This window comes from Liolophura sinensis, chromosome 6, assembly GCF_032854445.1.
Source record: "Liolophura sinensis isolate JHLJ2023 chromosome 6, CUHK_Ljap_v2, whole genome shotgun sequence".
In the NCBI taxonomy this organism is placed as follows: Eukaryota; Metazoa; Mollusca; class Polyplacophora; order Chitonida; family Chitonidae; genus Liolophura; species Liolophura sinensis.
The window spans coordinates 73550832-73608119 of NC_088300.1; the positions used below are offsets into that span (position 1 = coordinate 73550832).

Here is a 57288-nt window from a genome sequence, read left to right on the forward strand (position 1 = left end):
AATGAGGGTGGTTAAAACATTGCTACAGTACAATAATGAAGGGAAAACAAAAATTTGCTCAAAGCAATTGGTCTCATCGCAGTAGTTCTTTCCACGTAACTGATGATTGTACACTCGCACCCAGTGCTATCATAATACAACAACCAAGGCTTGAGATGTGTATGGATCAGGATGTCATGAGTCTTTAAAAATTCAACACTTCCACAGAATGGGCCACATTGAAGTTCTAATCAAGGCCACTCCAGCTGTTTCCTTTCACACAGAAGCTGGTCATGGTGTCTGATGGTACCGAAGCCCACACAAAACTAGGTCCATTCAAATTTGACCATCCAGCTGTTTTTCACATCCAGATGGCTTCATGTTCTGTAAGATAAAGGTTTTGATCATTTGAATGGGGTTTACTTCTATTTCATAATATAAGCTGTGGTCAATCATCCCTTCAACAACAAAGGATAATTTCCCCCCCCACCCCACTAGAAAAAGGTCAACTGATTTGCTATAACTTTTTGTGAAGGAATTCCTATTGCAGATGTTAACTCTGGAGAAAACCATTAATAACTACAAAATTAGAAGAATCGACGAAACACCCACACCTTCTTGGAGAAACACTCCTGTGCTTGTCATAAGATGGGCTGCGCCTCTTCTCATATGAGGGACTTCGACGTCGCTCATACGATCGTGATCGACTTCTAGATCTGCTATAAGAACGTCTCCTGAAAAAGGTCAAAATTGCTCATACTGAAATGCCCTAGAATACAAGCAACAGCAATTTCAAGTCGTAGTTGGGATTCAAGTTTTATAAGGAAATCACTACGGTACATAACCTAATTTTGACCCATGGCTGAGTGGCACACTTCCATCCCATTTTGGCAGTTCTACTGAGTGTTTTTAAATTTGTTTGAAAGACAGGATAATATACATGTACAGTTGGAAAAGCGTCGCTTCAGCAATAATTAGCGTTTACCTGGCGCTAAAATGCACAATTTTAAGTTCATTACAGTGGATACACACCTCGGGCTTCTACTAGCCGACCTGTATCTAGAGCCACGACCCCTCCTATCATCATCATGCCGTCTTGGCGATCGTCTTGAACGCTCCTTACCTCTCATTTGGTTTGGTGCTGACAAAATGAAGAAAACACAGAACATAACCATTGCAGGATACAGATATACTAAGGTTAAAAGACCTGTGGGAAGCTAAATCCCCCTTGAAGAAACACTATTTTAAGAAAAGTACTTAAGATAACTCCAAAAAAACAGACCACCAGAAATGCCATCTCATGGCAGTGCCAATAAGTGATAAAGTTTCACAGTCTACATTTTGGATCATATTAGAAAAGCTCGAACACAGTGACAATTCTTTTCAGCTAGGATTACTTTATCTCCGTGATCGACTTCAACATGAGGTTTTCTTTAAAATGTAAAAAAATGATATCCATGTTTGGAATCTGCATAAAATTGCCTTTCAGAAGATGTATACTTCTACAGTGGTCTGCTTCTCAAGATGACATTCAAGAATATGTAATGACAAATCTAAAGTAAATATTACGACTAACTCAATACTTTATGTAGAAGACAACTGAAAGCAGCACTGCTTGTCCCACTCACTTTTACGATCTCCTCTTGCAAATTCAATTTCCAGTTCACGCCCATGGAACCTGGCCCGGTCTAGATAGTGTAATGCATCGTCGGCATCATTTGGGTCTTCAAATGTTCAACTGGTTAAGGATACTTGTTCTGAAACTGATCTTTGTTAACTCGGAACATAGCAACAATAAATGCATTATGTCAACGTCCCAAAGAGGATTATAAAATGAACACGTTTCAAAGAACGAAGTGACTCGACAGATCTACTTTCATCTCACCTGTGATTGATTACACGGATATTTAACCTACCTCAACCAAAGTTGACCAGTTATTTTATTAATTTTGAAAGAAGCAGATCTTACATGATTGACTATTCACCATGAAGCGGATATCACTTGTCTGTAGGTCTAGCATTGTTGGACTTGTATCTGTACTCTTTTGACATGTCGGGCTTGTTTCTGTGTCCTTTACTTTAAGCTGGACTTGTCCCTGTATCTTGTGCTGTAAGCTGTGCTTGGAGAAGACTTTCAAAACTAAGGCTGCCAAACTTTGGTCGGATCGGCGACTTGGAATAGCTGGCCATACTTTTATCGGGGTTCTTTGCCTTGGTATCCAGGCACCAGGCTTGTGCGACTGCCTTGATCTTGAAACAAACCACTGCCAGCCACCAGACAGGTTCTGACCCATGAAGTGAGCAGTGGCTGTCATGCTTGCCTTTTATTTCTTGACACTACTTTACCCTTGAGCGCTTGTTAGTAACTTTAGGAAAGTGACTTGTCTTTGAAACACTGATATGGAAAAGAAATAAATACAAGCATTAACTGGAAATTCATACAAAGCAGCAAAACATAAGCAAGAAAGATGTCTGGAGAACAACTGTTCTCCTAGATACATCACCTGTACAGGAAAGGATATTGTATGTAGGCAAAACCTCGAGTTCTCCTGGTGTAGTAATCCACAGGGATATAGACGTCAGTTATAGGGCCATATTTGCCGAACAAACTTCTGAATTCTTCTGGTCTGGCAGGACAAAGTAGCAAGCAACACACAATCTAAATTTTATATTTCGAATGTGGGATAAAAACATATAAATAAACCAATATGGAGAACATTAACTTGCCTAGTTCAGTTCTGAGCACCTGTGGTCACGACCTGCACTCCTGCCTGGGTCAAGCAGTGTCTGCACATCGGATTTATCAGAGTTAACGTTCAGGGAGGAAATGGACATACTTGGGCTCAAGGTGATTTTTCAGAGAAAGTGCAAGTAACTATCATGGGCCAAGACCATTCATCATGTCATTATAGATGCACAGTATATTTAAATGAAGTTATCCTCTATTCTTGTAGACGATCATTGGTGCCCTCTGTGTCACTCATTCACCAAACAAATCACTAATGTATGTGCTGACATTTTGATGGATTAAGTCCCCATTCTAGATATTTCCGACAAACTATTGGCAGTGAGACTCACATGACAACAGGGAGTGCACGAGCATAAAACTAGCGGGGAAATGCTTTATTTGTAAAATCAGTGAAATTGTGATTCCGACCTTGTCTTTCTATATACATACACTACAGTACACGTTAAATTAATGAAACAAACATTGTATGCTAATGATACAACATCTAGCCCCTTTCCAAAATGTTGGGTATTTACCTATCCACACTTCAAACCTACGCAGCATTTTCAACTTTACATTTTCTCAATCAGCGGCTAGGATCACACTTTTGTTGGCCCAAAACCAGCTTCCGTTCTGCTCAAATCAGTCATTTTTAGATCGAAAATGCAAACAATTTTGAACAGGCAGCCATCTTTGCCTTTTTGGTGATTTGCCAAGCATTTTCCATGATGGAAACTTTTCTCCCTGCTGATGGCTGTTCTTCACCAATGAAAATCATCTGCTGTGGAGATATAGTGGAGTACAGTACACTCTGCATCACACTAATGCACGCAAAGGTTACAGATGGCAAACATGGTTGCCTGTTCAAAGTTTATACTGGGTTGTGGACTAGAAATGCACGACATGATTGTAACTTGAGCAGATTGTGGTCCAATAAAAGTGCGATCCTTCCCATTTAACCTACGTGAGATAGCCAATGAAGACGAATCTAGCATAAAAAATTAGGTTTTAGGCAAGACATTCTTTCTGGGAAAGAAATCGGAATGTATCTAGCCTTCAGATATGATAGTTTAAATGTCCTGTAGAACTTATAACTTTAAGAATCAGCCGAAATCAGCATCTAGTCCATTTGGCTCCATGTTATTTATCACCTCCTGCTCCTTGCAAAGCGGCGGGATCTAACCTATGAATTCATCAGGCTTAGTACACATGTAGTATTGCCAGCCTTATTGGATTCATAAGAGGGCCTGTGGTTGAGGACAGCACACCGGAAACAGACGAGAGCAAGGCATACAGTGCCATGTTTCTACATAAACATAGCCCAGAGCTACTGAAGGTGCACATGTAGTTTAGTTTGATGGCGTTGCTTTTGTCACTCACAATTTCAGTTGGAACTTTCAGCTGTTCACTGCTAAAAGCAGATTTTCAACAAAACTGAGTTCATATTATTCTCCACAACGTGACCAAAGCAGTACCATAAAATTTTCAACTACCCTACTGTCGTAACCGAGGAAACCTTAGGAGTTTCAGTACAATGAAGTCGCCATCTTGGAAAATTAGCTTCAACACGCTCAACCGCAATCCGAGTATTAAAGGCAAGATATCCCTGCAGAACTGATCGGAACGATGAATATTGGAAACAAGTGTTTTTTTGTAATAGCTATAATAAATTACCTGGTACCATCTGGAACATTTCGCACATATAAAGACGTATTTGGAGGTCTTGAGTAGCGAGACATGATGGCGGGAGTGCGAGGGCCAGCTGCAGAATAACTAATGACTCTCTTCAGCGCATGTGCAATGGAACACTGTTTACCAAATAAAGAACCTAGATCATGTCCGGGCGTGCAACTATTGTCACGTAATATTGCCTAATGTATGCATTGTACAGAAAATCGTGTTCATTTTTTTAAAGAGACATTGAATATTATTAAATATGAATACAGAATATATAAATGTCTCATTCTGTAGAAAATGGGAAACTATTCTGATTAACGAAAGTCCTTCTCCTGTAAATTACCATGTCTTGTCTATAACCGTTTACTGTTGATTGTGTAGTAAAAATAATGTTTTTGTCGCGTGCAGAACTTGAAAACTTTGGAAGTCCGACAGATTTAAATATTTTGAAATTGTGTTTTGAGGAAATTGTATCATCATATCCAAAACAGAGCTTAAGATTTAGCGTAATCCCCAAGCTTTGTTCGTGTCTTAATCTTAGACTGTTGAGAGATGGCGTCAAATTCGGTGGGAGATTTGGTTGTGAAATGGAGTGGGAAAGAATATAAGATAGCAGGCTTGAGAGATACGGAGACTGTTGGGGACTTCAAAAATGCTATCTTGAAGGAAACAGGTGTACTGCCAGAGCGCCAAAAGCTTCTGGGCTTAAAGTATAAAGGTGAAGGATGAAAACATTATCTTTCTCTGTTTAGGCCTAGTGTTAATCTCCTACATTATAGGCCTACTTATTGCTTTAACACAAGGGCCTCCAAGGCTCCATGGCAGAGAAGTTAGCGTGCCAGTGCGGCCCATTGAGCCAGAAGTCAATATGGTCACAGTAAAATTCAGCTCATGATTCCTCTCCGGCCCTAAGTAGGAAGGTCTGTCAGTAACCTGCGGATGGTCGTCGACTCCCGCAGTTAAGTTCTCCTGAGCACGATTTCTTCCCAACGTAATGGTGGCCACTGTCTTATAAGTGAAATATTCTTGAGTTCAGGCGTAAGACACCAATCGAATAAATAAAGAAGTAAATAAATAAATATACTATAACGATGACAGAAATATGCAGAGTAAAGAATTTGCAAGTTCTGTTTCATTCTACATCATGTAATTCTGGCCATGTACATGAAGTCGGAATGAGTTCTGTTTAATTCAATTAGCTCTTGAAAGATAAGAAAGCACAGCTGGTTAAATTATACGATAGTTGCAGAGTGGGGTTACAAATCAAGCAGCACCGTTTCGAGAGCTGTGGTGTAATACAGCCACAGATGTGTTGGATTGACGACAAGGAGCATTTAACACTGTTCACATGTGCATTAAATCCCAGGCATAAATCGACTTCAATTGACAACCACTGCTTCTGTCTGACAAGCACTGGTTTTGTCTGACAACAAATTGACTGGCTCTGACAACCACATGACTATGTTTGACAACCACAGGTTGTGTCTTTCAACCTCTGGCTACATTGGACAACCTCTAGTTCCATCTGACAACTTTTGTCTGACAACCACTGGCTGTGCCTAACAGTAACTGGATGTTTCTGGCAATCACTGGCCCTGACAACCTCTGTGCATCTGTGTTAGATAGCCACTGGGTCTGGCTGAGTGGCACTGGCTCATGAGTATCTGAGAACTGATTTCTCTGTCTGATAACCCTTTGAGGCTTGGACTGTGTCCATCAATCATTGTGCAGTATGTGTCTGCTGACAAGTGTTTGGGCTAATAACCACAGTCCATAACCAATGGTTGTGCCGAATAACCACTGCTTAGTTGTGTCTCCCAACCAGTGATTGAACGTGGTTATCACTATCTGTAGGCCTAACTGCTCCATGTAATTGGTAACAACAACAATATACATATATTTGTTTACAACTGTTTTTCTAATAACCTTATTACTGTATTTCACCTAAAGTTTTGTGTATTATACTGTACTTTCAGAAGTACATATAGGCTTTAAAATTATACCGCTGATGACAACACTTATACATTTCTGATAAAAATAACATATATATTTTGTAAAAAGTGGCTCTGTAAAGTGCAAGAATTTATCAGATTCAGTGAAAATGTGTCACTAGAAAAAATTAGAGTGTAATAAAGTGTGCTTCAGCCTGGCTCTCTCAGCTATGACATTTATCATTTGCTAATAATATGTCTTGTTCTCCTGTTACCTGTAGGTAAAATACCCTCTGATGATGTCCAGCTGTCTGCTCTTACATTAAAACCAAACATGAAGATCATGATGATGGGCACTAGAGAGGAAACATTGGTTGGTTGTCACTGTAGATCATCACTGTGTATATTTGTCATCAGGCCAGCATTTTTCAAGAGCTACATTATGCTTAATTCTGAATGACCAAGCCATATAAGATTTTGTAGTAATGTTTGATTAATTTTTTGTCATTGTAAACATATACCTGGGATTCAGAAGCATCATTTTAAGGCCCTTACCTGCTTCTGACAGTCTGTTTTTACGTACCAAACTTCAGGTGAAATATTGTATGTTCATTGTGCATAAATGAACTGACTGTCAAAAAATGGCGCTTCTCTAAAATTTTTTTGGCTTTTGATAGAATTTTTCTCTCAGTGTTAACTGCTTAAATTCGCTATCGTTGTCATTCATAGCCAGAATTTAGAAAACAAAGTCCCAACTAACCTACTCAAAGTAAGGTAGTCTGAGCCATTTGAAATACAGTACATACTGTGATGTGCTGGTGCCAGTAAACTTAATATCAGTATTGAATTATTGGCCTCAGAATAAGAAACATCGTTACCTGGTTGCCAGAATCTTGACAGAACACTGTTTGATTGAAAACTGATCTCAAATCAACTTGTTGACTGGCTGTAGTATTTGATAATGTGATAGTATAACAAGTGATGTCAATGTTTTGGTAACTTCAAATATTTCACATGATTTGAATTAGGAATTACTGGAAAAAATTAATAGGTGGGAAATGCTATTTAAACTAAAAATAACCTATAGGCAGTTAAATGCAAACCTATTTAGGGCTTTGTCATTAAAGAATAAAAGTGATGAAAAAAAGAATAAATGAAAAAAGAAAAAAATATTACATGAATAAATATGTTGAAACCAAATAGCAGTACAGTTTGAAAGTTTGTGTATCCTAGATGTCTGCTGTTGTGGAATGTGTGACTTCTGATCAGATGTTGCAGGCATACTAACTATACAGCTTCAGTTTGAAAGGGAAATGTAATGTTTCTAACTATGCTTTTTACAGCAAGATGTGATAGAACCACCCAAGGATCTGCCAGATGTGATCAATGATTTTGATATAGAAGAAGATGAGGTGGCTATTGAGAACAGGTGCTAATAAAGTGCTTAAGAAATGTCACACCAAAATATTTATCTAATGGAGAATGAATTCTAGCACTGAATGAGATGAGATATAAATGTGGATTTGAATCTATCTGTGTTGAAATTGTATTCAATATTTTGGCTGATGATGGTTATTATTTCTATAACCTTAATTTACCCTCAGATGTGAAGGAAACTAATTCATCTGTAAGATTCATTTATCATACCATAATCTTTTCGTTCCTTTGTAATAATTTTTGTCTTGAGAAATTTCCTGAAAAAAAGAACCTGTTCTCCACTACATTTGTATGGTGGAGTATTCTATTTCACTAAATTACGAATTTTATAGATGTGTTAATTGATCAGTGTTAAATTAAGGTTTGTGTATTTTTCTTCCACAGAGAGGAGTACCTTGCTAAAATAGAGAAAAGAGTGAAAGAGTACAAAATCAATGTGCTGAATGAACCTCGACCAGACAAGAAACTCCTCGTCCTAGATATTGATTACACACTCTTTGGTAGGTTTTGATACTACATGTTTGTTAGTGATCACAAATCTTTTCTGAGTAGGAATAAACAGGTACATGCCTTTTGAAGAAGAGACATAAATTTTGCAGCCATCTTGTGCTGGCTTCCTCGAAGGTCGTATGTAGGAAGGCCTTCCAGCAACCTGCAGATGAAGGTGGATTGCCCCCGGGTTCTGGCCAGTTTCCTCCCATGATAATACTGGCCGCTGTCATATAAGTGAACTCTTACGGTGTAAAACTCAAATCAATCACTTAATACAACTTGAAATACAACTCCAGTGTGCATTTGGGTTCGTTTTTGAACATGTTTTTGTTCATGCTGTTATGCAGTATAATGTATCCCATTTACATGCACATACAAAAATGTCTGTTTGCTGATGTATCTTTTGTTTTTTTGTTTTGTTTTGGCAGACCACAGGTCTTGTGCAGAGTCTGGTACAGAGTTGATGAGACCGTTCCTTCACGAGTTCCTGACCACTGCCTATGAAGACTATGACATTGTCATATGGTGTAAGCTTAGGGAGGGAGTGGGAGTGCTGAAGGGTTAAAAATGGCTTCAGAGAACAGTTTTCTCAAGGCACCTGCAGTCAATCCAGAAATTAAGTAGCTTGCACCGTGACACCAGCGATGATCCCTCTTTGAAAAGAACCGTGTGGGGAACAGACTGAATATGTCTTGCCAAATGGGGGCGGGAGTGTGGGCAACAGACCAAATGAGGGCGGGCGTAGGGGCGCGGAGGGGGTGCTAAGCTGGCCCGAAGAAGTCCTGCAGTATTTGTGTACATGTGACATTAACCCACACTACAGCAATAGGGTTCACTGGGTTTGGGGTACTTTGAGAGTGCGCACCTACTTCTGAGCAAAATCAACTTAGTAATTTCCGCTAAAATTCTACTGTTGACAAAAAATATGCATAATATAGAGGGGCAGTTAACATGTATTAAAATTTCCTTATTTCACAAAAATCCTCGGCCATAATTTCCTTTATTTGCATAGAAACGTAATCTTTGTTTTAGAGTTCCTTTTCATATATCCTGTAAAGATTAGGCATGCTTAAGCCTATGCAAAAACTAAGAATTATGATAAGTTCTTGCTAATGTTAAAGTTCTACTTCATTGCCAAGAGAAACCAGGCGAAAGTATTAAAATGATTTGAAGGATACTCTATGTAATATAGCCAGCACCATAATCCAAAGATTTTTTACAATAAATAACACTATTTAACCCCTACATATGATGAATCCTCAAAAACAAAATCCTCGACAGTTTCTGTAAATTTATTCCCGATGTGACGTGATAATGTATATGTGATGATGAATCAGACCGATGTGACGTCAAGCAAGACACTTATGCTGGTATGACGTCTTGGGCATTCAAAAGTAGGACGTCATTTTTGGCTATCCATCAGTGATGGATGACGTCAAGTGTACTTGCCTGACATCACACCAGGCAAGATTGGAAATGAGGGAAAATTTTGTTTCTGTATTGTCCTCCCAAAATAACAATATCGCCTTTTATTTTTTTTTTACAATTTAAGAAGGCAGTTCTGACTATCTTGATGTTTACCATTTAACCTTGCTTTTAGGACATGCAAGTCTTGACACTAGGGTAGCTCTTTAAAGTGTTTCAAAATCTGCACTCTTCCCTCTTTAAGTGAAAAAGTCTCATTCAGTGTCTGTTCACTCTGTAACCATTTTATGCAGCTTTCGTTAGTTTTGCTGTTGTTTAGGGGCTTGTTTTCTATTCCAGCTGCCACAGGGATGAAGTGGATTGAAGCAAAAATGAAGGAATTGGGTGTTACGTCAAACCCCAGCTACAGGATCAGTTTTATGTTGGACAGTTGTGCAATGATAAGCATACACACCCCCAAGTATGGTGTTATTGAGGTACGTGTACACGGCTTCCTCTGGGTCAGTACTTTCTTCTAGCCAGTCACTTTAGCCACTCATCACATTTTGTGGCCAATACTACTTTTCTTTAGCCATACTTTCTTAGCAGCCTTGACTTGATCATTGTGATCAACTGATTGAATGGGATCAGTATCTGTATGACTCTTGTTGGTCTGCAGCTGTAATTCGTTTTTATCTGCCTTGGTATAGCTGCTAGAATCAGTTAGGTCTCTTCAAGCTACATCTGGACTTATCCCATGCTAGATTTAGAACAATTGCCCTCAAAGTAATGGACCAGTGTTTGGCAGAGTGTTTTTGTTTTTTGAAAAAAAAAAATCAATCCATTTTTCAATCAATCTGTGTAGGGTCCGAGTAAAATGCAATTTCCTCTATTAAAAAAAATTGTTACAAATTTATATTGTAACAATTTTTTTTAATAGAGGAAATTGCATTTTAGTTCATTTAAATGTAGTATTATGATCAGTACATTGGAGGAATGCAGTATGACAGGAGAAAACACATTTATATGTTGGTACACATTCTGAAACATTTAATTGCCTCCGAAAAAATAGATTATGGAAGGGAAAAGGGTTAAATTTTTCAAGGGAGGTAACTTCATTTACAAGTCTAACACTACCAATATTTATGAAAACTAGAATTATTATCTCCCTTGATAATTTTTGAACATCTGTGTGTGAAAGGCATCCCCAAAAATGCCATTATTCTTGTTCATTATTTAACAAAAATGGTTTTCAAGCTTTAGCTAATCTAAGTCAACTTGCAAGAATGTGGAACCCCTTTGAAGCTTTCTGTCAAGTAAAAAGTGACTGGCTTATTGCCGTTTCACCGAAATGCGACCTTTTGAAATGAAAGTTAATGGATTTTTTTCACCAGAAAAATAGTGAAAATGTACTTATAACCCCCGAAAACTCTGATGCCTGAAAAGCTTGTCGAAAACTTCTCCAGGTAATTTTTGTATAATTTTATATATAGTACATTTTCTTAAGGCCTTTCAAAAAATTGCAGCAGTGGCAAGCGTTAGCGGAAGCCCTGCATGTATGTGCATGTATTACACAAATTGATCTACGGTACACGGCAAATACTGTGACATTGGATATTTTGTGGCATCTTTCTTTCTTTTTTTCTTTTTAAAATGCCTAAGCTCAAAATATTATTTAGGATTATTTAATAATTTTATAGTTCTGAGTTTCTACATTTTTAAGAGAGCTAGGACATGGCTCAGTTGGAAGATTCCAATCATGAGTCACACGGCGTGCAGGTTCAATCCTTGCCACGGTCTGGAATTTGTAGACTCGCTGCTTTTGTTGTTTGTGAGTTCTTTGTAACACTGTGCAATGGACTGTGCTCTTGGGGTCATTTGTTTTGTCTTATGCCTGAAGAAAACCGCTTGTCTCCTGCATATATGGACGGCAAATGTGTATGTTACATGTACATGTGGAAGGGTTTGTCAGTAACTTGCCAATAATCAGTGGTTTACCATGATGCCAGCTGGTTTCCTCCACTCTTAAAACTGACCAACCCTCTTTAAGTGAAAAATTCTGAAGAATTATTAAAACAACAATCAAGTTATCAATAAATTTGACATTTTACATGCTGGACAGAAATATGTCAGCTGCAGTACAGGTGTAAGTATAAATGTAGGCAACAGCCCAGTTATTGTTTTGAGCTATTAACTGGAATTGTTTATTGTTCATTTTTTAGTCATTAGTTTGTTCTGCATGACTTTATGTCCATCAGGTGAAACCATTGGCTGTGATCTGGGGAAAGTTTCCCCAGTGGAGTGAGAAGAACACAATTATGTTTGATGATATCAGACGAAACTTCTTGATGAACCCTCAGACAGGCTTAAAGGTACATTTCATTGTACGATATGTCACCTAACTAGTTTCATGAGCATCTTCAGTCTTCAGCCCCAAAGATCCCATCGCTGTATTGTCAATATTTAATAGTGTTGTATGTCAAATATAAAGTGGTTGTCCTTTTTTTTTTTTATTATTATTAAGCTCTTCATTATAGAATTTTCTTTGTTACATTGTACATATGTTAAGAATTCCAAAGCAGGCATGAGGATTTCAGAATTGAAGGAAAACACTTTTTCGGTTCTGTGTACTTTTGACCTGGGAAACAGTGGGAAACATTTTTTCTGTTCCCAACAATTTCTGCTGGGGTAACGAATTTACCTGTAATAATTTTAGTATTAATGGCATTTCATGAATAAATTTTGGTGTTTGGTGTTTCTTGTAGGTCAATTTTTTGTATTTGCTTTGTGAAGTAAATATTACCACAATCCCTCAACCTTTTTTGTTTAAAATGTATGAACTGTCAAAGAATCATGGCCTCATTTTTAAGGAGCGCGATTGCTCTCACGCGCCTCTATGGGCCGGATTTATTATCCAGGCACATTGGTTATCAATCATGTGGCGCGGAATATGGCGTCCATCGCAACCGTGACGTAAAACTTACAAGACGTGGAACATGGTGGGGGGGAGGGGTGGACACACAGAATTTCATTCTGATGCAGACGGTAAAGTGTCACTTGTCTGGTGTGTTACATGTGCTGGACATAGTGAGAAGATCTTTAAGGATGACCGGATTAGGGGCCAGGCCAAGAAAGGTTTGGACAAATACATCTCAGGTACCGAGTTCTTTACCAAACAGTGTCTTCTGACATCTTTCTTTAAAAGCTCACACCATGGCTGTGGAGCACGGGCTCTTTTGTCGAAAATAGCATCATCTGGTTCCAGCGTTAATGTCTCTGTGCCGCAACAGACACGAATAGAAAGTGCCATTAAACATAGGTCGACGCACACTAAAAAAAATGCTGAAAACTGCTTACATTCGGGCGGTACGCAGCTTGCCTTTGTCACATTTCATGACACTTGTAGATGTACAGAGAGCCAGTGACATTAGTCTTGTTACCAAATGTGTCAATTCAAACAAGGAATGCAAGTTTGTGCACGAAAAAGCAAACTCCAAGAAATCAGGCAGTGGAATCTCGTTGACTGACGAAAAAACCAAAACCAAATCTCCAAGTGAAAAGGAACTCGTACACGCCAGAATACTTCAAAATGGAAAACCAGTTTTTCTTTGTTCTGCCATGGAAAACATAGATGACTCCGGAATGATGACTTAATGCAGAGAACATGAAAGCCGCAGTGGACAGTGTATTTGTGAGTGGATGTGCAAAGCTGAACATTGGCACTGGGAGTTACTGTAAACAGTTGGTCAGCTTCACCTGTGGTGGTGCATTGGTCAACACAGGTGTTTTCAGTGGGCTCTGTGTCCAGATGAAAAATGAGAGACCATGGTTGCTGAACATCCACTGTGTCTTGCACAAACTGGAACTACCAAATAAAGACTCACTTATGAAAATACCAGAGTTCATGGCAATTTATGACCTGACAGTTTACATTTACATGTATTACATGTTCGGGAATTCTGGAAAGTTCAAGAGACAGTTCTGTAACATGGGTAAAATACTCAAGGTTCAAGTTTATGCCTTCCCAAATGCTCATGGGACATGTTTTTTCAGCCATCAGAGGAGAGGGCTACACCCTCTATTGTTTAATTGGATTGTACTTGTTCAAACACCTGAGGAATGTGTGGAAAATAATCATGTGTCCAACCTGAATGCCAAAATAAGAGGGGTATTATTTATAAGAAGCTGAAAGACTTCTCTTTCCTTTCCGCTTGGAACTATACCTGCATACTCTGGACAATGTATCAAAGTTAGCTGCTAACTGGTGTGACTTGGACAGAGAAATAGAGTCTCTTGAACATTTCAATGAAACTCTCACCTTTGTTGGGCTTCACAGCTCAAAGTTAAAGAAGGAATGGAAAGATTTGAAAATCATTGTGAAGCATGTATACATTGGGGTAGAAGCCACAGAATAATGGGAGAAAATTTTACTTTACAGACAATCAGAATTCCCAGAGGTTTGTAAAGTTATTGAAATACTGTTGTGCCTTGGTCCAAGCAATGCAGAAGTGGAAATGGCCTCAGCCCTCTGACAGGCATGTTGTCAGACAGACTCTCATACCAAAATGAAAGACCCTCTGTTGATTAAGATTAATAATCTAGTGTGGAATGAACAGGACAGGGAAGAAATAATTGAGTCAGCTTTACATAACTATCTTTCTGACAAACCTAGAAAAACAAAGCTGGACAGTGAGACAGGTACGGTTAAAACTGCAAGTGTCCTGGGTATAGACAGTACTTCCCGTAAGCAGAAAGCATGATCATGAAGGTTATGTCACCCACTCAGATTCTTTCGAGACTGAAGATGTTGATGAATTAGATATAGCTCAAGATCCGAACACTGTACATTTATAGACATATAATTAATGAGCTACATGTAAGTATCAGTAGAACTATTTGGTTCATCTGCATTTATTTCGTTGCTTCTTAAGCAGGTCAGGATTCAGGATGTTTGAGTATTTAAGAAGATAAGTACATGTGTATCAGTAATCAGTATGTACTTTTGCTTCCCAGAGCTACTCGACTTTATGGCTTTCAGTTTAGTTAGAGTGTAATTCATCTCTACCCATCACCACTCTACTTAGGTATAGCAGGAGAGCTACTTTCCTCCTAGTTATAAAAATGAAGCCCAGCTGAATGATTGAGGTATCTGACTGCAAACTATGGAAAAAGGAAGGGAGAGAACTGGGTACTCTAATCTTTGTCAGTTTGAGTTCTCTGCCCTACCACATGAGTACAAGGCAGCATGTGTTGAATACATGTACCTTCTACAACTTCCACAACAGCCTTGCAGTCAAACAAAGCTCAGAATCCGAATTTCATATGAATCACAACTTCCTTGGTCAGGGACCTTGGTTGGTTTTCTGTCCTGCATGTAATTCATTGGCTGTGCTACTTCCTGTCAGTTGTTACAGACAGTGTTACAGGATCATTGTACATAGAGAGATTGCAAAAGGTCCAGTTTAGTGAGACCACTTGTGGCAATAATGTACAAGCGTCTAGATGGCACCTTAGCTACAATTTGAAGGCTCACAACTCAAGTCCTAGGGTAATTAACTCTGTTCTATGTTTACTAAGCAGCACTGAGTGAGTAGGCAAGGCTTTTTTTTGTGGGAAACGAACTTTCGGTTCTGTGAATTTTTAATGTGGGAACCGACACGGAAACGGAACGATCATTTCGATGAAATCCTCTTGCCTTCAAAGTGTTGACATGATCATTTTGTTGGGGTAGATGTGTGATCCCCCCCGCACCCCCTCCATCAAATACATGTAGTTACAGCTATGCGAATATGTATTTTATTTTTGTCTATGCCAGTGTTGGTTTTTTCCTTTTAAGGAATACATTGTTTTATTTCAGATACGTCCATTTAAAGAAGCCCATACTAATCGCCAGAAAGACAGAGAACTGGTTAAATTGTCTGAGTATTTGAAGGTTATATCAGTTTTAGACGACTTCACCAAGCTTGACCATAGGAGATGGGAAAAGTAAGTGAAGAGTGTAATTTTATGTCAGATTCTGTTAACTGTCCTGAAACGAATGAACGAAAGACTCACTGATATTGCCTGATGCCAGGAAAATGGTAGTCAGTTAACCAGTCCATTGATGTGTAAGTCTCTAGTTTCTAGAATGCCATTGATACACCAATCTGGAACGAGCTGTGAACTAGTAGTTAGTGGCATTCTAACCACTTGCCTTCTGTCAATATGGTGTGTGTATGGGAAAGCTCATCAGTATCTTGGCAGTGGTCATGCGTGGCACTCTGGTTGCCTCCACTGAGAAATATTGACTGCAACTGTATGATTGAAAAATTCTTGTGTGGCCAAATTAAAGCAGTAAAATCAAATAAATAAATTAAAGCTGTTACATTCTTTCCAGCGATACCGGTGACCGAGCATCAAGGCCCTGTTGAATGTCAAATAAAAAAACACTATGAAAATAATGCACTAAACTAATTTGCCACGATCGGAAAAATTAAGCTTTGGCAAATATCTGTTTACGAACAGATGCTAACACACGTAAGGACAAACAGCTTTATTCAACTGCCAAAGTACACAGACAGTGGAAAATTCAACACGTTCAACCTGCATGTACAAACTGTAACAGTCTTTACACAAACAGACAACATGGAGAAAAAGCATGACAAAACTGAAAAGTAATCAACTGAGTTTGAACCTCACTACGAAATAGCATATACAATGTGTCCAGTGCTGAAGACCACCACAGTGTCTTGTCCGTATTAGGCCTTGGCTACCACGGCACCTGGTTAAGTATGTACATTTCAGGTTGCTCGACACATGGTGTGCAATCACCCCAGTCTAGTGTCCCAAATGGTTTCCCTGGACTTAGGTCAGTTTTAACAGTGGGCAAGGACAGAGTGCATGTAGCTGACAGGAAATGTTAGGAGACTATAACAATATGAAATTTTGATCTAAATAGTTAAATTTTTGGATACTTTTCTGTAATTGCTTTTCTGTGTGGCATCCTAAAGCTCGTCGTTTCCTTATGGGTATGTAAGGTCTAGACCTGAAAAGAAACTGGAAACGAATTTTTCTTTAACGGTTGATAGAAATTGTTGGTATATTTGGCCATGGCTTTGGACATAACTTGGTGATGGTATGGGGGAATGCTGTTGGGATTGTTAAGAATTACCCATGATGCATTGCGTATATGCAATCATTCAGAATTGTCCATTGATAGCTTGTTCATTTCTCAGTTTGAGTGACAGATGGCTGACCTATGTTGCAAGTTACTTGCAGGACATAGTAATATGCAGTTACCTCTAAAGTCTTTGTTTGATGCACAGCCTTACATTTGTATTTTTGAAGTAGGGTAGTGGTCCCCACCGCGAAACTACATGTCTTGGGCTACAGTTTGGTGCAAGTTTCACATTTCAGCTACCATAGTTCTCGAGTTACAGGCCATTGAAATTTCATAACTGAAAAAAGTTTTTTTGACCTTATCTCAAAAGTTACAAAGAAAATCCGAAAACAGATTTGGAATCAGTGTTGCCAACGATAATGTTACCTTACATTTAATGACTGAGGTAATGTAGTGCAATGTTAGATCAAAACCTGGCTCTCTAACAGCCAGTGTTTTTTTTTTTATGTACATGTACTTGGCAAACTTTGGTGACTTCTCTCAGGCTATGTTTTTTTTTTATCAGCAATAAATCAACTTACATGAAGTGAGCAAATACATGTGGTTTTATTTGGAACAAATCACATCAATCAACCAAAATAAGTTTAATGTAAGTCTTAGTGTTGTTTCTCATAATATCTTCTGTCATTAATATTTCTTGTTTTTTTTTTCCAGATATTTGTCCAAGAAACATAGACATAGGCAGCAGGACTTGTTACGTTCATCTGGCTCACACACTGCGTCATCTGATCAAAATGAAAACTCATCACAGAAAAAGAACAGCCAAGACCCAGAGGGTTCATGACGGGGGAAGCTAAGTTATTCAGACACTGATCTCTTATGCTGTCTCCCAGAGAATATGTTCACATGTTTCACGAGGCGGATATGCTGACATGTCTTACCAGGCAAATGAGGAAATATTGCAGAGATGTTGTGAAAACCATTGTTGATTTATACCACAAACATTTTCTGTGCTGTAGAGTATTTGACAGAGATCTCACACAGTATGATCCATGACATTCCTCTTCTGAGTGATAGTCACCTCTGTGTGTGTGTTTTTTTGTTGTCACAAATATGTTTGAATCATGGCTGCCGTCATTAGCCTTTGTCCATTTGTGGTCACTACATACATGACTGTGTGCATCTTGCATTAGGAAACGCTGCCATAACGTTACATTTTGTTCCCATTTTTTTATACATTTTTGGGGTTTTTTTTTTTAAACATTTACAGATAAATTCATTGTTATATGAGAGTGAAAAGTATCATCCCACTTGACTGAGTTAGAGAAATTCTTGTTAAAGCCATCAGCTGTTGAAAATGTCACAGAAAAGGTGTCATCCACTTGTAAACATAGTCTTAATCCTGTATACATACAGAACCTCTCTTCAATTGTCTTTACTCTTCTGATCTGTAGCATAACATGAATTATATGGCAGGACAACTCACAAGTTAGTGAAGCATCACCTTTAGGACAGTACAAAATTTAAAGCAGTAATGGCCAATTTATCTTCGGTAAAGAATGAAATTAATCCTCGTTTTATAGCTTCTGTCCCAGATTAAGAATTGTCAGATCTTATAGTGACCCCACATTGCAGTATATTGCATAACACTAAATAACCTAATGTATACATGCATGTGTACATGTATATTTGATTGATTACTTTATGTACTTAAATCATTGTATTACGTTCACTTATGCGGTTAAATATTTTTCAACAATAATTGTTCAAGTTATAAGTGGTCAATTGGTTGTTCATGACAAGCCTTATTCTGTGTGTGTGTGTGTGTGTTTGTGCATGCGTGCGTGTATATATACATTACAACAGAGCAGCCTGATAAATTGTATTAATACCTGGTATCTCCTTATCTTGAATGATTCTAAATGATAGGAACATGAGGCAACAAAACTTCTGCTGATGAGCAACTGATAATTTTTTGTTTGGCTGATCGTTATATCAGTGCTAGGGGATTTGGTTGTTATTCATGGAGGCATTGTTTAGGAGTAGGAATTGGTTTATTAATTAAGAGGTGCTTTTTCATTTATTCTTTTATCTAATTTAAGGGCTGAATTAAATTACCAATGTCCCATTATCAGGCAGAACTTGCCCTGAAAGTTTAAAATAGGTGAATTTATTGTATTAGTGAAAATACACACATACAGTGGTCAGTCAACAGCAAGCAAAGAACGTATTCAGATATTCATGCCTATTTGGAACTCATTTCTGAATGATCATCAGAGGTTATAGAAATAAATACTTTTGTCAATACAAGTAACTTTTTTGTTCATTTGTTTGCCCGTTGTTTAATGCCATTCTCATGATTTTTTCACATGTACTATTGTGGTTACATTCATAGGAGGGAGAAACTGGAGTGCCTTGAAGAAACCAACTGATAAAGGGGCGAAATCTCCCACATGTGCCACATGTCTTACTGGCTTAATTTTGGCATAAAAGATGCAATATTATACAAGTAATTCCACACTTAGCTTGTATATTGATTGCTTTTATTGGCTGTTATCTCACAAATGTTCAGACTTTCGTGTAGAATTGATACCGCTATATTGATTGACTGTTCATTTCCATGTGGGACTAATATAACTTATGATAGTCCCACATTGAAATGAACAGTCACTCAATGTACCTGTACTGAAGCTGTTAGGTTCTTGCATAATTAAAAGTAGAGGATAAATATTCTCCTGACAGTTGTGTGCATTAATATTGCCACATAAACATAAAGTACATTATTGTTATATGTGTTTATGTCCGGGACTAATGTAACAGATACATCATATTAGTCCCAGCTAAAGTGGGACTATGTGGCAAAAATCCGCAGAAAGTCATTTAGAGTGACTGGCCCTGAGTCAATGCTTTGTTTGGCTAACAGGTGGCGCTGCAGTGTATCAAGGTTGGTTGGGTGACACATTTCGTCATGTGGTGGCGCTCAGTTGTAAATTTGCATAGATCGAAAAATCTGCTCGCGTTGACGGTGGCTGCAGCTGATAGTGGTTCGAGTCGAAGTCCAATTTCCCAGCAACCAGCCGCACCAATGGGGTTAGAAGACACAGTGCAGAAAGCCAAGCGCGCGGCGGCTATATCAGCAGTTGACAACCATATTAGAGTAAGAAAATCTGGTCGTTTTTTATTAAACTAGATTTGGAAGTTTGTTTTGATGACCCAGTTTTCTTGACCATAAACATTGATTTTCAGTCAAACCACGTGTGTGATTCCGATCAGTGTTTCGTGCCATGTACCCAAGTAACAGCTGTTTTGTCACATGGTCAGATAAAGAAACGAACTCTTTTATTCTTGATGTGTACGTGTTGTTCAGAATGGCGAGTGTCTGGGAACTATAGTTGGATAGGCATGAAAACGAGAAAAATAAAAACAAAAACGCCATATTCTGAAATCAAGAGTTTCAACTTTATTCCTTTTTCAAGGAACCTATGCTTCTTTATTCCGTTTTCAAACAACCAGTGTTGTTGGGCAGTTTGTTAGGGCGATCGTCGTGGGCACAAGCATCATTTTTTAGCGGTTTTAATGTTAATGCAAATGCTTCAGGAAATCACATGCCCCCTAGCACCATTTGCAAAATTAGGTAAGAAAAATGCAGTAATGTTAATTGCAATTTATAAGATGTTGCTAGTCACAAATTACTCTAAATGCTGTGTTGTCACTGTCACACTTAAAATAACCTCAAAATCCAATTTATTACACCAATGTCCATATATCCACCATAAGAAGCCACATTAATAATCAAGAGCTGAGAAATGTTCTGATGTTACAGTCAATTATCTGACGCTTACAGCACTAGTAATTGCCAAAGTTTAAACAGCTGTATTACTGTTTAAAGATGATTTACCGATGCTGAATTTGACAGGTTTACTTTTTGTCCATATCAGAGAATCAGTCGATAACAAAAATAAGGTAGGGTTCAAGCTGGTTTTTTAGTGCAATTGTCTGCATGGTCCTTAAAACTTTATAGCATTTTGAAATATTTTTTTGCGATACCTGTGCCCCACTTCCTTTTTTCTACGTGTATGTACAGTCTTTGTTTTTATTTTTAGCGAACAAAAGAACTTAAAAGAGGCCTTTGTGGTGAATTCTGAGGAAAACTTTAAGAATACTGTGTGAATAATAATTCTCATAGTTTGTTATTTTTTTTTTCATTTATACTCCATTGTCTTAAAAAATATTACAGTCAGTCCTGAAATAATCCACGAGGCATTCATGTACACAATACACCAGTAGTGTAAACCTCAAAAAAAGAAAGGCTCATTTTGGCTCAGTATTCGGCACTTTGTTTTGCCATCATCAGGAGAACCGTTTTTCGAAGTCACACTACTTTGTGACATTGAGTTTTATGCTGATGACGCCACAATGTACAACGCTTCAAAAATAAAATGTTTCTTAATGTGTCCAAAACAAAGTCCATCCTTATTGCAACTATCCAGAAATTAAAAAATTGTCTTCAACATTCACTCAATATCATGGTCAATGGCCAGATAGTTGAAAGTGTACAAAATTTGAAGCTTCTTGGCCTGCATATAGACCATACACTTTCATGGCAAAGACACGCTGACTGTGTGGGCAGTACTGTGTCTAAGCTATTGTCAATACTGAGGAGGTAGAAGCCTTTTCTTCCCTTTAAAACAAAACTGTTATTTTATAACAGTTATATCCTTCCTCATTTAATGTACACTGTCCTTATTTGGGGCAGCTGTTCCAAAGGCCTATTTGATTGAGTATATAAACTTCAAAAAACTGCTGCAAAACTTATCCTACACAAACATAACAATAAATCATCAGCTGAAACTTTTGAAATGTTAAACTTAAAGACTATACATGAAATTATCCTATACCAAAAAAATCTCACTGTTTACAAATCTTTAAATGACCAGTATCCTGACTATATGAGAAAGTTGTTCCCAATCAGAGAAGAGCCCCATCCTGAACTAAGATCATGTACAAGCAATACAGTAAAAATTCCTTTTCCCAGCACAGAACAACTTAAGAAAAGCTTGTCATACTCTGTGGCTCTCCGTGCAATCTGCCTCCTCAGTTAAATCGTTCAAAAATTTGCACCAAAAGTGGCATAAAGTGCCAAGCACATAGCAAAGCCTTGTATCTCTGCATGCTCTATATATCTAATGCTTCGTGTCATTTTTTTTTTTTTAACACGTGACTGTCGAGTGGTTGTGGAAGATCAATACTGTCATATTGACTGAGTTTGTTATCCTCTGAAAACAAAGATATTATTATTATTAGGTTAAACGAATCAGTGGAACACATGTACACGTTTATACATGTAGAAATTACCAGTATTTATTGAATTATTTATTTACTTGTTTATGGGGGCCTCCGTGGCTCAGTCGGTTAGCGCGCTAGCGCAGCGTAGTGACCCAGAAGCCTCTCACCAATGCGGTCGCTGTGAGTTCAAGACCAGCTCATGCTAGCTTCCTCTCCGGCCGTACGTGGGAAGGTCTGCCAGCAACCTGCGGATGGTCGTGGGTTTCCGCCGGGCTCTGCCCGGTTTCCACCCACCATAATGCTGGCCGCCATCGTATAAGTGAAATATTCTTGAGTACGGCGTAAAACACCAATCAAAAAAAAAAAAAAAAAAAAAAAATTTACTTGTTTATTGTTCAGCACAATACTCAAGAATAGTTTTGGTTATAAATGTGATGGCGATCAGCTTTGTTTGTGGCGGAAACGGGAGTGCCTGGGGTAAACCACTGACCTTTTGTGGAAAACAAGTGATCTGTAACAATAGTCTGACTGGACCAAATGCTCATTTAGGCTTTGTTGACTGCTTGTTGTCGCCAAGGAAGTAAGACCCCATTAGCAGTGAGAAATGGGGAATAAATAAACTCCCTGTCCAAGATTGGCCTTGAACCTGCGCCTTGTGAAATTTGTTTTAAGTGGTTAGTTAACTGCCATGATAATGTGTGATAATCAATAGGAGTCTGTTTAAGCATGGTAGTAAATATTTGGATAAATGGTTCTATTAATGCAGTTGTTTAAGTCCTTATTTTCATAAGGATGTGTTAGCATGACTTTAAATATTGGGTGTTCTGAAAAAGAGGATTGGTTGCACTATAGGATGTGTCTGATGAGCTTGTGTTATGTCATTGTGACCTGACGACCTATTGAGTCTGTGTTAAGCGATGACACACCTGCAATAAGAACATTACATAAGAGATTAACATAGGCCAGGTGTGTCACCTCAAACACACCATCCTCTGGCAAAATGCAGATTGATAGAGGTTATTTTTGTAGTGATGGATATTTGGGGATGCACTTTGTAGTAGAGCAAACATTCCATTGCCGAAAATTGGCACAAGATTATTTCACTTAATAAATGGTGGCATAAGGTGTATGTATGATCATGGTGGTATATAATGGACACATGCTAGGACAATCATCTTGAAGTTTGATGGTAAAACTCTGAAGATTACATCTCTCATACATGCAGATATAACTGGTGTCAAAAGTAATGCGTTATTTTAGGGATTGGCCTAACATATACATCCTGTTATCATAAATTTAGATGTATCCCAAGTGCATCAGGACTATTTTTTGTTTACGTGTAGTTTATTGTATTTTTAGCCACATTAAGTATCTATATTTAACCTAGGAGTGTGTTCATTTCATATCTACATGTATAATTATTATGTGTGTTGTAACTGTTTTGTGTTGTGACATGTGTAATGGTATATGAACCATGATAAGATAGTTACTCACACACGCTTTCTCATCATGGGATTGGTATTGCCTAAAACCATACATGTACACATGTACTTGTAATATGACATGTTCTCAAGTGATTCTACTTAATTGTGTTTCCTGCGTCCTCACTTTAGTATGTACAGAATACATATCAGAGGTTGTCAACCTCAGGCATATTTCAAATTTGTGCTTTGTCACAGTGACCAATCCAGGAGCAGGAAAAAGCCTTAGTGCAACTGCAAGATCAGTATTCTGGTTACTATGGTTATTCAACCTATTCACCCACATGTACAACCAATATTTTGGAACATTCTGAGAGGAGTGTTGGATGTAGAGAAATAATTTGCACAGTTGTATGAAGCCTGCATCTTTCATAACACAAACAAATTATTTTAGCACCATTTTCATAATAATTGTATGCGTAACCTCTGCTGAGAAAAGTGCTTTAGTTGTTGAAAATGTTGAAGAATTGCAGTGGTTGTTCAATTTTAATGCAGAATGATTTGTCTTCCCTGAGATTCCCATCTTTGTTATATTGCATATGTGTGGTCATCACATATTTATTATATTTATAATTAACTCCATATATTAATGTCTAATCAGAACGTTTATTGTATGGTTAGTCTCCAGATCATGTATGGAATATTTGTCAGTAGTGAAAGTGAAAGCTTTAAGCCTGTGCTGCTGCCTTGACAGTTGTGTTTAACAGAAGTGCTGATATTATATGAGGTAACATATGTATACCTGGTAACATGTAGCTACTATTGTGGAATAGCTAATGTTGTATTGCTCTTTACAGTGTTGTACCGAACAGCAGGTCCTTGGGATAGGAAGTGGTTCAACAATTGTGTTTGCTGTGGACAGATTAGGTAAGTAATGTCTGGCAAGTGTACCAGTTGAAAGGAAAAGGTTTATGCATTATGCAATGGAGAGTATACTGCCAGCTGTAAGTGTTGTGCGTGTTTAGTTTCTGACAGCGAGCTCTTTCTTTGCATCACTTGGAGCGGAACATACCTTACACAAGGCTTAACTCAGGATGTGACAACACGTTATCCAAACGAGCAGTGGAGCATGTCAGGGCAGAGATCGGGAAATCCCATTACTACCTGGGTGGCTGGGGAGTTTAGGATCTTCAGTGACTTCACTTGTAGTCAAAGTGTTTTTTCCGGTTTTGGTTCAAATTGCACACAACATAAAAGTAATACAAATTTCAACAAAAACTGTACTTTTTTGCTGGATTTATAACACTGTCTCAGGATGTACTTTTCATCATTTGCTTTTTACAGATCTGGTTAAGGATTTTTTTTTTCAAAGACCTCACCCTTTGAACTCTCACAGTATGTTTTTCAAAAACTTGTTGCAGAACCAAAAACCTCTCTAGTTATTCAAATATGCCTGCCTAACAACCAGAACTATGTTTCCAATGATTCAATCTCCTCAGATGCAGTATATGCAAAGTTTCAGCTACAATTTCAGCTATTCAGTATATATGTACATGTATCTATGTATTGGACCGGCCCGGATAGCACAGTTGGTAGAGCGTCCGCTTCGGGACCGGTAGATCCAGGATCAATCCTAGATCGAGTCACACCTAAGGCTTTAAAAGAGGAAGTTGTAACTTCCTCGCTTGGCATTCAGCATGAAGGGGATAGTGCAACGACTGGTTGACCTGTATCAGTATAATGGCTCGGGTGGGGCGGCTTACTTGCCTTCGGTAAGTCGTCTCAGTGAAGCAGCACTAAATAAAAGAGCGGTGGAAATCCGTCCTGCAACAAGGAGGCACATTACACGTACTTGCACCCTAATGATTCCTTCATCGTCATATGACTGAAAAATTGTTGAGTACAACGTTAAACCCCAACCACTCACTCTGTGTATTGGAGAGGTAATGTTCTTTTCCGTACCATCTGTGGGTAGATTGGCTGACTGCTTTGTGCCAGTCTCAAGCCCGTGTATTTGGTGGGAAATGAGCCGATTCACCTGGTTTGTGTCAGCCACAGGATATGTCCGGTAACGCTTATCAAAACTTCCTGCTTGTTGTACACTGGAATTCAAATCATTGTTTTGTTTTTCTTTTTGACAGCTGAACGCGTGAAAAATGAAAAGCTCAATGTTGTTTGCATTCCAACATCCTTCCAGGTGAGCTCAGGCATCATTCATTGTTATAACATTACTCCATAGGTTTGGTTCATTCAGTGTTTGTATTATTCAAAGTGTAGATGTAATAATGTTTTAACCCACATAAATATTCTTTAACCTTTCTCAAACCAGAGCATTAAAATGACACGCATAAGCTGACCTGCAGTGTAGCTCTCAGGATGTGTTAACTTAATGAGTTTTTCAACTCTAAACACTCGTGCATGTGAGTTAGTTAAAGGAGATATCGTTCTTCTTTTCTCTGACTGATCTATTTAGCTCTTTCTCAAATTCCTATTTCTGTTTTTGTTGACAGGCAGAACAAGCCATTGTCAGTGCTGGACTTCCACTAAGTAAACTAGACATTCATCCAGAGGTTGGTTATCTCCCTTTACTCAGGAATATGGTTTCTTAAATGCTGCTCACAAGTTAACTTATAAGACGTCTAAGTCTTATTGAAAGCGTCTAAGCCTCATCAACTCATATTCCAGGATAATATTTAGACAGTTGGCGTATGGGATAATTTATGAATTACATTTGCTTTCATTAAGTATGAAGCTGTACTTTACATGAGACCCTTTAAACTGAACATAAAGTCTGCAACTGTATACACATAGAAAACAATAATATAGGACACAGTTATCACAAAAAATATGTAAAAAATTCTGTTAAGTTTTGAAAGCCGAGATGATGAAGTTCAGCACTGGGGATATGTCACTGACAGACAATTCACTCCGAATCACCATGTTGTAGACGCCCTTATGAACTTGGCCAATCACCAGCACAGAAAGCGTGACGTGATGATTGACTGTCACAAATACTTACTAGCTCTCGATTGTCAGTGTGGTTCTTATAGTGGTTAGACAGATATCTGTGCACTGCGTTGGATTTTGTGGTTAGTTTAAGTGTAAAACTAATGCATTTTGGATCATACATTTATGAGCCGGGAACTGAGAACGGCTGCCTGTGTCACAATGCGTACATGTTGGGCAGGATACTGCAGTAACTTGTCAGGGTGAACTGGCAAGAACACCACCTCGGAAGAGTCATTGCTTGAAGAAAAATATAGTGACCGTGCATTATTTTATCTTAGCAAAGTCAAATTTATTACGAAAATGTCTTCCCAGTATCTGAATGAAAGGGTCTGTTATCAATCAGAAGGTCCTGCTTTATTCGGTAAACTCCTTGAAGTTGGTACAGTTAGCCATGCTAAATGCTTATACACCAATGCAGAAGGAGGACGAGCAGTATCTCTAAAACATGACAGCTGTGTCCACGAACATCGCCCTAACCGAGCGCCAAACTATAAGAAACATCAGTCATTTGAGCACGGAACAGAGCTGATACTCTTTTATTGGGTATCAGTTGTTTTTGTTTGTATTTTCTCATTGTCACATTCTTTAATAATGATGGTACGGGAGAGCTCCTAGGTTTTGTGACGTCACTCTAATAGTTAGAACATAGCAAAATGGCATCACCAAATGAATGACTAGGTACTGACTGTTTGCTGTTTATTTTGTTGATAAATGGTGTAGAATTTTTAAAAAAATTTTAGAACATTTCTGGAATACTACTTTATGAATGAATTCAGCTTTAGTGGCTGACTTTATGTTCACTTTAAACAGTGTTCAACAAAATAGATCAGTGTACTTATTTTTTAAACCTTGTAAAATGCATTTAATTGTTGGACACCGGTAGCTTTTTTTGACCACTTAACACTCATAGTCTGCTAGATTTCATAATTTATAATGCATATACGTACTTCTGTATGAATGCATTCACCAAATAGATCTTCAAACGATCTGTTTCAAACAAAAAATATGGATTTTGGATGTCACCGATACTTTCTGGGTCTTTTCAGACCACTGTAGGATCTGATATTTTAAAACCATTTTGTTCGGTTGGAAAAAATTTTAAAAAAATTAAATTGAACTACACGCATTTACAGAACAGTACTTAATTATCTTCTGTCTGATATCATATATTTTACTTGTATGCTTCATTTCATTGTTTTCTTTGCCTTTAAATAGTTGGTTAACACACTTGGCGTGAATTTATTTTAACATAATGTTGAAGTGTTGCCATTGCTAAATTATCTTCGATCTAAAATCTGTGACAGATTGATGTGGCATTAGACGGTGCAGATGAAGTGGACCAGGATATGAACTGTATAAAAGGTGGAGGAGGCTGTTTGACTCAAGAGAAGATTATTGCCTCTTGTGCCAGAGAGTTTATCATCATAGCTGATTCCAGGTACCACTACTACAGTCACTTCTCACTATCGTACAAGTTTTCTCAACCTTTTTGAGTAAAAAACAGCAATGAATTCTGATGAAATTGCTATTCTCAATTGCAGTTGTAATTACTGTATATCCCTTAAAGTTTGGCCTTTGCAGCGCACTTTAAGAAACAATAAATAATAATGTTTATGCTGTTACACTTTTTCAGATAGGAAAGTAATCAGATTTCACAAAAAACTCTCTTTTTTTATAAAGTAGCTTCATAAAATGAATGAATCAATCAAAATGAAGCAAAATGTGCCTTGAAAATTCAAAATGAAAATTAAATTACACATGTATAAATCATATTCTTACTGCATGATAAAAAAAAGTGTCAAGAACTGGCATCTGAAATTTTACAGATGATCTGATTTGTTCAGCACAAAATGATATGTCTCCTGGATGTTTGGTTTTAACATGTTTTACCTAAAAAGATGTCTGACTGATAGATAGGGTTTCTGATTAATTGAAATTTTACAGATGGTCTTACTTGTTCAGCACAAAATGATATGTCTCCTGGATGTTTGGTTTCTGCATGTTTTACCTAAAAAGATGTCTGACTGATAGATAGGGTTTCTGATTAATTGAAATTTTACAGATGATCTTACTTGTTCAGCACAAAATGATATGTCTCCTGGATGTTTGGTTTCTGCATGTTTTACCTAAAAACCTGTCTGACTGATAGATAGGCTTTTTGTAACAGAGATGCTTATTAACTTGTAATTGGGTGGTGAGTATTGACTTAACTGTTTGTTTGTCTCTTGCATAGGAAAGATTCCACGAAGTTAGGAGAGCGTTGGGACCGTGGCATTCCCATTGAAGTCATTCCCATGGCCTACCGTCCTCTCCAGATGAAGATAGAGCAGAGTTTTGGGGGCAAGGCAGCCCTGAGGATGGCAGCAAGAAAAGCGGTCAGTGGAGAATTGATGAGGTCATGGCCATATAGTTCTGCCGAGGAATTCATGACACAGTATCCCAGAACAAGTAGATGTTGATCATTTCTGAAAAAACAAGTACACTGATTTCTTCATGTAGTATTTATGGACTGAAATATCCATCTATGGAGTATATCCACTTAAATGTTCACTTCATATGGAGTACATCCACAGGGATATCTTCACATCGAATATATCCACAGAGATGTCTACACATGGAGTACATCGACAGAGGTGTCTATACACAGAGTACATGTACATCCACACAGATGTCTACACACAGAGTACATGTACATCCACACAGATGTCCACATATACAGTACATGTACATCCACACATATGGAGTAGATGTACATCCACACAGATGTCTACATATGGAGTACATGTACATCCACACAGATGTCTACATATGGAGTACATGTACATCCACACAGATGTCTACATACGGCGTTCATGTACATCAACACAGATGTCTACATATGGAATACATGTACATCCACACAGATGTCTACATATGAAATACATGTACATCCACACAGATGTCTACATACGGAGTTCATGTACATGCACACAGATGTCTACATATGGAATACATGTACATCCACACAGATGTCTACATATGGAGCACATGTACAGAGATGTGTTCACATGAAGTACATCTTCACATGTACATACACAGAGATATCTTATGTTGCAAACACCCACAGAGATGTCCTCATATTAGCTAAGTGTATGTTGACTGATCTGCCAACTCAGACTGATCTGAGTGTTTTTCTTTGGATCGTGCTGTCAATTATTCTGGTCTAACCACTCCAGTGCTAATCTGTGAAATATCTTTTTTATTTCTCTAGGGCCCTGTTGTTACAGACAATGGTAACTTTATTCTGGACTGGAAGTTTGACAATCTCACAGAATCCTGGAAAGAGGTCAACACTACTATTAACATGATGCCAGGTGAGATAAACATGGGTGATATTGTTACAAACAGGAAATAGTCACAGTGGGATGTGTCACATTACTATCAGATTACACTTACTGGGTGTGGCAGATTCTCCTGCTGAGAACCGATAGAGACTACATACCAATCTGCTGTCAGATTGCACTTACTGGGTATGGCAGATTCTGCTGCTGAGAACCGATGGAGACTACATACCAATCTGCTGTCAGATTGCACTTACTGGGTATGGCAGATTCTCCTGCTGAGAACCGATGGAGACTACATACCAATCTGCTGTCAGATTACCTGCTGAGAACTGATGGAGACTACATACCAATCTGCTGTCAGATTACACTTACTGGGTATGGCAGATTCTGCTGCTGAGAACCGATAGAGACTACATACCAGTCTTCTCTCAGATTACACTTACTGGGTATGGCAGATTCTGCTGCTGAGAACCGATGGAGACTACATACCAATCTGCTGTCAGATTGCACTTACTGGGTATGGCAGATTCTGCTGCTGAGAACCGATAGAGACTACATACCAGTCTTCTCTCAGATTACACTTACTGGGTATGGCAGATTCTCCTGCTGAGAACCGATGGAGACTACATACCAATCTGCTGTCAGATTGCACTTACTGGGTATGGCAGATTCTGCTGCTGAGAACCGATAGAGACTACATACCAGTCTTCTCTCAGATTACACTTACTGGGTATGGCAGATTCTCCTGCTGAGAACCGATGGAGACTACATACCAATCTGCTGTCAGATTGCACTTACTGGGTATGGCAGATTCTGCTGCTGAGAACCGATAGAGACTACATACCAGTCTTCTCTCAGATTACACTTACTGGGTATGGCAGATTCTGCTGCTGAGAACCGATAGAGACTACATACCAATCTGCTGTCAGATTGCACTTACTGGGTATGGCAGATTCTCCTGCTGAGAACCGATGGAGACTACATACCAATCTGCTGTCAGATTACACTTACTGGGTATGGCAGATTCTCCTGCTGAGAACCGATGGAGACTACATACCAATCTGCTGTCAGATTACACTTACTGGGTATGGCAGATTCTGCTGCTGAGAACCGATAGAGACTACATACCAATCTGCTGTCAGATTACACTAAGTGGATATGGCAGATTCTCCTGCTGAGAACCGATAGAGACTACATACCAATCTGCTGTCAGATTACACTTACTGGGTATGGCAGATTCTGCTGCTGAGAACTGATGAAGACTACATACCAGTCTTCTCTCAGATTACACTTACTGGGTATGGCAGATTCTGCTGCTGAGAACCGATAGAGACTACATACCAATCTGCTGTCAGATTACACTTACTGGGTATGGCTGATTCTGCTGCTGAGAACCGATGGAGACTACATACCAATCTGCTGTCAGATTACACTAAGTGGATATGGCAGATTCTCCTGCTGAGAACCGATGGAGACTACATACCAATCTGCTGTCAGATTACACTTACTGGGTATGGCAGATTCTGCTGCTGAGAACCGATGGAGACTACATACCAATCTGCTGTCAGATTACACTAAGTGGGTATGGCAGATTCTGCTGCTGAGAACCGATAGAGACTACATACCAGTCTTCTCTCAGATTACACTTACTGGGTATGGCAGATTCTGCTGCTGAGAACCGATAGAGACTACATACCAATCTGCTGTCAGATTACACTTACTGGGTATGGCAGATTCTCCTGCTGAGAACCGATGGAGACTACATACCAATCTGCTGTCAGATTACACTTACTGGGTATGGCAGATTCTCCTGCTGAGAACCGATAGAGACTACATACCAATCTGCTGTCAGATTGCACTTACTGGGTATGGCAGATTCTGCTGCTGAGAACTGATGAAGACTACATACCAGTCTTCTCTCAGATTACACTTACTGGGTATGGCAGATTCTGCTGCTGAGAACCGATAGAGACTACATACCAATCTGCTGTCAGATTACACTTACTGGGTATGGCAGATTCTGCTGCTGAGAACTGATGAAGACTACATACCAATCTGCTGTCAGATTACACTTACTGGGTATGGCAGATTCTGCTGCTGAGAACCGATAGAGACTACATACCAGTCTTCTCTCAGATTACACTTACTGGGTATGGCAGATTCTGCTGCTGAGAACCGATGAAGACTACATACCAGTCTGCTGTCAGATTACACTTACTGGGTATGGCAGATTCTGCTGCTGAGAACCGATGGAGACTACATACCAATCTGCTGTCAGATTACACTTACTGGGTATGGCAGATTCTGCTGCTGAGAACCGATAGAGACTACATACCAGTCTTCTCTCAGATTACACTAACTGGGTATGGCAGATTCTGCTGCTGAGAACCGATGGAGACTACATACCAATCTGCTGTCAGATTATCTGCTGAGAACCGATGGAGACTACATACCAATCTGCTGTCAGATTACACTTACTGGGTATGGCAGATTCTGCTGCTGAGAACCGATGAAGACTACATACCAGTCTTCTCTCAGATTACACTTACTGGGTATGGCAGATTCTGCTGCTGAGAACCGATGAAGACTACATACCAGTCTTCTCTCAGATTACACTAACTGGGTATGGCAGATTCTGCTGCTGAGAACTGATGAAGACTACATACCAGTCTTCTCTCAGATTACACTTACTGGGTGTGGCAGATTCTGCTGCTGAGAACCGATAGAGACTACATACCAATCTGCTGTCAGATTACACTTACTGGGTATGGCAGATTCTCCTGCTGAGAACCGATGGAGACTACATACCAATCTGCTGTCAGATTACACTTACTGGGTATGGCAGATTCTGCTGCTGAGAACCGATGAAGACTACATACCAATCTGCTGTCAGATTACACTTACTGGGTATGGCAGATTCTCCTGCTGAGAACCGATGAAGACTACATACCAATCTGCTGTCAGATTACACTTACTGGATATGGCAGATTCTCCTGCTGAGAACCGATGGAGACTACATACCAATCTGCTGTCAGATTACACTTACTGGGTATGGCAGATTCTGCTGCTGAGAACCGATGGAGACTACATACCAATCTGCTGTCAGATTACACTTACTGGGTATGGCAGATTCTGCTGCTGAGAACCGATGGAGACTACATACCAATCTGCTGTCAGATTACACTTACTGGGTATGGCAGATTCTGCTGCTGAGAACCGATGGAGACTACATACCAATCTGCTGTCAGATTACACTTACTGGGTATGGCAGATTCTGGTGCTGAGAACCGATGAAGACTACATACCAATCTGCTGTCAGATTACACTTACTGGGTATGGCAGATTCTCCTGCTGAGAACCGATGGAGACTACATACCAGTCTGCTGTCAGATTACACTTACTGGGTATGGCAGATTCTGCTGCTGAGAACCGATGGAGACTACATACCAATCTGCTGTCAGATTACACTTACTGGGTATGGCAGATTCTGCTGCTGAGAACCGATGGAGACTACATACCAATCTGCTGTCAGATTACACTAAGTGGATATGGCAGATTCTGCTGCTGAGAACTGGTGAAGACTACATACCAGTCTTCTCTCAGATTACACTTACTGGGTATGGCAGATTCTGCTGCTGAGAACCGGTGGAGACTACATACCAATCTGCTGTCAGATTACACTTACTGGGTATGGCAGATTCTGCTGCTGAGAACCGATGGAGACTACATACCAATCTGCTGTCAGATTACACTAAGTGGATATGGCAGATTCTGCTGCTGAGAACTGGTGAAGACTACATACCAGTCTTCTCTCAGATTACACTTACTGGGTATGGCAGATTCTGCTGCTGAGAACCGATGGAGACTACATACCAATCTGCTGTCAGATTACCTGCTGAGAACCGATGGAGACTACATACCAATCTGCTGTCAGATTACACTTACTGGGTATTGCAGATTCTCCTGCTGAGAACCGGTGGAGACTACATACCAGTCTGCTGTCAGATTACACTTACTGGGTATGGCAGATTCTGCTGCTGAGAACCGGTGGAGACTACATACCAATCTGCTGTCAGATTACACTTACTGGGTATGGCAGATTCTGCTGCTGAGAACCGATGGAGACTACATACCAATCTGCTGTCAGATTACACCTACTGGGTGTGGCAGATTCTCCTGCTGAGAACCGATGGAGACTACATACCAATCTGCTGTCAGATTACACTTACTGGGTATGGCAGATTCTGCTGCTGAGAACCGATGAAGACTACATACCAGTCTTCTCTCAGATTACACTAACTGGGTATGGCAGATTCTGCTGCTGAGAACCGATGGAGACTACATACCAGTCTGCTGTCAGATTACACTTACTGGGTATGGCAGATTCTGCTGCTGAGAACTGATGAAGACTACATACCAATCTGCTGTCAGATTACACTTACTGGGTATGGCAGATTCTCCTGCTGAGAACCGATGGAGACTACATACCAATCTGCTGTCAGATTACACTTACTGGGTATGGCAGATTCTGCTGCTGAGAACCGATGAAGACTACATACCAGTCTGCTGTCAGATTACACTTACTGGGTATGGCAGATTCTGCTGCTGAGAACCGATGGAGACTACATACCAATCTGCTGTCAGATTACACTTACTGGGTATGGCAGATTCTGCTGCTGAGAACCGATGAAGACTACATACCAGTCTTCTCTCAGATTACACTAACTGGGTATGGCAGATTCTGCTGCTGAGAACCGATGGAGACTACATACCAGTCTGCTGTCAGATTACACTTACTGGGTATGGCAGATTCTCCTGCTGAGAACCGATGAAGACTACATACCAATCTGCTGTCAGATTACACTTACTGGGTATGGCAGATTCTGCTGCTGAGAACCGATGGAGACTACATACCAATCTGCTGTCAGATTACACTTACTGGGTATGGCAGATTCTGCTGTTGAGAACCGATGGAGACTACATACCAGTCTTCTCTCAGATTACACTTACTGGGTATGGCTGATTCTGCTGCTGAGAACCGATGGAGACTACATACCAGTCTTCTCTCAGATTACACTTACTGGGTATGGCAGATTCTCCTGCTGAGAACCGATGGAGACTACATACCAATCTGCTGTCAGATAACACTTACTGGATATGGCAGATTCTGCTGCTGAGAACCGATGGAGGCTACATACCAATCTGCTGTCAGATTATCTGCTGAGAACTGGTGAAGACTACATACCAATCTGCTGTCAGATTACACTTACTGGGTGTGGCAGATTCTGCTGCTGAGAACCGATGGAGGCTACATACCAATCTGCTGTCAGATTATCTGCTGAGAACCGATGGAGACTACATACCAATCTGCTGTCAGATTACACTTACTGGGTATGGCAGATTCTGCTGCTGAGAACCGATGGAGACTACATACCAATCTGCTGTCAGATTACACTTACTGGGTATGGCAGATTCTCCTGCTGAGAACTGATGAAGACTACATACCAATCTGCTGTCAGATTACACTTACTGGGTATGGCAGATTCTCCTGCTGAGAACCGATGGAGACTACATACCAATCTGCTGTCAGATTACACTTACTGGGTGTGGCAGATTCTGCTGCTGAGAACCGATGGAGACTACATACCAATCTGCTGTCAGATTACACTTACTGGGTATGGCAGATTCTGCTGCTGAGAACTGATGAAGACTACATACCAATCTGCTGTCAGATTACACTTACTGGGTATGGCAGATTCTCCTGCTGAGAACCGATGGAGACTACATACCAGTCTGCTGTCAGATTACACTTACTGGATATGGCAGATTCTGCTGCTGAGAACCGATGAAGACTACATACCAGTCTTCTCTCAGATTACACTTACTGGGTATGGCAGATTCTGCTGCTGAGAACCGATGAAGACTACATACCAATCTGCTGTCAGATTACACTAAGTGGGTATGGCAGATTCTCCTGCTGAGAACTGATGAGGACTACATACCAATCTGCTGATTCAGCAAAGGTGAACGTCTTGTTTTTTGTGCTAGGTCTGATGGTCGAGTGGTGCAGAGTTGTGTATTGTTGGTGATTTGGTGTCTGACTCTGAGGTCGCTGGCATCAAACTCCAAGTGGTTTCAGCCAGTTTTCAGCACTAGACTCCATGAAAGTGAACCACTTCAGTTCCCTAATGGTTAGAGTGTCTGTCTCAAAGTCAGGAGAAAAGAGATTAAGCCTGGGTTGGGTCATACCAAAGACTTTAAAAATGGTACTTGTTGCTGTTTTGCTTGATGCTCAGCACTGAAAGGTTAGAGCAAGGAAATAAGACTGGTTGGAACAGTGTCAGTATGATATGATTAGGTGGGGTGTCATGTCTGGTGTCTTTGGCATGATACTTCTGTGGTGGCAGTGTATTGGCTGTGTGGACTCGCCCTGACACAAGAAGACACGATATATGTACACACACCTAATGACTCCTCATCGTCATATGACCGAAAACTTACAATGTAAAACCCCAAGGACGCATACATACATCCAGAAAGTGTAACCTATTACAACTGTAACATTATTACTAAAAATTCCACTCTCGTGTCTACCATTCTGTGAGAATTTTACAACATAAAATACAGATGAAGTCCATTTACACAAATAAAGGTATGATGCCTCCTGTATGCCTTGGCTAAAATTAACTGTTGACAAAAAGTGTTACACCTGTGTTTGTTGTTGTTATTGCAGGAGTGGTGGAGACTGGCTTGTTCATCAACATGGCTCAGAAGGCTTACTTTGGCAGTATGACAGATGGCCAGGTTACAAGTCGTGGGCCCAGGAACATGAAGAAGAGCTAACCCAGACTCGCCTGCCTGCCTCCTGACTGTTATCCTGTACTGAAGCTCCAGGGCCCGTCAGCCCTGTTAAATAAGCTGTGTTCATAATTATCATGGTCACCAGTACTATAGCCATTGAGGTACCATGGCAGTCATGAGCTTATAATGTCAGGAGAGCTTTGTGCAAGTTGACCTTGACAGCACAAAAACTACGGCTGTATTGTCCTTATCATGACCAGATTATGTCAAAATGTCACAAGTGTGGCAACACCATTCTTTTGAGCAATAGAAAATCATAGGCCTGTATTCAGGAATTTATATTTATGTTTGGTGATATTTCTGTTTTATTTAAACCTGGAAGTTAAGAGGGTGATCTTGCATAAAGGGTCCAAAGATTCTAAAAACATTTTAGTGGCTTGAAATTAGTCAAAACATTTCGGTTTTTAATATTTACAGTTTGTGCCTTCGGTATAAATGAAATCCATTCTTGTTCTGTCACATCTTTGGGGCTGTCTATTTTATTTCAACTTCTTTATTTCATCTTAGTTGACGTTTGAATGGGGAATTGGGAAATCCACTTTACTTCATTTGCTTCAAATTATGTTGAGGTTTTTGAGAGAAAATAAAGTTGAGGATGATGATTATGTGTGACAGTTCATGTTTATATTATGTCATTTGCATTGAGAGAAAGTGTAAAAGAGTGAAATTTTTCATTGTGCAAAACACACTCGGCAAGTTCATCATTAATGTTACCTTATGTGGTCTTTCAACAAATGTAATCATGTTAAAGAATCCCAGCAGTTGTTTCCAAGGATTGGATTTTGCCATATTTGAGAGTTCACAATTTTTAGACCTTATGAAAGTAGAAATTTAGAATTAATGCCGAGCAAGGCAAGAATCCTGCATTATAGGTAGTTATTGATAGTGCATCATTTTGTGTACACATGATTTTTATGGGTTCAGTTAAGTTCTGTGATCATCATATTAGATTTAATGTCATTTTGGTTATAAAGCTGCTTTGTACATATTGCCACTTTTAAGAAATCACTAGTCGGTTATCTTTGTCAACAGTGTAACAGTTCACATCAAAGGTATATTTTTATTAAAGATTTCGTCATTTTGTTATATTTGTGGTTCATTAAATATTTCTTGACAGATGGTTGGAGGTGGGTTCAGTGAAACGGCTGATGTAAGAAGAACGGCAAAAATTTCCATGCACTTTTAACCATTATTGTTTTTACTCATTGATGCTACTGTAAAGTTTGATCAGTGTATTTCCGTGAAAACGGTATCCCTCAGTTATTTATTCTCAGATTATTGCTCCATATAAAGAGAAAATCTTCTGTATTCTATAACTCACATGATGCCTGCAATAACAATGAGGTAGAAATTTGTAATGACGTATGTATTTTATTTTAAACCTTTGCTAATATTAGTGATACTATTTTAGTGTTGGTTTTGTCCCCTTTTATTAAAACTGTTTTTTCTTGTTCAACTATTAAAGAGTAACTGGTTGATAGCTATGTACATGTATTCATGTATGTTACAGTTAAATGTAAGCAGTATTTTTTCTTTGGAGACTAATTTGTGTGAACAATTTTAAGGTCTTTGTGCTGAAAAATTTGTGGACTGAACTGTAGGTTTTCTTTTATTTTATCAGTATTATAGGCTAGTTGCTGTCTCATTGTCTCATTTTCTCATTTGACATGAACCATTTGCTTGTAATTGGAAACAACTGAAAATAAATATCACAGTTTAAATACGGTTAATGTGTTTATTTCTAATTGAGATAATAACAAGTTGAGGTAATAACAGTTCCTCTACTTGAATTCCAGAATATCTATACTTCTTGAAATCGACTTTAATCGATTTGTTACATATCTAATTGTTAAATGGCGCTATGACGTGCAAACGAGGATATATTTCTTCATTGCCTCTAGCTAGTTTCTTGTGACCAGTCATTCGGTCATGTCCGTGTATAAGCTATACGTGTTTAGGTTCCCATACGTTTCTGTTGCGTTTTATTTCTGCATCTCCTTGTTTATTACTCCTTTCTGAAACACATGGGGAAACGAGAGGTTTTACACTGTTAGCCCATCAGAAACGACCAGTTGTTTTTTGTTTTATATTTTTCTTTTCCATTATAGTTCATTGTTTTCATGGGTCAATAGGTGGAAATTATAGAGGCATGAAAAAATATGAAGAAATTGCCGGAAGTAGTTTCACGCAAGTACGACGTGTCAGTGCGCTTAACGAAATAGACCATAAGTTATGGTTGAATATTATCTTCCTTTCGGGATGTTTTCTTCATTGTTTTGATGGGATTTATATGTTATGTTTATGCATCGATTAAACTTTTTAATTATGTTGGAGTCCTTTATTATTCGTTTAGTTTCGTGTCACGAAAGGTTATCGAATGCCCTCGCGCTATTTGGAGGATCGTGAAGGCAAATGTCACATACCATTCCGTACCTTGATTGCCTATGACAGCGTATTTAGCGAAAATATTTACACCATGTGAGGTAGTCTTCGTTCATTTATTTAACAGCTCCTAATACCATTTAGGCCTACCTTACGGCAAATCGAGTGCTCTTTTTTAGTCACCAAAATGGCGAAATAAAGAATGTCGCAGTTATAAATCGACAGGTGTGCCATTTGACCTTGACCCCAGTGCTGAGTATAAGGGGTGTATAGGCATAAATGCGTTTAAAAATTGGCATCAAAGACCACTGTAGTGGAGAATGACTACCGTGGTGTTCGTATCATTTGTGACATTCTCCAGTGTTTGACATGAAGAAGATGTAGCAAGGGCTAATGAAATGGTCATTTGAGGTACTGTACAGCAAGTTGTAGCATTGCACTGCATTATGTCATGCTAATATCGCTCCCAGTGTATGGTTTCAACTCTACGCCGTCGTCAGTTATTTGTGCAATGTTAAAGTGTCCTCAAGGGTCCACTTTCCAACGTGTACATCGGTGATTTCTGAAGCTAATGCAGTGAAATAGCTAATGTTCATAAAACTTTAGATCTATATCGTATACTACCAATAAATAAAGCACAAATAATAATATTTTGCCTTCTAATGTAGGCTTACATTTGGATATAGCATAGGCCCATCAAGCGTGTCATGTTTTAATCCCAAAACGGCAGTTGTTCGTGTATAGGGGATACAGAAATGTCTCGACAGGTAAAACAGAATTACTAGTCGCATTAGGCAAGCTACCATAGAATGAAATGCTCGTGCAACCTCTGCTATCAAAACAATATGAAAAGGTAAGTTGTTGGTGAGTGAGTTATTGGAATAAACGTAGTAGGCCTACAGGTTGAGGTGTAATAAATAAATGCAGGCCAATGAGCATCATTCAGATTCATTCCTCGTGGAGAAGAGCTGAAATAATTAATTTATTCTAGAATGTTATGACAAGTCGTAATTCTGGGCAATCAACAAGTTACATATACTTGTAGTCCTATATGCATGTAACTACAAGACTCTTTGTACCGACAGGTCTATGTAGGCCTATACATGTATGCACTTGTATGTCTTTCGATTTTCTCAACTCCGATTCAGTCAATCTACTTTACTCTTTCCAGGTGTATTCCTGGGAACCCAAAATGGTGAAGTGTTGAGTATTTTCAAAACAAAAAAGGTGTACTGCGGTAGGCTAACCCACTACTCCTCTCTTGGAAAAGCAGGGAGTATCGCACTACCTCTGAAAATTATATGTAGCACTTGTACTGCTTGACCCCTTGGGTTAACGTCCAATAGTTAATCTTCCCAATTGAATGCCCAAAAACTTATTATACAAAGTTTCTCATGGTCCGTTGAAGAAGTTATCTGTTAAATTGTGGAATGAGCTGTTAATTACGTTTGCTGTATGTGATGAACATTTGGATATAATCCTTAAAAGGTCGAAAAGAAGAAAAACGACACAAACTGTACACGTATTTTATGTGTCCTTGCCATAATTGTACTGTTGAGATACATCTAGTACGATATGTTGCTTTGATATGTTGTTTTGATCTGATGCCAAATACGGCAGTGGCACGAACAATGAAGATTTCCATGCTCACACTAACCGAACAAATAGAAATGGTAAAGAAAGGAAATGTCTACAATCTTACGGTATATCATAATTTGACGCTGTGGTGCAATGCGTTCCCTTTGAAGTCATGTCATAATGAGGTGGGACCGGGTCCTCCTTTACAGACAGAATAACTGATAGGCCCTTTGTGGGTGGAGACGACCAGTGACAAGAAAAAGAAAAACAGAAGAAGAGCAATAGACCATTTCACTGCACTTGGGCTCTAGTGTCCTCTTATGGTCTTAACATGCTATTTTTTTTTATAAAAGCTGTTACTGTGTGTTTTGGGCATGTACCACATAAAACAGCATTATGGACTGACATTGCTGTAGATTCAACATACATGTAGCTATTATATTAACCGCTCAAACCAATAGTGACTTCTAATGGGGAAGCAATATTTCCAAAATGCCTGTTTGAAATATCTGTCACTGTGTACTATACAGATATACGTATACCTTTAGGTTTGGATTAGGCCTGGGTTCAAGCCAAGTTGATTCATACGGGTTTAAAACTTTAAAATGTTTACCGAACTACATTGAAATCAGTGTTCAAGCAAACAGAAATGTGTTCCTGGAATTGGTTCATTTAAGCATGGTCATTAAGTCTGATCAGTTTTGCAATTCCTTCTCTAAAACCACAGCTATATCAGGAGTTTCCCAGTATTAGCCAGATACGTTTGGCACCGTGTTTGTATATATTATATCAGTAGACCCATGCCTAGCCCATTATATTCTTACGCAGCCTACATATAACATATACAATGGTCAAAGAATCTTACATGTAAAAGGTTCACAGTTGACATCAGTTGTGGAGATAATGAACATTAACAAGTATTAACTGGTAGAATACTAAATTTACAATTGATACATAAACTAACATCCATAACTTCTATGAACGCCATCGTATAGTAAAGTGAAATAAGTCGCGTAAAACTCCACTCAAACAAGTAAAAATAATGTACAATTTATGCCCTGTAAATTCATTAGTAATCAAACACTGGCACTTGCAACCATGCAAAATTTAATATGTTGTATTAAAAACGGGAGTCATGTTTAGGTTCATTTTCAGAATATTGTTTACTACACTCATGAAACAATACTTCTGGCTAAGCTGTTCAGCAAAGATGCAATCAAAAGTTGCATTCAAAATTTACTTTTTATATTCAAAAAGAGTATGTTATTTATTATACTCTTATGAGACAGTGCTCATGGCAACGGTGTTTGAAGATACAATACAAATTGATTACCTGAAACATTTTAAAACTTGCATATGATAACTTTGGGTAAGACCTGGTGTATCTCCATTGGAGATGAAATCAGTCTAAATAAATGTAGTATAAAAATATGGAATGATTAAATACAAGGTCAGAGACGACACTGGAACAAAATGTGGTTAAATCTGATTCGAAACATTGGTGTAAACACGCATGATTAAACTAGAGACAAAATATGTCAGAAACATTTTATTTTAGAGAAGACAACGTTTTAATACTTTAAATCTGCTATCCATAATATGTTGCGGTCCAGATTCTGGAACCGCAACAAAGCAAATGCCATGAAGGCGCCCTATATTAGGTGAGACGTACGCCATATAAGAGAAAAGAAATAAAAGATTTTTACAGGAATTTGACTGGTAAACGAAACCGTGAAAACAGGTGGTGGAAAGGGGTCCAATACGAAATGCTAGAAACGAAACTCTTGGTGTTTAAACCACAGACAAGATATTGGACATAAACATCTTATGATCCGAGACGAAATGTTGGAAACTAAAGCGTTGTCCAAATAACGGACGATATTTGAGCATAAAATATCTGTTACGATAGCAGACGAAGTCTTGGACACGCCTTTAAACAACGGATAAAATATTGAACATTGAATATCTGTTACCATCGGAGACGAAATGCTGGAAGCGAAATGTACGTACCTGTTAAAACAACGGACAAGATATTCAACATAAAAATTATCTTATCGTCGAAGACGAAATGCTGAAAACGAAACACCTGTTAAAACAACGGACAAGATATTAGACATAAAATATCTTACCGTCTAAGACGAAATGTTGAAATCAAATACCCGTTAAAACAACGGACGATATATTGGACAAAAAATGTCTTACCACCGAAGACGAAATGCTAAAAAAGTGCGTATTAAAGCAACGGACAAGATAATGGACATAAAATATCTCACCATCTGAGATGAAATGCTGGAAACGAAATACGCGTTAAAACTACGGATAAATTCTTAAACATAAAATTCCTGTTGCCGTCGGAGGGGAAGTGTTAAGCACGAAATGCCTGTTGAAACTGCGCACAAGTTATTGGACATAAAATATCGGTTAATAGCAGAGAGCAAATGTTGGAAATGAATTGACTGTTTAAACAAGGGGCAAGATATTGAAATATTTGTTATCATCGAAGACAACAATATAGGAACGAATATTTGCTTAATACACTGAAAGCTGCGGGAAACCCACAATATTCAAACGAAATGTTGGCAACGAAAATGCATGTAGGGCCTACTTGTCGAAGCGAGTAATGTTTAAAACACTGCCTTGTTCAAGTGTTTTCCAAGTTAAATCATTATTGTAAAAGTTAATTTATGATTCAATTGGAACGACTTACTTGAACGGAAATCTGTAATGACATAAACACTTAAGAAGTATAATGATTGCTTCAATAACCTTAGGACTGTGCGAAACAAAAACACGAAATTCAGAGATGTCCTTAGAACTTAGAAGCTCCAATCTGCGGCGGGCGGACTCTCCACTCTTTGGTAAAAAAAAAACTAGACGTCTTGATATCTAAACAGAGCTACATATACATGGATCGGAAACAGCCGGGTTAATCCTTGGCTAACAAAACTGGCGAAATTCAATCATGCATAGGCATTGGACAGCTGCGTACATGCGTGACTTAATTATCAGTGAGGGAAAAAGGCTTAAGTGATTCAACAAGCACAGGAAATTGAGGAGCTTTGTAGATACTTGTAACAAATAACTTTGGCGAACTTTTTCTGTGTATACATGTGAATTATCAGAATGTTGGACATCAATTGAAAATTTGAACTTGAAAGTACCAGAAAAAAGAAAACGTTAGAAAAGAAACACCTAAACACCTAGAACACCTAATCCTATTCCTGAAATTATCTGCTTATTAGAATCTTACATCCATGCTTGTCCACATGATTTAATCCACGGCGAAAAATGTGAAATGAAACATAATTGATACTGTCAATATAACTTGTCTCATTTCAACGAAAATAACGAAATAAACGAAAACCCTTATCCTTGAAATACAGCTACAAATACTTCCGGTGTATGACGAGGTGGTTCTAGCACTGCAAGATTCAGAACTTCAGAGGTATAATGTGCGTCTATACAATCAAAGAAATATATGGAAAAATATAAGTAGAAAATAACAGTTGATTCAAAATTTGTCACTGATGCCAATAAATAGAAAGATCTCTCGTTATACTAAGGCAGTAATCGCCTTTTCGGGCATTTTCGCATGCGTATACAAATTGAACTTATAAACAGAAACGCGTCTTTAAGGAAACATTATTGTGTCCTTCCTTACGAAGTAAATGTCCATGACTGGAAAACATAATTTAACATGTATTGTTTCTTTAACTCGTCAGCGTGTATCTTCCTGTACATATACACCCATACACATACACACATGAACATATATCCAAACTATATATGTGTGTGCGTATCATTTATCACCCGTGTCGGTGGAAAGAACATATTGCATGCGCCAGTTTTGTATCATAACATATTACACGCGATACCTGATATATTTACCATGTCAAGCCATAACCTGAGATGGTACCTGGGAGGGAACCTGGGACATTCTCTCTAAAACATCCTCCCTGGAGTTTTGTAACAGGAAGCCCCTGTCCTTCACCACAATGTTTACCACCCTCATGTGGTTCAGACGTGATGACGATTGCATGTCCTCCACCCAGCGCCGGATCCTTCTCTCACGGGCGGTCACTTTCTGGTTGTAACTCTCCCTCCTGTCCACTGAAGCCAGCCAAATGTTGTGCATCTCCAGGTTTTTCGTTGTCAAGGAAACTGGTGATTTGTTTATTTTGTCCAGAAAGTCCTTGGGGTCGTCTTCCACCACGTAAGTCTTGACGACATTCGCTGTTGGAGTTTTTTCTTGAAGATGTCGTAGATTCCTGGTAAAGTACTCCTCCGCCTTCTCTGCCAGTCTGTAGGAGAATTTCTGACCATGATTATCGGCCGTGCCATCTACCGCACCTTCCTTGGATGGCACTTCCCCTTTCACATTTGGCATTGCCTCGTCGTTTTTCTCTGTGGGTGGTTGTCGAGACGTTTGCTTCATCACCGGCTGAAAACTTGATTGACCAGTTCTGGGGCAGGGTGGGTGGGGTACTGCCTCGTGCCTCCGGAGTACACACTCTGACGCTAACGCGGTGCTCTCTGAGGAATATCTCAGATCTAGGTTTTGTTGAAGCTTTCTCCGGAAGATGGAAAACGCATTGGCTGTAGCTTTTGGGGCTCGTCTTACAACTCGGATTTTTCCAGTAGGGATTTCCGGGTTAGTGTTTTCTTTGATGGCTGTCCCTTTGACTTGGCATGACACCTCTGGTGAATGTTTCTCTGCCGTCGGTGTCTTCGCAGACGAAATCGGACTCCTAGTAAGCTGATGGTCATTACCGTTAAATTTCACGCCCTTCCTTAAGGCCTTTGGCGCTGCTGGATATTGGATAGGCTTTGTTCCGGGAAAGCCAAAACGAACTTGCTTCGTGGTGTCAACCACAAACATTTCGCCGTTGCTTTTCAAAATGCCTTTCCCAGAGCTGTTCCGCTCTTGATGTTCATTCAGGAATGGCATGGCGTTGTTAGTCACTTCTTGTCTCCCAAAGCCTTGGCGCCGTGTGTAGGTGGGAAGGTCCGAGTGTTGTCTTGAACTCACAAGGCCATTGGAAACATCACTTATCGGTTTCCTGATCCCGGGACGAGGGAAGATAGGGCGAGTCTGTAGATCATACACAGCTGTATGTGTATCAGAAGGCCTCGGATTTTGTTCCATGGCGCCTGTTCTGAGGTGGAGATGTGCTGCCTGGGTTCTTGCTTTTACATCTGATGCTTTCCGGCTAACACGGCTTGAACCCCTTGTGGCGAACAAGGGGCCTGCGGGTGTCGGGGGCCTGTTCATATCTATCACAGCGGATTTCCTCTGTAAAAACATAGTGAGCTTCAATTGCTGGACGGTAAAAATACAATTTTTTCGGCTCGTTTCACTGTATGGGTCTCACAGGGAATAACAGATCAAAAAAAATCAGGCAGTATTCAACATTGTGGTTTTGTCATTTACGATCGAAAACCAATTCCTTCGAATCATTTTCCTGCTTCATGAAGCACTACCCAAATTCGGCAAATGGCTGACAATCCCGCCCTCAAATCAGTCTTGTCTAAGCAGTTTTATATCCACTATAATCTATACTACATGTATAAATGGATCTCTTGGACATGGAAAGACGCAATTCGGGAGTATTATTTCTACTTTGTAACGATTAAGCACGAAACAGACATATTCATTCCGGGTAATGAGATATTCCAGTAAGGATCTGAGCACCTGCAATAAATTATGTAAAATTTTATATACCCTAATTAATTTTGTGTTCCACCCAAATTATCCATGTGACATACAAGCCGAATTTAGCTACGTTAATCCAACACTCCAATCACAGTGTATCAAGTTTCCTCTTCGGTTAACATTGTCACAGTGAGTGGTTTTATTCAAGCCATGCATTGTTTTGCCCTTCTCTCTGACCTTTAAATGTCAATCATTGCCTTTGCCAGGAGAAATATGATAGGTTATATCCATCAGTATGACATGAAACCCCCATATGTCGTATCCATGAGCGATTATTTCTCTGACACATGCTTGGTGCCATATATTATTCGTGTTTAGTCAGATAGCCTTGTTGGATTCATGAACAGTTACAATCTAAACTCATTTGAGAAACACCTACGTGGGAAGGCCTCCAGTAACATCCGGATGGTCGTGGGTTTCCCCTGGGCTCCGCCCGGTCTCCTTCCACCATAATGCTACCCGCCGTCGTATAAGTGAAATATTCTTGACTACGGCGTAAAACACCAATGGAATAAATAAATCAACTGAGATATATATTCTGAGTAACGACAACCTATGAACTAGCGTGGTACACCATTCGGATACTGATTTAATTCATTCGCCTAAAAAACATTGCTGATGTCTTTCCGTCATCACTGAAAACTACTGACTTCTTCACAATGCTCGAATCCGTCCTAATTTCTTATTTAATATACATTCTTATAGTTGACTGGTAATTTGTATATTGCTGCATGTCAGAAATTGGTCTTGTGATTATTAACCTGGATCGCCCATTATGGTTGCCGGTTAGTATACGAACGTGTGTTTCCAAGACAAGAGGTGTATCAATGTTGTATTATACAAAGGTGATAAAGTTTATAAAAAGTTTCCATTGGGCGTTTATATGCAAACTGAGTTAATGCGTGTACTTGGGCTCTTGGGTTTGTCATACTTGATAACCTCTATGAACAAGAATGTAAGTCACAAGGCGTACTAGCAAAGGGGTTTGCCGCTGTGGTTTTGACAGAGGCAAGTTTTCGTTTATTTTGGTAAACCAGTAGCACTGGTTAAGATTATGCACATGCTTCAATGTACTACATGAGACGAAAAGGTAAATACACCGTTGTAAGCATGGCTCTCGGTGCACCCAAGGTCTTCGGAAATCTGACATGATCTGTACTTTGAAACTGATCAAGCCTACTCCCTTTCCTGGTTATTTTTGACACGTTAAAACCTTACGCATATAGAATATGGGAGGGTGTCATTTTTATCAAAGGGTATTTAATATAGATGAACAGAGCTCAACAAAATTGAGAATTACTTCTTCGAGTAATGGAACTCTCAGTCACAGAGTTTTCCTTCAGTTGACCTCTTTTGGGGCTTATTGTCTCTTGATTAGGCTACTGAAACACTTAGTCTCCCCCGCATGGGTCTAAGCAAACATTTTAATCATATAAATGAAAATAATGAGAACACCTTTATAACATTAAAAGATTTACATCTAAAAGGCTGCCATTGTTTGACTTTCCATTGCTAATCACGGTTTACACTTGGGGAAGTTATATAATAAGCCCTGTTGTATCTTATGCGTTCAACTAGGTCATTTGCTAGTCCCCATTTGTGTTGTCCAAATGGAATATGCTTTGTGCAACATTTCTAAACTTTAAAAACGTACTGTTGGTTAGTGATACTAAATAAAATATGATGAATTGATTTGAATCGAAATAATTTGGCAAAAATTGAACGAATCGTGCAATGCAAAACTCAGCCAGAAATCAGATCTGGCAATAACGCAAGTAACTTAATTCCAACGGCTTAAGTCTTAAATTATGAAAGGTTTGAAATGTACATGATTCTACATCATATGAATTTTGATGTTAATACTTAACATACCTGTTATTATGTACCGGTCCCGCTAATACGTTCATCTTCCCAGTGGACTTGCATGAACTGTCCAGGTAAGGTTTAGCATAAATCTGTTGTCGTTCAGGAAAGATGCCGGACTCATCCGACTGACAAGTTTGACCTTTATACAAAATTAATGCTGTTTTATTCAGTAAACAAGGAGAATGGAACCACAAACCTATGTTATACAACGTCGAGCCTGTCATAGGCAAAAATACAAGAGATAGCAGCAAGTTAAAGGGATTTCATTCGAAGCGTAACGCCTCAGGTGGATAGTTCTCTTTGGGCAAAGGTGTTCTTGATGTCAAAAGACAAATAACGCAGATAAACACCACGTTCTCGATTAGCACGGAGCAGACATTGTCACGCCACAACTAACTCAGTCAGTATATGTAGTATATAATGACATATAAATAACTCTGTCACAGTCTAATAACAAATGATGCGTCTTTACAGTATTTTGGTCACCTGTCGATAAACAACTCCTGTCTGATTGCAAATTTAAGGAAGCTATGCCTGAGATTTTCGGAAATAAAATTCATATTCGCTAATCAAGTCAGTTTTTCTCTATGTGCTAAGAATAACTCATATTATTGCCTTTCGGAAAATATTCAGAAAATAAATATTCGTAATTGTACTATTTATGGTGGTAAAATGGTTCTAACTTTTGGAAAAGTTATACATTTTATAAACTTTATTATACTGATTTTAGACAGTAACAAATGTGGCTGGTATTTTGTGAAAAGTAATTATTTGGGCTATTCTAAAATAACAGCCAAAAAATTGATTGAATTTGCGCTGATCGATTATTTTTGCCCCAAATCACCGGTTTATATAGTCTGTTGAAAGACAATTGTGTAGTTACACATACAAGGTGCTGAAAAGGTACAGCATCGTTTTATGTTATTTTCTCAGCCAAAATGCTGTAAAAGTATAAACACCAATGGAATTTAAACCATTAAATGGTGTAAATTTACTGCTTAAATGAGTGTACGTATTTGGACGGCATGTGAATAATATAGGCATACAGCAGGTACTTGTATTTCCAGAGTATTTTTGTATATATCTCCTCCATCTTATTTTGCACAGTATTCTTTTATCTTTATAGCGAAATATAGTGTCTATGTGTCTCGGCTGGCGATCGCATTAACCATGTTCATAATAATTGTGTTAGAATGACAACTGTATGGCATCTTTTTCTTGAGGCTGACTTTTATATATATATATATATTATTAGCCAGAATTCAGAATACCAGTGTATAGAATGAAGAAAAAGTGAACAAAGAACAACGAACACAAATATATGTGTGGCAAAACCAAACACACGCGCTTCTGAAACCTGATATCTAAGACATCATTGATATGGACAAAACCATAATTTAGTTAACAACCGAAAGTGACATAACATAATGTTATTCTACTGTATTCGGGATATATCCTGGTATATAACATGTATACGAAGCTTGGATTCGGCTGAAGCAGAGATTTCATCAAAACATTTGCTTTTCCTTTTGAACAACATTTGCACATTTGTCCATGTTGGACACCATCATATCTTCTACAATGCGTAGCCAATGTCATCCCCATCACTAGGGAGTCCAGACTGATATGGTACAATGCCAACACTGCCTTGCTTTCTAATCTTATAACAAGATCTTACAACAAGTTCCTAAGAGGTCAAACCGCCAACCAAAAATTGGGCAAAGCTGGGGTCCTGATTTGACTTATGGCCAACGCGGACGTTTCTCTTTAGAGTAAAACAAGTGTTCTCTCTGTATATACAGGTGTGCCGTTTTAAATTAATGGTTCCAATTAAGGAATCTGCTGATATGATGATATACTCTTACAGCGTAAAACCTAAACCCTCTTTCCATGTGAACGCCAATCCCATCACCATGTAGCCTCTCTGTCCTGAACTCACTCTAGTACGAGCATTGCTGGATAACAACTTTTGGGTTAAGATATAGTGGGTTTCTCTATGTTCTTTGCACAAAATGTCTTCATTAGCGTTTTGATCAAGACAGAAACACATGGAGCAATTTTGATGACACAATATTACGTTACTACGAAATTGAAACAAGTTCAGATTTAACCCGTTGGTATTATATATAAGAAAAGTCACCTTGGTATCAATCCATGTTATACAATAATTTTAAATAATAACAAGAACAGGCAATCTATCGCGCTTTACTAAACCAGATTTACAGCTATTTCAAGGTCAGCGCTCTTAAGAACTTAAGGTGCATGGAGAAGAAATAGCTTGTAATTAGTATCCCTCTTAACAATCGAGTGTTGTCCGAGAACAATGGTGTAAGCTGAACTTGATCTGCGGTCGGGCCCTACAGTGTTGGCCAAAAGCTGTGTTTACTTACTTAATAACTACCACTACATACTGCCTTTTAAGCCTCACTGGCAGCAGGCAATGGGCCATAATGCACGCCTGACCTTTGTTCCTTTTCTTCGATCGGTATTAATGCAAACGGCTTGAAATCAATCCCGTTTCTATGTGGTAAGCATATGGGTTTATCCATGGTAGGCCGAGGTTATTCCGCCGACCCTCTCAGCCCTGTATGCCGTGTGTGCTGTAGAGGTGACACGCGAGCATATAAGCCAGGAACAATTTAACCGTGGACGAAGGCTTCAGTACTCTGCAATGGTCTATGGGTTCGCACAGTTATCGGTGATGTGTTATCTATCGGCGAGCACCAGTTGTTGATTGGGAGCCGACTATAAGGGGAACTATTCAAGCCAAGGGTGCGATCCTTTGCTATATAACACTCCCATTAACACATCGTATGCTTCTGGGTCATCGATGTCCTGACATATTGTGGTAATATCCAATTATATTGGACAAACTTAAACACTGCACAGGTACGTTGAAAATTACAAATTATCTGGTATTCTGGTCATACCTCATTTCATGGATGGGCTTAATTTATTTTTCGTTCTACGACAAAATCAAAGTTAAGATATATGTACATATATATATAACATTCCTTGATAAGAACAAGACGTTTGAAACTGCAGTCAAAATACAAAGATGTAGAAAGTTGATAAGGCTTATTTTTTTTTATTCTATCATTTCTCCACATCAGAAAAATCTGATGTAGATAAACAGGTGTCAACTATTCGGTTGATAAATGTCGCCCTGTAACTAGCATGTCTTGCATAACGTATATTAGATAAATTCATTTCTGGTTGATTATCATATAGGCCGAAATCTCGGTTGTGCTCATGGACCGTTATTAGTTTGCGTTATCATACCACTTCTAACAAACACAACCGTTTGAAGTTCAAACACGTGCTCTAGTAAATAACATGCTGTTAGCTGATTATAATGACATACTTTTTCACGCCATATTCAGAACAGAATCTGTACAGACAAGGCGTTTCGTCACCAACAGGAACGAGATTTTAAAGAAATCTGTTCGACAGGCCAACCATATATGGATTCAGATTAAAGACTAAAACTTACTGTAAGAACATTTGTCGGAGGCCATTGGTTTCCTCTGGTCTCTATCTGGTTTCCTCAGGTCTCCGTCTGATTTACTCCTCTCTCTGTCCAGTTTCCTCAGGGCTCTGCCCGTTTTCCTCACAGCTCTGTCCGTTTTCCTCAGAGCTCTGCCCATTTTACTCCACCCACGAACTTGTCTTCCATATTTAAGTGGACTGAAAAATTGTTGAGTACGACGTTAAACCCCAAGCACTCACTCCATATTTAAGTGCAACATTCTTCAAAACAGCGTTAAACCCCAATCAAAAATAAAGTAAAAATAAATAAATTAATGCATTTCTTTGCCAGTTATTGATGATGTGTTATTTTTCGGTGATTCGGTTAACCTTGTAGAATGATAACAGAAAATGGTCATTTAAATCAACCATTGATGCTTGCGTCACCCTTTTGTTTCACCAGGCCGTTTGACCAGACTATGGGCTATTGCAATATAGGTGCTCGTGCATGTAAACGACAGGAGAGAGCTGCAGACGGCCAGTGAACTGAACTACTTGTATGGGGACTAAATGTATGACTTATCAAAAGCATCGGATCCCTCTCCACGGCAATGTCGACAATAAATGATACGAGCCGAGAGACGGATTAGTTGAACCTTTGTGGGAAGTTTTGCTGTCGGAATCATTTTACCTTCAGATAACTGACTGACTCTTGTGGATAGACAAACCTGTGCACATCTCGACATGCAATACAGTATGGGGTCAACTCCAGTAAGCAGTTCCAAATATTCCACCTCGGTGGATTGGGACGAGACATTTCGATGTGAGAGTGACTTATGTGAGACTTGGTCCTCCATTTCCGGCGATTGGGTCTCTACAAGCAGCAGATTATCCTTCGCACTCCGGGGATGCTACTCGGGACACAAGGTAAAATTCTGCGTGCCGCGCGAGTACAAAAGGCGGGAGCCAGTGTTTAGCGGTCGACTTGGTCAGCAACCTCGTGTGGAACGAGCCAACAGTGTGGAATCAATCCAAACCCAACTATCTCTACTGACCTGCTCTATGAAAAATGACGAAATAAAGAAGGATATAAAGGAACATAAAAAAAGGAAACGACAGCGGAAGAAAGCCTGTGAGCCAGAGCCAGTTTCCAAGGAGAGTAAGTGGATTCAATTCGCCAACCAACGAAAAGGATTTCTGGACCGGTTGATGGTGACGCAGAATGCGCAAGCCACGGCCAATTTCAATATGAACCAAGAACACGTGTACCAAGTGAGGGGCACGGGTTCTGCTTATGACCTGATGGACGAAGACGAAAGAACAATGCTCTATCGATGTGCTTTTACATCAGGAATAAAAATGCCCCGACACGGTCTAACAAAAAGTGGGAGCACAAGTAATCTGGCCAATTGTGTCGTCAACAGGAGACGAAATATACTCTCGGCAGGTGGAAAACGGAGTGAGGGTAGAGATCTAATAGATTTTTCGCTGTGTAAAGTGCAGCTTGCTAATCGACGGTCAGACAGTGAAAGTTGCTTAGGAGATGATTCGAGCCATTGTCGTTTATTAGACGAGCTGCCAACACTTAAACCAGCCAGTGCAAAGCAGGTCAGAATTTGGCAGAAAGAGGTGCCCGCGCTGGCGACAGTCGATGTGAAACAGGAGTTTTCGTCAAAGGTGAATGATAGAGTGAGATTAACCACACGGGCACTGAGGCGGGTAACGGGGTTAGGGGAATCCAACAGGCCAAAGAGATTTACAGGAAGTCATCCTGAATTTCCAAAATATAACGCTGCGGATTATTGCCGTATTCCCAAAATGCAACAGCGTATCCGCATCTCTCCTCAGTTAAGCCATGTGATCGGCGAAGACATCAAAGAACGAATGGGCCGCCCAAGATATCACGAGATTAGCGCTCGAGACTTAGTGATCTGGAACGAGGGGAGCAAGTTAGACAGAACTCACCGAAATCTGAAAGTATTCAACTGGCTTAATAGTTTGAAAGAAGACGAATTTGAGATGAATATAGAACCAGAAATCCACGACGAGCCGCCAAGTCCGGACTACGTATTTCCAATCGGAGCGCTTCACATTGAGGCGTGTGATGACCCCGATCAGAAACCACTGTATACCCGAGCAAGCCTGAAATTCATCGAACGTGTTCAACAGAGCGCCGTGACAGCTTGAAATTCTATTTTTTCGGTAACTGGTTCTTTTCTGTTATAACAAAAACCTAGTAAGCATAATGACGTAGTTGCAAAAAGAAAGCTAGAAACTTTATTCACGGAAAATTAACCTTTCCGGATAGACAGAACCTTTGGAATGCAATAAGCCTATAGGTCTCCAGATAGACTTTACATAAACAGTTTATATCATGCATTAATGGAACGGAGTACGCTGATTTATTGTAATGGTTGATAGGTATTAAATGCTTCCAGGGTGAAAATAACGCATTGGAGACACACATCGCACGATACCATGTTGGGTGCTGTATCAGTGATTTTGCACTTTTACAGGCGCTTGAACAATTCATTGGGAGGATATATGAATATTCATGAAACAATTCATATTCACATGTGAATACATGCGCTTAAAGGTGTACAAATGACCACTGTGCATACAGCGTTAGCCACAGACTGGTTGGAGCAGAATTCCTATACTTGCGGGTTGTGTGCAGTGTGATACTTGAGAGTAAATCAGGACTTTTTGTCATGTGTAAACTACAAAGCTCACAAGACAATACAGCCTCACAGGGCTTCACAACCAAGCGAGTCTCTGGTATCTATATATCAGACAAAGTCAGGTTGACTTATCCTTAAAAAAACATTATAGAATATAATTTCCCCCTCCTTTTGCGTGTATTTCTCAGAGGTGGAACTTTTATTTTAATGCTTTTTAAAACTCCACGACTCTTTTTCAAATGTAACAAATGCAATAATTTATTGACAATAAAGATTTGTGAATTGCTTTTCGTTTTACTGCCATTACAAAGTCCGTTGTTCATTGATACTCGCCAACTATATCCAATGAACGATTACCACAAGAATAAAACGTGACAGACAGGACATCATAAAGTCACGACCATTCATCGCATATGTAAGAATGAATAAATGAATGAATGCTTGGGGTTTTAACGTCTTACTTAACAATTTTTCAGTCATATGACGACGAGGAGTGCGTACATATACTGTGTCTCCTTGTGGCAGGGCCAGTCCACGACGTTTAAGTGCTGCCGACACTGAAGTATCATGCCGAAGATACTAGAAATGACACCCCACCCAGTCACATTATAGGCCCTATACTGACACCGGGCAAACCAGTCCTGTTTCCTTGCTCTAACCTCTCAGTGCTGAGCCCTAAGCCAGGAGCAACAGTTTCCATTTTCAGTCTCTAAGTCTCTAAGAAGACCTTGGACAAAAGAGTTACGAATGCGTCAAATTACAATAAACAAAAATCAACAGCTACAGACACGTTGTGTTTGTACACATGCATATACATCTATATGTACAGATCTTAACCAGGACGATGTTTATCCTGAACACTCGGATTTCCTCCACCATTAACCTGGTCGCCTTCGTAGGAGTAAAAAGTTCTTGAGTATGGTAAACAACAACCAAGTAAACAATCATATACATCTATATACAAATCTACAATTAGCTTTCAGGTTTATATCTAATAAAAACACAATGCTATCTTCAGATATACATTTATTATCTCTCAATCTAATAAATATTTCTGCACGTAAGGTATGAAGATGAAGTGACAACCAAAAAACGTCATTGGTCAGAGTATGTCAGCCAGAATAGAACCTGGGTATACATGTAGCTTCAAAGAATAATCCCTATTTATACATACATACATACATGTATATATAAATATATACTTCACACCATTACACAAGAATATCTACAAAATACGATTAGGCCAATCATATTGCGGGGAAAAAGGCAGAACGATTTAAGACATAATTTATCTTCGTTCCTGTACCTTGTTAAAAGTAGCTGAAGATACCGAGCAATAAAATCTTTAGATGAAATAAGATATTGCTGAAAGACAGAAAAGGAGGAGAAAGGAAATGAAATCCTATTGCACAACTTGTGACAGTATATGAGTCTCATTTTACAGAATTACACACAAAAACATCTCAAATAAAAAAAAATATTTAAAAATGTTATTTCTTAAATTGTTATAAAAGTATACTGTAAATACACCTGTTCATGCACATAATCATTTGACTTTCTTGTCAAAAAACAAAAATCAGGAAAACACCGTTGTCCTTTCAAGGCATAAACGTCTCTGGAGAGAAAACAGAAAAGTTTCCAGGCCAAGGTATAATTAACTTGTTGCCTGGCAGAAAAAATAAATGATCACACCAAAAGCACTTTTTCTTGACCAAAGGCATGTATCACAGATATGCGTATAAAATGGATTTATTCACAATCAATATCCCTTGATTTGATTTAACAATGTACTCAAGATTTTCTGGAGGAAAATTGACTGACCTCAATACGAACACCAACCATCAGAAAGTCAGTGACAAACTTTCTCACGAGTGGCATTCGTCATATTGAGCCTCCACTCAACTTTTGTAAGAACACACAAGAGATCGCTTCATGATACAAAAGTCTACAACTGGCAATAACCTCATTAGCTTGGAATCCACTCGCAAGTGTGTTTTTTGGCTAGGGGATAGCACCTAATTGAGATAACATACAAGTGTCATACTACAGCATGCAGCAGTACCTGTCGAATGGACTGTAAACAGACTTACTGTATTTTATCTAAAGTTTCGCACTTTTCAGTTGACACATTTTACTTGATTCTGATTATTCGTCCACCTTATTGGGTCACTGGAGAGTTTTTTGCAAAGTTTTCTTGTCTGAAAAACTAAAGTTTTTGCATCAAAAGTATCATTTTAAGGGCTTCTAAAAGTTCATATTTACATATCAAATTTAAGGTCAAGTACAAAAATTCAGAAACGGGGATGACACAGCAAAAATGTACACCAAGTCACTAATGAGTGACAACATTTTCGTTTGCTGGCTCATCTGGCACAAAGGGGCGTATATAGGGTAAATCTATCAGCTAAATTGTCACCAGTAGTTTAAAGGTAAACGTCTTTCCAAAACCCTTATCTGGGCACATAAACTGCAATCAAACTTGCAAGTCCCTCAACAATTGTACATGTAATTTTTTCTACACTTTGGCGAGCGTAATAACGCCAAAATATTCAACTTCAGAGATTAGTGATTGATTTATTTATTTATTTGATTGGTGTTTTACGCCGATTGGTTTTTACGTGATTGAATACTATGTTTCTTCATAATACTTTTTGATTCATGCATGAAGTTTAAACATGAATGTATATCTAAAATATGATCTTTTACACAATGGACAAACCAATAAGATGGCAGCATGGACCATGGACTATATAATACACTGATATAATCAACAATGAGACCATTCACATTTGTTTTAATGGATACAATTAAGAACTAATTCTTATTTTTTAGGACAGATATAAGCAGTGCTAAAAGCTAAAAAAAAATACATTTCTCTCAGTTTTCTTTTTAAGTAAAGATACATGTATCGATGTGTTGTTCATTAGATGGACTAACAATGTGACCAAAGAAA

General features: G+C 39.0%; 3 protein-coding genes and 1 long non-coding RNA gene across 4 annotated transcripts; 2 read left to right on the top strand and 2 right to left on the bottom strand.

Moving 5' to 3' along the window:
• Window positions 1-223: 223 nt before the first annotated feature.
• On the bottom strand, window positions 224-4446 carry LOC135466295 (serine/arginine-rich splicing factor 10-like). Its single transcript, XM_064743711.1, has 6 exons — window positions 4382-4446; window positions 2502-2606; window positions 1608-1711; window positions 1012-1120; window positions 594-713; window positions 224-363 (listed from the first exon to the last, which is right to left on the bottom strand). The coding sequence occupies exons 1-6, from the start codon at window positions 4444-4446 to the stop codon at window positions 357-359; spliced, it is 510 nt and encodes a 169-aa protein (XP_064599781.1). The 3' UTR covers window positions 224-356.
• A 312-nt stretch (window positions 4447-4758) lies between these two features.
• On the top strand, window positions 4759-18561 carry LOC135467811 (ubiquitin-like domain-containing CTD phosphatase 1). The gene is made up of 9 exons (XM_064745675.1): window positions 4759-5102; window positions 6597-6688; window positions 7659-7744; window positions 8137-8252; window positions 8673-8771; window positions 10009-10145; window positions 11907-12020; window positions 15506-15633; window positions 17462-18561. Exons 1-9 carry the CDS (start codon window positions 4937-4939, stop codon window positions 17589-17591), a joined length of 1068 nt encoding a protein of 355 aa, XP_064601745.1. The 5' UTR covers window positions 4759-4936; the 3' UTR covers window positions 17592-18561.
• Window positions 18562-19710: 1149 nt separating this feature from the next.
• LOC135466732 (ribose-5-phosphate isomerase-like) lies at window positions 19711-38950 on the top strand. The gene is made up of 8 exons (XM_064744391.1): window positions 19711-19904; window positions 24312-24381; window positions 25596-25651; window positions 25965-26024; window positions 27768-27901; window positions 28697-28838; window positions 29714-29816; window positions 36520-38950. The coding sequence occupies exons 1-8, from the start codon at window positions 19716-19718 to the stop codon at window positions 36627-36629; spliced, it is 864 nt and encodes a 287-aa protein (XP_064600461.1). The 5' UTR covers window positions 19711-19715; the 3' UTR covers window positions 36630-38950.
• Window positions 38951-45850: 6900 nt separating this feature from the next.
• Window positions 45851-51709, bottom strand: LOC135467637 (uncharacterized). Its single transcript, XR_010444168.1, has 3 exons — window positions 51680-51709; window positions 48193-48325; window positions 45851-45900 (listed from the first exon to the last, which is right to left on the bottom strand). It is a non-coding gene; the product is annotated as an uncharacterized LOC135467637 (long non-coding RNA).
• Window positions 51710-57288: the final 5579 nt, after the last annotated feature.

Excerpts from the sequence above, each read along its gene's own strand:
- LOC135466295 (XM_064743711.1), bottom strand. The coding sequence starts at position 4,446 with ATGTCTCGCTACTCAAGACCTCCAAATACGTCTTTATATGTGCGAAAT. Across the intron at positions 2,607-4,381 it reads AATGTTCCAGATGGTACCAG|ACCAGAAGAATTCAGAAGTT; the intron begins GTAATTTATTAT and ends TTGTCCTGCCAG. Across the intron at positions 1,712-2,501 it reads CGAGGTTTTGCCTACATACA|ATTTGAAGACCCAAATGATG; the intron begins ATATCCTTTCCT and ends AACCAGTTGAAC.
- LOC135467811 (XM_064745675.1), top strand. The coding sequence starts at position 4,937 with ATGGCGTCAAATTCGGTGGGAGATTTGGTTGTGAAATGGAGTGGGAAA. Across the intron at positions 8,253-8,672 it reads TATTGATTACACACTCTTTG|ACCACAGGTCTTGTGCAGAG; the intron begins GTAGGTTTTGAT and ends TTGTTTTGGCAG. Across the intron at positions 12,021-15,505 it reads ACCCTCAGACAGGCTTAAAG|ATACGTCCATTTAAAGAAGC; the intron begins GTACATTTCATT and ends GTTTTATTTCAG.
- LOC135466732 (XM_064744391.1), top strand. The coding sequence starts at position 19,716 with ATGTGGTGGCGCTCAGTTGTAAATTTGCATAGATCGAAAAATCTGCTC. Across the intron at positions 19,905-24,311 it reads CAGTTGACAACCATATTAGA|TGTTGTACCGAACAGCAGGT; the intron begins GTAAGAAAATCT and ends TGCTCTTTACAG. Across the intron at positions 24,382-25,595 it reads GTTTGCTGTGGACAGATTAG|CTGAACGCGTGAAAAATGAA; the intron begins GTAAGTAATGTC and ends TCTTTTTGACAG.